Raw genomic sequence first — 72,089 nt, 5'->3', positions numbered from 1 at the left:
TGGCTGATGGACGATAACTATGGAACACCGTTACCTAAAGACAAGTATCTTAGTTGAACTATGGAACAGCGTTAACTCCTGAACAAGACCCGTAAGAGATTAGCATGAATATACAGTGAAATGTGATAATTTATTTTCCATGCTTAGATGAATAACAAAGCCATAAATGTTGCACACAAGTAAGATGAGGGTACAACCAATCTAGCTGCCATCCATAGGAGTGAGCATCATGTGCTGACTTGTCGATGGTCCTGCAGTTGTTGTGGCTGTCCATGTCGGGCACGCGCATTCGATGCAGGGAACTGTTGAGTGGGGACTATAGCTCCCTTCTGGTGTATGCTTCCCTTGTTGGAGCACTTGTGGTGAGTCGGAAGACGGTGTGGCTAAAGATGCAGATAACGCAAAACGTTAAGAACGACACATCTCTTTGATCTGAAGAAATACACTAAGAGATCAACAGTAAGGTACGAGAGTGGTCGCACGTCTGTTGACTGAGACTAAATTGGGGTTACATGATTTTATTTTATTTTGGTACTATCCGATCTACGCCGGATGGCTTGATGGCCATCTTGTGCCACCCTGCAGACACTGTTAGGAATCTTCCCCGAAGAGCCAGCGACCAACGGCAGAGCAGCTTGCCTTCGCCGTCCGTTGCCCCGGCCAAAACCCCGCTCCCCGGCCCACCGCACTGCCGTGGTTGCGCCGCCCTCGGGCCAACCGACAAAGACTCCCTGTCATCCAGATCCGGCGGCGGCAGTACCTTAAACACACGCAACTCTAAGATAGCCATCTAAGCGCTGCTACCGCGAAGAACTTGCGGCCCCTCACCCTTACGTTAGACACCAGACAACCGACAGCCTAGGAGCTCCGCCGCCTCGAGGGGTGCTGCTTCCCATTGGGAATCGATTGGCCCAGAATAAAAATTCAGACAACTGACGCCCAAATAAAGTGATTTGAGATGAGGGTGCGACCTATCTGGCGGCATGGTGAAGTAGGCAGGTCCAGTTGCCGACTCGGTGAGGCCCGCACGATTGCGGTGGCCACCGGCAGCAGGGAAACAGTGTGTCGCGACATGCACAGAAGGACGCACTCGCGCACACGCAGCACACAACACACACCAGCACACGTGTACACCGGCGTCACCGCCGGTTGAGATGGACGGCGATGCAGCCAACAAGCGGAGGCGGCTCGAGCCAAAACCGCATCCGGCGAGCCTGGACTTCATCAGCAGCCTCCCTGATGACATGCTTCTCGTCATCATCGGCCTCCTCCCCACCAAATCTATCATGCGGACCGCCCTGCTCTCCCGGCGGCGGCACCCCCTCTAGCGCCGCGTCCCCCTCAACCTCACCATCGACAGCTGCCTCTGCGACGGGGATTGCAAATGCATGGCCGCAGTCTCCAACATCCTTTCATCGCACCCTGGGCCAGCCAGACGCCTTGACATTCGCATGTTCAGTACCAACTTCAAGGTCCAACCCAAGTTTGACGAGTGGTCCTTATCCCCCGCCCTAGATCAGCTCACGGGTTCATTAGCCTCCGCATCGCCTCGACGAATCTCCGATGGACTTATGTGTCTTGCTGGCCCCGCAACAAGACATCAATTGGGAAGAGATCACTCCAGCTGTTCCACGTTATGGTCGTTGAGAATGCGCCTTTCCTTGAGAGATTGCTTGTAACGGATCTAGAAGGTCCAACAAAAATCAGGGTCATTGACTTGTCGAAATTGACAGCGTTGGTGCACTCGTCTGCCAAATTCTCCGAACTCTTTATTGGATCCGTAATCATTCAGGTACATCACTCATCTTGTTCTCTGTCTTCTTGAAATTCACATTTTTAAATTTCTTCTTGATGTATTTAGGACCGTCTTCCAGAAAATGATTCCCACAAGCTTGACCCAGTCTATGCGCACAGTGAAGATCTTGGCAATAAAATCTATTGGCCCCAATATGGATCAACTTGTTGGATTCCTTACATGCTTTCCGTGCACGGAGAAGCTACTCGTCGAGGTGAAACTTCTTTCCTATTAGTAAATAGTAATCACAACGTAGCTCAAATTTTTCATAATTTTCCCAAATTACGATGACAAGTGTAGTGTTCAAAACTGCATCTACACACTGCATCGAAAGAAATGTTTTTAGTATTTTTTCTCACGTGATCACCTGCATAATTTTTTTGTTGTACTACTATAGTAGCCTAGGATAGTCATAGTGGAAAGTAACTTAGGCTACTCCAGTAACTCAATGGTTACCCTAAGAGCAAGTAGTATCAAAACTTGACCATAGATTTAACTGACAAAATGTTAATGCATGTTACTAAGAACTATATCGTTGGATTTGTATTTGAACATACTTTCAAATGGTGTAATTTTTAGTGACATGAATTGGCATTTTCTTACATAAATATATGGTCAAAATTTTATACTAAATAAGAGGTAGGACAAAAGTGGGCTATAAAGGCCCTCCACTATGTAGGCCAAAATACGTGCCCAATTCACTTGTTATGCATTTGGCATCGATGCCCCTCCATTGCTCACTTGGTGCCCCAATCTAGATCACCTACTTTGCTCCGGTGCCAAATTAACTCACTCAATGAAAAAACACATGTGTTGGAGAGAGAGAGGACTGAGGCAATAAAAAAAACTTGTTTGGGAGAGTGAGAGGCTGGTGTAGTTGGGTTGATTGATTTGTTTATACATGTGGGTCTGTGTGCATAGCGGTGCCAACTCTCTCACATCGCGAGAGCGGTGCCAAAATCTTTTGATTTGACATCGATGCGTATTATGGCATCGGCCACATAGTGGAAGGCAACAAATGCCCAAGCTCTTCACGTACTCCTAGGTAAATGAGAGGAAAGAGAAAGAGGGGGAGAGAGAGAGTGAAAAAATATCACTAGCCAGCCACATCGTATGAGCGAATGATATTGGTACCTATTGATGACACGACAATCTTATACAGCCAGCTGCTCTAATATGTTCTCTTCTTTTGCAGATAAAAAAGACCCGAAAGTGAAAAATGTGCTGCACAATAACAATCTCATCGAATGCCTTGATCTCCATCTTACAAAAGATTTGATCGACTACCGAGGCAGCACATCTGAGATTAAATTGGCCAGGTTCTTTGTTCTGGAGGCAAGTGTGCTCAAGGTAATGAGGTTCGGTGTTCTCTGGCGCAACAATGCATGGCATGCTGATCACCACCAGTGTCTAAGCCTAAATGACAAAGTCTCTGCAGAAGCTGAATTTTTTTTGAAACATCAAGTGAACAGAGACTCAAAAACTTATTTGCCCATTAGTGACTTGTCAGGGCGGTGGATTTTAGTTTGTAAGATAATGTTGCATCCACCTAAAGTAACGAAAGTTCTTTCGTAAACTTCCTAGTAATTCCGTCTTCATAGGTGCAACATTACTCCTAAAATTTGTAGTATCTGTTTGAAACTTGTAATATTGCCATGTCCTATTCATGCGTTTTCAAAATCCTGCAAATCAAACAGGTCCTGAGTTGGTGAAGCTGTTGCACCTGCTATCTTTCACCAATAGCCGTCGGATCTATATCTGATGCATACAAACCAAACTTCTCTAGTTTTGCAAAAAGATGCCCACACTTGTTCCCTATTTACAAACAACTCCTTGTCTCTCACAATCAACATTATCTCCTCCCCACCACATCTACAACGCCATGGAAAAATTTGGCGCGATGGCCACTGCCGGCGCCGTCCACCCCCCAATCTTGGTGTTCCATGCAATGCACGGGCATCTACGCACGGGAAATTATGTTGAACACGGCTAGTTGTAAGCAGGCTAGGTCTACAGCCATGATGACAGTGAGTGCAGATGGTGAGGCCGACTATGGTATGCCGAACACGGCGCCTATACTCAGGTGTCATCTCCGGCGTAGGGTGTTGTCACTTCACTATGAGGAGCAGCACGTAATAATTTGACCAACGGGTAGTACGGTGCTACTACATTGGTACTACTACTACTACTAGTACTAGTACTAGCACCATCGTCTGGATTTAGCAGTACTACCACGTCCATCTGGATTTAGTATTTGACTAGCAATATCTAGTAACGCATGTCACAAAAAATGTACTACTCCCTCTGTAAATAAATACATGGTGTATTGTTTTATTCCTATCGGCGAGGTAACTTAATGTCTTTTTGCTACTTAATAGGATTACATGCAATGAACTAACCACTTCATGTGATGTTTGGTAGTCTCAAGTCACTGAAAGTATGCACGGGCACGGAGGGGGACGCAGCTTCATTGACGTACTGCACCTGCCTTTGGGTGTATGACACGTGGGCCCAACGGGTGGCTGGCCAACCTGTCATACAGCCAAAGGCAGGTGCAGTAGAGGGGCGAGGAGTAGATGGCCAACACGCACGTGAATTCAATGCAGTATGCACTTCTCATATAATGGCTCCCTCCAGTCCTATCTACGAAATCCTACGCACCTACGCACCCAAGGGCAAGAGTGATCAGTCCAATCGCAAGATCAGTTGACTAGAAGCTAGACCCATGGAGGCAATGAGCGCGAGCATCAGCCGGCTATGCCAGATGGTCCACGACGCCCGCCCGCGACCCGGCACCAAGGAACGTCTCCAGGTAGTGCTTGGGGCCGCCAGGGCGAGGGGCCGCTTGGACGATAACTTCATCTCCTTGTTCGACGAGGTCCTCGTCGGGTTCCTCGACAAGTTCAATGTCATCAAGAAGCTTGCGGACGACCTTGACGTACGCCTCTAGCCCACGCGGCCAGGCTCTACGATGCATGCCACCCTCAACGGCCTCTATGGTGACAACCTCTTCGATGCAATGGTGGCCCTGCGACTGCCCGCCGTCGCGCTGGAGAATGTCCACCTCGAGGTCGCGCTCACCGCGCAGCGCCTGGCATAGCAAGACATGATCGACATAATCACCCACGTCTACGCGCAAATCGTCTACAAGGACTACTACATGAAAGAGGAGGAAGATAGGACACTGGCGTTTCTTGGACCGCAGGGCAACCTTGGACGGCATTGTTTAGAAGTACGTTTAGCTTGCCGCCAACGCCGCTGCTCCTCACACGTCGGTTGGTGACCCGGTGCACAAGGGCATGAGGATGTCGTTGATGGATCCGTATGTATCTTTATCTTTCCGTCAAATCCATGTAGTAGTACATGGTACTACTAGTAATTATCTTACCTTTTGCATCAACTTCATAATTTTCCTACGTACTCCATGCATGAACCACGCCAGAACCAAACTTCTCATTACTCTAGGGAAAATCGTTATTTTTGTATCTATCGGTCGCCCCATGGAGCAGAACCAAATTTTACAAGTTACAAGTTCAAAAGGAAAAGCCTGCCGTGTTCATGTCGCACCCCCACACGGTTTGTCTGGCACGCCACTCAAGGGGGAACGCGTGTTGTGTTACATTTTCACTTACAAGTGGGACCATAGTTGAGCAAACCGACTATCGGCAAACCCCCACGCCGCCCACCGCGCGATGGCTGCGAAAACGGGAGGGAGAAGAGATGGCTGTAGCTAGCACGGACTCCAAGAAAATTGGTGTCGGATGGGACTCGTGTGGGTGGCATGTGCCGTACTGCTAGACATGAATGCTAGTTATGGCCCATGCCACCCCACTATATCGAGGTGCTGGTTACGTAGACCAAATTTCCTGGAGTCCGTGCTCAGCCCTCCTCTATCTCTCTTCTCAGCCAGCCAGCAGACGCGCGGAGCCCATCGTTTGTTTGCTCATATGCGGTCCCACATGTCAGTGAAAACGCAAGAGGACCCACTAAACCTGCACATCTTTCACCTCGACGTGCTGGTGATGAAAAACAAATAAAATAAATATCTTCGGTGGCCACTTTTGGAGTTACTCAAGAGTAGTAAGATTTTGTTTACAGTTTAACCCAAGATGCGCATCACGTGGCTTCACCTACCACTCTATTTTCTTGCATGACACGACCTGGGTGCTGGATGTCCCACGTGTCGGCAAAAGGAGGAAGAACTCGACCAAATCTTCAGTTGTGCTCTTAGATTAGAATAGTTGTGCTAACTTAAAATTTTATTGTGTAGAATGGATGCAAGTTTTGGTATTGGGAAGAAGAGTACAACGATATATTGACAGAGCACAATTTAGTAGATGTTCTAGCACTTTTAGCTAGCATAGAGGCTTAGAGATGGGACTAGTGCACTTGTTGATAGAATAGAGGCTAGACACGTCCACTTCTTTACACTCAAAGAAGAAATAAGCACGCAGGTTAATTAGTAGAGAAGGGAATGTCCACATCTCCCCCTTGGTTATAAAAATTTTCAAGTATAGGCGGTGGAATATCCACGGGACCTTGGAAGCACAAGAAGAAGGTTAATTAGTAGAGAAGGGAAACTTGCTAACTCGCATGCATGTGGATGAAACCATTATAATTACGGTGGAAGACAAATGTACCGAAACTACGAGGATCCCATGCAAAAACAGTGCCACGAGTGGTGGCAGCAAACACAAGACCCTCATATTCAATTGCATCACAGTACATATCCATGTATAGAAACTGATTTTTGAGCAATATCCATCCAGTCAAACCACGACGGACGGCAACAAACTTGTCAAAGATAGCAACAACTTGATAGTTCTTGTAATTCCAAGAGCGGTTGGGAACTCAAGAAATTGCTATCTTCCGTAGACGACAGTCACCATGATCATATTTGAACGTACGTAGATCATCTGTGTGCTCAACCTCAGGGCACTCGGAGATTTTTGGAAGTGGAATCCACTAACGAGTGTACACATTCACAAGTTCCCACTGGCAATTGTACCCAATATAAACAACCCAATCTCCAATTGGCCTCAAGCGATGGCATCTTAACATCATACGTATCATTGTCAAGCGGCATCAACTTGCACAAGGCGAGGCTTCCCTCGTCCCTGCGCCAGTCAGCAGGGTCACGGCGAAGAAGATAGGGGAGATCAAACCGGTCCTGGACCCTTGGGTTCCTTGTAATGATGTTATCCGTTGAGTCGAGAATGGGCTTGAATGAACCTGCCATGCTAGCAGAGGTGATGACGTCGCACCGATCAATGAGTTCCCCCACCACGTCATCTTTTAGATCGGGGCAAGTATAACGGGGTCGTTTCCGGCTTGTTCCCTGCATGGAGAAGATGATTGAACAATGGAAGAAGGAAGGGTGAAGGCAAATGGAGAAGTCAGGAAGAGCGTGCGACAGCAGTTCCAAATCAAGAGGGAAAGGCGAAGAGTTGGAGGACGGTTGCCAGTTTGCCACGGTATATGAAGAGGCGCCCTGGCTTACATGTCCTTTCGAAAATTGTACAAAAGGAATCACCGTCGTCTCTTTGATATGTTGGAACGGGACAACATGTCAACGAAACATGGTGTGTCATTTCTCGTGCAAAATGCGATCTGGCCGCGTTGGGCCGAGGTGCCGCATTAGTTATTGACCTTTATTTTTTTAACATACAATCCGAGTGGATAGCTCCTGTGGTCATCACACGTGAGCGGATATATAGGTGGGCTAGGTGGGCAGGCGGCAATAATCTAAGTGCTAAAAGAGTTGATCTTGAAAAAAGAGTTGATCCAATGCTTGGTTTTGTTTCGATTTTCCAACTATGACCATTGGGTAGAGTGAGTCAATGGCTTACGTTCAAAGTTATTCTCATAGTACTATAGAATGGTATAGGAACATGGAGAGATTTGGTTGATTTTATATCGCTGAATAATATAAAATATTATGAGTGTAGACGCTCCACCCGAGGTTTGTAGCTCCTTCTCGGTCGTCAGGAATCTATGTTCTTCCACTCTTTCGTTTAAGACATGAGCTTTGTTCATCCTGTTGCTGGCATGCGGGACATCTATATGCCTCCATTTTACAAAATCATACTATATGCCTCCATGACACGCGGGACATCGAGCATCAAGGTGGCGTGTCATGCAAGAAAATGGAGATATGCAGTGCGTAAGTGAGTCGTGCACTTCGATGGCACCTAGTACTACGCAATATTTTTTCTCCTCGATGGCGCGTGACAGAGCACGGGATGGTAGCCATGGACATGGTCGGCCCTTTTGCAGAGTGTACTAATAAAGAACTTTGATGTGTCCCGTCAACTCACAGAATGACGAGAAGCTTTCTTACTACGCCTTGTCCCTCGCCAATGCGTGCGTGGTGGCTCGCGGCACGAGGAGAAACTTTTGCTTACAAGCGGTGGATGTGCAACAGATCATTTGTCGTCAGATTGCCAGAAGTACTACTGTAGTACCATCATTATTGTTTGACTTCCGGAAGAGGAGAAGAGCCAAGCGCAAGGTCACCTACTAACCTAGTACAGTACTACTATAGCCAATGCTGGTCCACCTTTTTAGAGCATGGTTAATTAATATAGGAGGCTCTTGCAGCGGCACATCATTTAGAGCAAGTACTCTCTTTGTAGGAACAAAGGAAGTGACACAAAAGTTGGAGTGGATGCTAGATTGCCAATTAAAACATGATTACATAGGAAAAAATCCTATAGAATTCTATCTATCAATCAAACGACCAATGTAGGAAAATTATGAGGGGGGTCTCTCCAACAGTGTTCCTTGGCTCGCACCTAGCATCACGGTGGTCGAACATGGAGTCATTCATCTAGTACACGTGGTATCTCAGATCTGGACACAAGGTGACGCGACCTCTCACTTCCTCCGCCATTTGAAGCGGCGCGCCGGTGGACTGCTAGCATACTCCAATATTAGCTAGGCTCTATGTGATGTGGCAACTTCATATACTAGCCGGATGCTGGCTATACTACTACGGTACTCACACTCCAAGAAGTGACTCGAAAACCATTCATAAATTGAGTCTATGACATGCATTTGCAACTAAAATGTACCATTCATTAAATACAACAAGTCATCAACACACAACGACAACGAGCATACATGTTGGATTATAGATTATTTGCAAGAAAACATTCTAGCAAATACTAAAGTTTTCATCACACAACAAATAACAAGCAATGAAATGAACTTCAACTCAACCAATCCTCAGCGTTGGAAACGCTTACTTTGAACCATAGGTGCTCTGGGAAGGGTCAGCTATTTTCAATATCGAGAGCAACGCAGGACTGATCATCCAGGCTGAAGCGGCATATATCAGGACCAGGGTAGGGAACCACCGAAAAGGTCCGAGGTATAGATATAGTTGCTTCTCATAAATGGTAGTAACATTGTGTCAACAACAGCTGGATCGCCTTTCACCATCATTGGATTGTTTGGTCCAAGGAAGAGCGAGTTGGCTCCAAGACTATGAATACTGAACCAGGGAGAAGGTTTGGCGCTAGCACACTAGTATCTATCCTGAATATCATGCAACGGGTGTTGGAATAGGTCAGGAGAGGGCGACCATGGGAGACAACACCTGCTTCCTCAGTAGTAACAATCTAAGTGCACTGTATACAGACAAGAAGAGGTGATCCATCGGAATTAGTTGCCAGGCGCCACTTAGTATATAAGTTCTGCTCCTCCTCATGCTCGTGATCATCACCATCGTCATCTCCCCCTTGCTTATAAATTTTTTCAAGTATAGGTGGTGGAATGTTCACAGGACCTTGGAAACACAAGAAGAAGGTTAATTAGTAAAGGGAAACTTGCTAACCCTCATGCATGTGGATGAAACAATTATAATTATGGTGGAAGACAAACGTACCGAAACTACGAGGATCCCATGCAAAAACAGTGCCACGAGTGGTGGCAGCAAACAAAAGATCCTTGTATTCAATTGCATCACAGTACACATCTGTGTATAGAAACTGATTTTTGAGAAATATTCATCCAGTCGAACCACGAAGGACGACAACAAGCTTGTCCAATATAGCAACAACTTGATAGTTCTTGTAATTCCAAGAGCGGTTGGGAACTCGACAAATTGCTATCTTCAGTAGACGACAGTCACCATGATCGTATTTGAACGTATGTAGATCATCAGTGTGCTCAACCTCAGGACACTCTGAGATTTTTGGAAGTGGAATCCGCTGATGAGTGTACACATTCACAAGTTCCCACTCGCAATTGTACCCAATATAAACAAACCAATCTCCATTTGCGCTAGCCCAGGACATACCCTTAAGCGATGGCATCTTGACATCACACGTATCATTATAAAGCGGCATCAACTTGCACAAGGCGAGGCCTCCGTCGTCCGCGCCCATGCGAACTGGCTTATAACGAAGAAGATAAGGGAGATCAAACCGCTCCTGGACCCTTGGGTTCCTTGTAATGATGTTATTAGTTGAGTCGAGAATGGGCTTGAATGAACCTGCCATGCTAACTGAGGTGATGATGTCGCACCAATCAATGAGTTCCCCCACCACGTCATCTTTCAGATTGGGTCAAGAATAACGGAGTCGTTTTCGGCTTGTTCCCTCCATGGAGAAGACGATCGAACAATGGCAGAAGGAAGGGTGAAGGCAAATGGAGGACGGTCGAAGAGCATGCGACAATAGTTCTAAATTAAATCGAGAGGGAAAGGCGAAGAGTCGGTGGACGGTTGCTAGTTTTCCACGGTACACGAAGAGGCGCCACGGCCTACACGTCCTTTCGGAAATTGTACAAAAGGACTCACCGTCGTCTCACTAACATGTTGGAATGGGACCACATGTCAATGAAACATCGTGTGTAATTTCTCGTGCAAAATGCGATCTGGCCGCGTTGGCCCAAGGTGCCGCATTATTTCTCGACTTTATTTTTTTAATGGCGTGCCGTTTAGTTTTGAAGCATGACTAACTGGTACTGTTTGCAGAGAAAATATAAACTACTCTACCACTACTCCACCTGTAGTACTAGTAGTATAAAAAATATATATGGGCTGGAGCTTCAGAGCTTTCTTGCTAAGGGCTGCCCACTTGCTTCTCACATTATCACCCTCTCTCCAGATCTTAAAAAGACGGCCTCTCTCTCCCTCCTCACGGTGGTCACAAATCCGCCGGGGAAGAAAAGGACGTGCAGCATTGACGCACTCGTCGTCGGCGAGCGAGGGTCACGCACTGACGACAAGTCCATCCTCTCAGACCTAGTGCCCGCGCGGGATGGCCTCCGTCCCCAAGCTCACTTTCATAGTGCATGCGGAGGACGACGACCACGCGCGAAGCCACTTCCCGCTGACCCTCAGGTATGCTACCTCTTTTCGAACCATACCCTTGTTCTATTGCCTCATCTGCCATGTGGCCGCATGTGGATCTTTTTCCACTCCACCATCTTCCCAATTTGCTATCCTCTGCTCTACTGGTCACGCAGACGAAAACCTTAATTTGCACTATTAAAGTAAACCCTACTTCATGCAGACTAATCCATGTCTGGGTTGAATAAGGAAAGGAAGGTGGACTGTACTGTCCAAGAGAGTAGGCATCGAACCAGCATCTAGGTTGAAAAGGGGAAAATCAGTAGCTAAGGAACGAGTCTTGTGTCTCTTGGTTGAAGAAGGGTAGAAAGGCATGACAACGCAATAGAGAATGACCAAGTCAATCGGTTTATTGTCCTCACATAGTAAAAATGTGGCTAAACATAACAAAAATGGGACGCAATCCACATATGCTGCGTGGATATTTGTTGCTCTCGGCAACCATACCTCCCTCAACAATCTATGCATCCGTCGAGGTACATCGTACTGGTCCGCCCACTGTCCGAATGGGCCTCCCATGCTCTTAGTGTCACTTTTTTGCTGCTAGTATAACGCCAGCAGTCAAGTCAAGCAATGCTACTACTAAAGTGATGCCACATTTAACTAATGCCGCACTCAGTCTAATGCTACCGAGAAATTTAAGAAATGCCATTTAATGTCACTGGATTATTTCAGGGTTAGTTGTTGATTTTGGATGTATTAAAGATTTTTCAGCTAAGGCATTCTAATGCTGTTGCACAGCCAGTATACCAACGATGAAACTTGTTACTACCTTCAGATTTTTGCACTGTTAATGCTTATAGATTACATACCTCACTTTCATGAGATAAGTTAATTTTTTTGTACAGTGTCACGAAAATGCCAAGGCGCTAATGTCATTTTATTTTGGTTAAACTGCACAAAAAATTATGAAGACAAGAGGAAAGGTCAAGAGTGGGCACCTCCTCCTCCGGCTGTTCTCTTGATTCGTTCGATCAAGTTTTTATGTTTGATCGATTATCAAGATTGGGATAGCAATTTTTATGGTCCCCCCCCAGTTCGAAATGATATTTACCTTGGAGGTACATGGTTTGCAATTTTTTTATACTGTCATTATTTAATAATCCTAGTTACCTTCAGACTTTTGTATTTGGTTTAATGCTCATGCACAGCTAGTATACCAATGCTGAAACGTGTTACCTTTACATTTTGTATTGTTAATTCTTATAGAAATCTTCCAGTGCCAGAGTTTATTGAAATCTGTTTAGTAAAACCATTGCACTGTACCCTATACTAAAATAACTACTCTACTATTGCACTAGCCACTGGATTAATGTATATTTGTAGTATTTGAAATTTCGAATGGTGTTGCATTAATGTGTGGACATACATAAAGTGTGGCAAGCTTTCCCAGATATGTGCTCAAGAAAACTACTACCTGTTTTTCTAAATACTAGTAGACGTTTTGGTACTTTAAACTGAACTACGAAAACTTCTTATATTAAGGAACAGAGGGTGTAGAATTCACTCAAATTATCCCGGTAAAGTTAGTAAAACCTTTGTTAAAATTAATGTTCATTATGTTCTCGGAGGAGGTTTGTAGGTTTGTCTCTAGTGCCTGTCGACTACATACCTGACATCATGATGTAATGTTAAGTCATTTCCTTCTGTACAGTGGCACTGAATTGTCAAGGCGGTGATGGCATTTTTTTTAGTTGAACTGCACAAAATATGCTTAAAAGAAGAGGAAAGTTCAGGAATCGATCATTCTTTCAGAAAAAACTATATATGCCTTTCTGACATCAGCCTCTATTGCCTTATTTATTCCTTCAAACGGGTGGTTAGAAACAGTCTTGCCACCTTTTACCATTAAGAAATTGGAATGCTTAAATTTGTGCGTCTATGCTTCAACTAGTGCCACTTTTATAGTAATCACACTTTCAATATCTATGCAAATAGGGATGCTCGATTTTAGTGGAACTGCACAAAAAGTCCAACTGGTTCAACATTAGGAGCATGTTTTCTTCCAAACCTTTATATCCAATTGGTGGCACTATGAGCTATTCATTAAGAAGGTATATGGTTTGCTACTCTCTTTCTACTCTTTTTGTACTATCATTAGATAGTAGTACTAGTGGTTTGCATGTGAATTTATTGGCAGGGTTGACCTACATTGGAGGTGCAGTACAGGATTCAATGATTGGATGCTCAATTTTAGTTGTATCAATTTCACCTGTTCCATCACTGCGAACATGGATATCCTTGGTCTGATGAAGAATAGGCACTATATTTTTGCTCTGAACAAGCAAATCAATTAAGTATGAAATTGTCCAGGGCAAAACATGACTGTATCAAATTGTCCAGTGCAAAACATGACAGATACTAAGCGGAAGAGACATGTTTAAACCGAAAATACAAGGTGGGGCATATGTTTACTAGCTGCTTGATATTTGTGCAGACAGAGATGTTTGCCCATTGCTATCTGGCAAACACACAAAGTGACCGCAATTTTGGTCGAACTGCACAAGAGAATAGTATAGTCACTGCATGCAATGCCATTTGAATATAGACACAGAACGATTGGATAGTCACTTCATGGACTGCATAAAAGTAGTTCTGTACTATTTATTGGCCAACACTAGGTGCTTCATTGCTTTGGTCCGATTATACTATGGGCATCATTTTGCCTAAGTTAAAGTTTGTATTCCGAAAATAGTCTCGCCATGTGATCAAGAGAAGACCAAATCATATTGCGTTTATTTCTCATCATGTGTGGTTCATTCTCATGGTTCCAGCTGTTGGTGAAACTACTTACGTTTGCAAGAGGAATTGTAGACTTCACAAAAAAAATTGTCTTTCAGTCTGTACTGAACGTTGTCCAAGAGAAGCATCCATGTTAGTAGGAAGAACATATGGTGGCCATCATTGAGATGCATTAACAGTTCCTTATATCTGTTCACTTAGTGTTTACAAGTTACTGACCGATCACTAGCTAGCCTACTAATGCGCTCCTGGCTGTTTTAGTTGCGATGCAAGATCCGAAGTGGCAGGTTTTTGAATAAAAATGCCTACCTCTGAAGAAACTGACAAGCTGCTCTGAAGAAAATGCCATGCGAATCTGAAGAAACTGCCAGCGAAAACGTTCGCAAATGCCTTATCTCCCAGCTAAAGTTCATCAACTAATGCCCTCGGCTGTGACTCGTTGCATACTGCTCCACGTACTGGTTGCGAGTGATTTTGAGTGCCTGCATGCAGCTGGCCGTAATTAAGGCAGCTAACTGATGTGAAAAAAGATACGCTTTAATTGTTGCAGGCCTTTTAAATCAGTGGAATCATTATTGACAAGGAGGGAGATGATTCGAGTGCACTTGTTTGACCGTCATGGCGGCATGCAACCGAGCATGGACGAGGCGGGATGACACAGTCAGAATTTCAGTTTCTCTACTTTTCCATGGCAAGTTGGCGCGCTAAGCCATGCCTGCTTAATTATGCATTGAATTCCGATGACCGTTGTGCTACCTTCCGCCTATAAGTACTATTTCCCCGCCTTCTATGGTGGCACCGTGACCCAACTCGCCCTATCCTCATAAGCCCCCACCGGCCCGATGTTGCTCGCCACTTATCCTCGCTCTCGCCACGTCCTCCATGCCCCCGCCCGTCCGCGATAGGCGAGGCTGGAGGCGGTCACCGCCAGAACTAGTGTTCGGTTTTTCACTGGAAGGCAGACTGACGGAGCAGCCATTCTTTCGGTCTTTAGATGGCAATGCGGAGATCGAGGACTTGTTGGAGCACGACCGCCTGGCGGAGGAGCAGGAGTGGTTGGAGCGTGACCGCTTGGCGGAGGAGCAGCAGCGCACCGACGCTCTGAGTCACGAGCAGAGCGTCCGCACCTGGGCCGACTATGTGGAGGCCGGCGCCCGGCAAATAACCCTGGAGGCTGTTGGGCACGCACGCGTTCGCGACGCCGATTTTTACTACCAGCTCGTCAAGTGGGTTTCCCGCTTAGAAGCCGAAGCTTCCGTGGACCACGCCGGCATGGAAAGGGCCAACGCGCGCGAGCAACGCGCCCTATCGCACCTCTGGCAAGTCCGAGGCGAGGCGGAGGACGCCGGTGCCGGCGTTTAGGGTGTACCGTAGATGGCGGTCAACATCGTCTAGTTAGCTAAGAGTAAGTTGGTACTTGTACGCTACTAGAGTATTAGTGGGAGTAGATAGTTAACTTGGCTATGATGGTTGTCAACATGGAAGTTCAGTACTCGATATGTGGATCAGACCTGTTACTTTGCTCTAAATGTTGAACTTTTTGTTTGAACGTATGGAATGGGCTGTTATTTTTTTAAATGGGTTGTATTTGTCCTCCACAGGTTTAGAGGCTGACTTGTGGGCCTACCAAGTTGATGCGTATACAATCAGGAGATGACTATTCGTGGAGAGGATGACAGCAGGGACCCGCAAAGGTGATGGCAGTATGCAAGCAAGTGCCTCCTTATTGCAATCCAATAAAATATGGCTCCCCCTAATGGATTGATGACATCTGGGTCCCATGCCATTGTCAATGTAGTCAATAAACGAGAGAGTTGCACAACGAGCGGCTGACACCAGGGACCCAGCAGCTCGCCGAGTTATGTTTGTTTTGGGTTAATTCGATAAATGCCACTCCAAATCTGGTGTTTCTGAGAAATGCCACTGTAATTTCAAAACTTTGAAAATGCCATTTCATGCCATTTCCAGAGGCATTTTTCGAAGTCTAGAGTGGAATTTTTCAAAGTTTGCAAATTGCAGTGGCGTTTTCCAAAGTTTGAAAAAATTGAAGTGGCATTTTTCAAAGTTTGGAAATTGCAGTGGGATTTTTATGAATAGCCATATTTGTTGTGGAATTTATCTAATTTGTTTTTGAGACGGAAGCAGGGTGTCAACTGAGCTGTGCGGGGCACTCTGGCCTGTGTAGACAGCCTTCACTTTTATGTTTACCGCAGACCAGCCCATTATTTTTTTTGTTTCTGAAAATGGCTAGCCCAGTTTTTTTGTGATTTGCCAAGTAAGTCGCTTTGTCAGGCCTATTGGGCTGCAAATCTTTCAAGACGAGGAGAGCTTCATTCGGCTTGATGAGAAAATGGCCTATCAGTAATGAGAAATGGGTTGTACATTTTTAAAACACATCAAACTGGCAATTACTTTCAAATTACTTTTTTTCATTTCAAGATTTTAAATTGCATTAATTTTTATGCGTGGAAAGTTTGTTGGATTTTATAACGATACACATTTATTTTTAAAATCAGTTTGAATGTGACTCGAAATTTCGGGATTAAAAACAGTTTGGACCGCACCAAAATATGCAACAGTTCGTATAATTTTTTAACGTGGCCACAATATGGGCTGTAATGCTAACAAAAAGAATATGGGCTCCAAAAAAAGCCTTAAGTATTAGCAAATGGGCTGTAAATTATTAGAAATAATGGCAAATGGGTTGTATGCTGTTTTCCACAGATTTGAGGCCTTCCTAAATAGAAGGTTGACGCACAAGCAGTGACTGTTGGATGTCCATCCAACGGCCGTCGTGCCAGCCGCTCAAACAAGCGCCGGCGGGACTGCCTGTTCCCTCCTCCACGCGGCCTGATGTGCTTCCGCGCAGGCCTCACCGCCCCACCATACTCCCATCGCTGGCCTAGCCCTCCCTCTACTCACCCACACCTGCTGTTATTCTCCGGTGACGGCAGACGAACCAGTAAACCCTCGTACAGTCATACTCCCCTCTATGTGGGAAACAAGTGCCGAGTCTTCCCTACCTACGTGTCATTCCCTTCCTAGGCCTCGCCGTCGTCCACCGTCCTGGATCTCTCGGCGCGGCCTGGTCAACGTGGTCAAAGACCGACATGCATCTGAAGTGGACTGTATGTGGAGAGGCTGACAGCTGGGTCCATAGCGGCACGCAAGGAAATGCCTCCTTATTATACGCAAAATAATGATTCCTCCACCTGACATCTGGGACCCACCGAAAGGGCCTCTGTATTTCGCGAAAAAAATGTTACTGCCGCTGACAGCTCGGACCCACCAGCTATATCTTCGCACGCAAGGAAGTGTGTCCTTATTACGCACAAAAAAATGAATACTCCCCCTGCTAGCAGAGAACCAGTATAGTGGAAGGCTAACTGGTGGGCCTACTAAGTTGACGGGGACGGAGGGCTTTGTCAAGTTAGTCAATATGCACGACTCTAGCTCCAGTGACCGTACGATGTCGATCCAACGGCTGTAGTGCTTCTTCAACCTCTGGTCTTCCTGCTCCAGCCGCCCAACCAGCGCCGGTCGTGCCTTGTGCTCCTGCCTCTCGTGGCCGGCTGCGATGCGGCGGAGGCCTCACCGCCCCCTACTACTCCCACCACAGGCCAGGCCATCCCTGTACTCACCCACACCCCCAGTTATTCTGCGGCGACGTCAGCCTCACACCGCAGCGAACCAGTGAACCCTCATACTCCTCTACGCGTGGGCATCCACTGCCACATCTTCCCTGGCTCCGCGTCATCCCCTTCCTAGGCCTCGCCGTCGTCCACCGCCCTGGTACTCTCGGCGCGGCGTGGTCAACATGGTCAAGGAACGACTTCCATCAGAAGAGTACAGTATGTGAAGAGGCAGATAGCTGGGTCCATGGCAGCCGCAAGGAAGTGCCTCCTCATTACATGGAAAATAATTATTCCTCCACCGGACAGCAGGGACCCATCAGACGGACCACCGTATTTGGTGAAAAAAACGTTTCCCCCCTGACTGCTGGGACCCATCGGACGGGCCACCATATTTTGCGAAAAAAATGTTCCCCCCGCTGTCAGCTCGGACCAACTGGAAGTGTCGCCTTATTACGCACAAAAAAATGAATCCTCCCCCTGCTAGTTGGGACCCACCTTGGTGGGTCGCTGACTTGTGGGCCTACTAAGTTGATGGGGAGTAGTGCATTGTCAACCTAGTCAATATGAACGATTCTAACCCCAGTGACCGTACAATGTCCATCCAACGGCCGTAGTGCTTTTTCAACCTCTGGTCTTCTTGCTCCAGCCGGCTGTGCTGCCGCGGAGGCCTCACCACGCCCTTCTATTCCGACCACTGGCCAGGCCCTGCGGCGACGCCAGCCTCACATCGCAGCCGAACCAGTGAACCGTCGTACTCCACTCCGTGCGGGCTTCCACTGTCGCGTCTTCCCCGGCTCCGTGGTGTCCCCTTCCTAGGCCTCGCCGTCGTCTACCGCTCTGGTGCTCTTTGCGCGGCATGGTCAACGTGGTCAAGGAACGGCTTCCATCAAACATGGGTTGTACGTGGAGAGGCTGACAGATGGGTCCACAGCCACAGCAAGGAAGTGCCTCCTTATTACGAGCAAAATAATTATTCCTCCACCTGACAGCGGGGACCCACTAGACGGGCCACCGTATTTCACGAGAAAACGTTTTCCCCTGACTGCTGGGACCCACCAGCTACATCTTTGCACGCAAGGAATTGCGTCCGGGCAAAAAAAATGATTCGCCCCCCTGACTGCTAGGACCCACCAGCTATATCTTTGCACGCAAGGAAGTGCCTAACAGTCAGGACCCATCTGGTCAAAGCATATGTAGCGTTGTCATTCTGGTCGCGAACGTGTACATACATACTGGTCGATGTAGAGGAGTAGAGGCACGCACGTAGCATGTACATGTACGTATAGCGGCCAGTGTGCAAGAAAGAAAATACGGCCACGCACGTACATACGGGCAGGGTCTCGAACGCCTACTCGCGCATATGTATGGCCAGGCATCGTGTACATAGCTGGGTCGGAACGGAGAAACAGCATCGTCGTCATGTTCATGGGGAGCCAACCGTCTGGGTCAAAACGGAATGCATCGTCGTGTTCATCGGGAGGGCCTGGACGGAACAGCCGATGGAAACGAGGCCTGGCGTACCGCAGAACCGAGGAAACGGCCTTGCACACTACATGAATCAGGTAATTTGCCGTCTATGGATTACAAACGGCAAAGGCCTAAAAACAGACGGCAAAGATTTTGCCATCAGTCAACAGACGGCAAAGTCAGACGGCAAAGATTAGCCGGCAAAGAATTCTTTACGGCAAAATCTTTGCCGTCAGCAAAACTTCATCTTTGCCGTCAACCAAATAATAGCATACGGCAAAGAAATGCAGCTTTGCCGTCAACCAGACTCTGTCTTTGCCGTCTGCCTCATACACCCCAGACGGCAAATAAAATTATTTAATTTAAAACATATGAACCACCAGTCGAGGTGCAGAGGTCGCAGTTGCTCGATGGAGTAGACAAAAAAATCACAGCGATTTCACCATCTATGGTTCAAGAATGTATGACAATAGAACAGACTTTACAAGACATGAATACTCTATTTGCACAATATATCCATCATCAGAATATTTACACAGAAATACACTATTTACAATATGAAGCTCCCCATTTACATGACGAAAAAATGAACGAATAAGCAGACGTAAAAACAGCAATATTTCACAAAAAAGGACGCACTGGCCCTTGCCAGCGGCTAGATCCGAGCGTGAGCGTCGAGCTTAAGGCGGCGGACGGTGGTCTTGGGCGAATTTTACCGTGGCAGAGGGCAGATGGATGGCGAGGGAGACGGAAGGAGAAAGGGGTGCTGCAGGGTAGCTCCGGCGACCTCTTGACGAAGCTGCTGCACGGCCAGGTTAAACACGGCGATGATTGATGGGCAGGGGAGCTCGAGATCGGGAGGAAGCACAGGGTCGCGGTCAGGGAGGATCCCGTGGTGGGGAGAAGAAGGAGGATCCAGCGACGGCCTCCTGCTCGCGTGGCGGCGAGCTCTTGCAGCGCAGCCAGATCGAAGGGCAGCGGCGGTTGACGAACAGAAGAGCTCGGGGGGAGGTGTGGGGTCGCGGCAGGGAGGAAGTGGAGGACTCCGCGGCAAGGAGGAGGGAGAGGATGCCGTGGTGGCCCTTTGCTCCAGCGGCGTCGAGATCTTGTGGTGCGGCTGGATCGAAGGACGATGGCAGTTGACGAGCTGGGGAGCTCGGGATAGGGAGGAGGCGCGAGGTTGCGGGCACGGAGGAGGTGGAAGATCACGCGGTGGCCTCCATCTCAGGCGGCGGCGAGGTGGGGTCGACCAGTGTGGCAGCGAGGTAGATCGAGAGAAGGGAGGGGGAGGCAGAGGAGGAAGGTACCGAGGGAGAGATGGGGTCGGGTTGGGATAGAGAGATCGTGAGAGAGAGTGGTGCGGTCGGCGCGGGTTGGGAAAGAGAGTGGTGCGGTCAGCGTGGGACAGAGAGGGATCGGGGTGTGTGTGGAGCAGATGATGCCATGTCATCGATCCGTGGGTTTGATCCGCGTGATGTGTTTTCTTCTTTGCCGTCTGTAAATAAAACACTGACGGTAAAGACATACTTTGTCGTCTTCAATTTTTTTACAGACGGCAAAGACATAATTTGCCGTCTGCTTTTTTCTCACAGCCGGCAAAGACATTCTTTGCCGTCTGTAAAAAAAGCAGACGGCAAATTATGTCTTCGCCATGTGTAAAAAAAGCAGACGAAAAATTATGTCTTCGCCGTCTATAAAAAAAAGCAGATGGCAAAATATGTCTTTGCCGCCAGTCATTCTTTGCTGTCAGCAGCTAGCGGCAAAAGTGGTATTTGCCGTCTGCCCCGACGAAATGCTGACGGCAAAGAGCAGTACTGACGACAATTGTGTTCGACCGGCCATGTTCGAAACAGGATCCTGTTCATCGGGAGGGGTTTGGCGTACCGCAAAATGGAGGAAACGGACCTCCTACGGTCAAAACGGGCGTCCTTTTGATCGGGAGGGGTGTGGCATACCGCAAAACGGAGGAAACGGACTTGTGTTTGAGCGCAACGGTCGAAACAGGGGTCCTGTTCATCGGGAGGTGTGTGGCGTACCACAAAACGGGACTCCATGAGATATTGTTCATCTCGACCGTCAACCCCCTCCAGCCTCCACAAGCTATTGTTCATCCACCATCGAGCTCCTCCAGCCTCCACCTGCGACTGTTCATCCACGAGCTCTTGTTCATCCAGACTCCACCATGCGCTACTCCACCGGCTACTGTTCAACCAGCCCTCTCCATGGGATCTTGTTCAACAACCCCTCCACGGGCTACTGTTCATCCAGCCCTCCACCATCTACTGTTCATCCTGCCCTCCATGGGATGGTCCTGTTCATCCTGCCCAACATGGGGTCCTGTTCATCCAGCCCCAACCGGCTCGATCGATCGGGGTCCTGTTCATCCACCCCCACCGGGAACTGTTCTTCCAACCCCCCCCCCCCCCCCCCCCCCCCCCCGCCCCCGCAACGCTCATTGTTCATCCAGAGGCAGCATCGATCGTCTTCAGTTAGCAGCAGTAGCGAAGGAATCGCCCGATCGGGTTCAATTAACAGCCATCGATCGATCGCTCGGGTTCAGTAACGCATAGCCTGTAGTGCAATCACTCGTGTTCAGTTAGAGCCCAATGCCTCGCTCCGGTTCAGGTAGAGCCCAACACCTCGCACCCACGCGCATCGCTCGGCCCTGACCACCCACCGTAACCGGGAACACCCCGATATTTTTCCTCGCCCTCGCTTATACCACGGTTTTTTTCGTCATGGACGTCCCAAGGAATGTCAAGCAGCTGCGTCTCCAGCCCGCCCAGGACGAAACACCCATTTTCTGTCATGATTTTTTGTCATAGAAGTAGAACCCCACCACATCTATGATGATACCGGGTTTTTTCACAGTTATCGTCATAGAAGTGTCATAAGTATGACAGAAAAGATTTTCGTTCGGCCCTAAATGTCACGGATGTGTCTTTTTCTGTAGTGGTTGTTGTGCACCTGGTTATCATGCCCTACTAGTTGCTGGTATTCCTTCCCTATGCTTATGCTTGCTAGTAGTACATGATGTTGGTAATGGTCTTCGGTGCATGACTGCTGTCTGTCCCGAGTACCGTTGTTTTGCATGTTCCATTGCATCCAGTTGGTTAAATGCGTGCATGATAGCATCGTTGATGCTAGTGGTCATGCTATGTTTTTGAGAAGTATGTACTTGTGATGTTCATGCTAGTTAGTATGCCATTCTTAGTTGGATATGATTCATTGTTGATATTGTTAATAATTATGTTGCACCTCCATGTTTATGTTGATATCATGTTCATGCATTGTAATTGGCATCATGTTATTTTATCATGGCTCAGCATATTGAATTCAAGTTTAACCGGATTAAATTGAACATGAACAAATGTTGGCTGAGTCATGGTGCCACCCTATCGAGCTGACCAGCGCAACCATGCTTGCCTTTATGGGAAGGTCCTATGTGGGTCTATTGTCGTGCCTCTCGCCGGTGCCTCCAACGAGGGAAGGTTATGGGCATGCGGTACCCTGGCCCGGTAAGCAGACATAACCTTGTGTGCCCGTTGTTGTTATATCTGGATTGTCCCCGTTTGGGACCGTTTTGCCACGACGGTGGCCGTTTTTCCACAACGGTGGTCGTTGGTGCCTTTGGTAGGCACGGGGCCACCCATGACCTGTCCCAGAGGGGAGTTGGTCTGACTGGTCGGGAGAGTGTCATGGCAGTAGATCGGTTTTGTCGGAATGCCGTTGGTTGACCCGAATGGGAGCGAGAGGCCATGGGTTCCGTGGTGTGGGTACAATCTGCTAACCTCTACAGAGTGTATATTAAATCTATCGATAGTCGTGCCCATGGATAAGGGCCCAGTTTGTGTCGGTCACACTATGGGTCAACAGTAATAATAATAACTTTCTTAATAACAACCCCGGTTCGATGATGAGAAAGATATTGGTGGTGATCATGAATGATCACCGTTTTGTTACGAGGTAACCCGTTGAGCCAGAGCAGTTCCGTTTGTGATCCGGGAATGATCACCGTGGTATTGAGGATACTAGGTTGATAAGTATTCGTGATGTTGTGCGAGAATCGTGGGTAAAGATCAGGCTCCTTGAAAGTGCGTTATATCGACTAGAGGGGGGTGAATAGGCGATTTTTATGTAAGTCTTCAAAACGTGGGAGTTTCGAAGACAAACGATAGAAATAAACCTATTACCATGCAGCGGAAGGTAGACTACACTAGGAAAACCATAGTCAAGTATTCAATGGAGTGAGAGCACAATGACTAATAGCAGCAATGTAATAAGGATCAGGTAGGAAGATATTATGAAGCCAAATAGAACATGCAGTCACACAGTGAAGACAAAAGATAGTGCTAACATACAATGACTTCACAAAGAGTAACAGTAAGTAAAGGGAAGGATGAAACCAGTGACTCGTTGAAGACAATGATTTGTTGGACCAGTTCCAGTTGTTGTGACAACTGTACGTCTGGTTAGGGCGGCTAGGTATTTAAACCTGAGGACACACAGTCCCGGACACCCAGTCCTGAACACGCAGCTCAGGACACCCAGTCCTCACCGTATTCCCCTTGAGCTAAGGTTACACAGACCTCGCCCAATCACTCTGGTAAGTCTTCAAGGTAGACTCCCAAACCTTCACAGACTTCGTTCACCGGCAATCCACAATGTCTCTTGGATGCTCAGAACGCGACGCCTAACCGGCTGGAGGATTCACAGTCCCCAAGTGTAATAAGTGTTCAGATCACACAGACAAGAAGACTTAAGTGATGCCTAATTCTCTTTGGCTCTGGGTGGTTAGGGCTTTATCCTCGCAAGGAATTCTCTCTCAAAAGCTTCGAGGTGGGTTGCTCTCAAACGACAAAAGCCGTATACTAACTCTGAGCAGCCAACCATTTTTGGTTGTAGGGGGTGGGCTATTTATAGCCACTAGGCAATTCGACCTGATTTGTCTGAAATGACCCTGGGTCACTAAGGAACTGAAACGTGTTCCAATGGTCAGATTTCAAACTCACACAGCAAATTTACTTGGGCTACAAGCAAAGCTGACTTGTCCGACTCTGGACAAGATTCGCTCTCATAGTCTTCACTCGAAGACATAGGTTTTGGTTAAGCATCACTTCAGTCATTCTGAATGGTTCTCTTGGACCCCACTTAATAGTACGGTGGTTCCTATGACTCAACAAAGAAGAAGAAAAAGAACTACGAAAGATCTAAGTCTTCGAGCTCCATAGGCTTCATGCGATGTCTTCTCTTATCATAGTCTTCAATGTGAATATCTTCATATACCACCTTTGACATCAATGTCTTCATACATTTTTATGGGTCATCTCTGGTAGGAAAACCGAATCAATTAGGGACTTCTACCTGTGTTATCCTACAATTCTCACAAACACATTAGTCCCTCAACTAGGTTTGTCGTCAATACTCCAAAACCAACTAGAGGTGGCACTAGATGCACTTACAATCTCCCCCTTTTTGGTGATTGATGACAAACTAGTTGAAATTTTCAACAGGGAGTATAATATGTGAAATTGTAAAGGATAAGGAATTGTCTTCATAAGTTGCAAGGGCTCCCCCTGAACATGTGCATATAAGTAGTTTGCTTTTGGAATGCAAATGCACATGGCAGGTTGTGCTTGTGGAGATCCTCTTCAACTTATGATGACAATCCACTATGCATGTGAAGGTATGTGAAGATAATGACATGCATAATGGAAAATGGACGTCTGCAAAATGATCTAAGTGCGGAATTTATCGTCGCACATGCGGAATTTATCATCGCATCACAAAATGGCAAATAGGTAGCAGACGACCATCGAGTTTAAGTGTTACAACTCAAAAAACCAAATGTATCAAAACGAGAGTTGTAAACACAAAGCAAAATATGAAGCACCCGCCCATATGGACCCGCTTGAAGACTATTAAACTCATATGCTTCTCCCCCTTTTATCAGTAAGGACCAAAAAGGTTTGAAGACATAGAGCCCCTACTCGTTCCCATGAAGAGTAGGTGAAGCAGCAGGGTCATTGGTGGTGTTTGGCGGTGCAGAAGAGCTTGGAGCAGTGTCGAAGCGTGCTGAAGGAGGCGGCGGTGAAGTAGCATCGTCGTCATCCTCGATCACTCTGGCATTTACAGTTGCAGCAGAGGAAGAGAACTCAGAGTCTTCAAGAGATGGAGTTCGTCGCAGCACTGCCCTTCGAGGAGGTGTGGAGTGAAACTTGAAGCGCTCAGAGAAGCCATCCTCTTGAAGATCATCTTCAGAACACATCAGCGTCAGCCCTTTCCATGTGCGTCGAGAGGTTTCATGGGCAACAAAGGCATTCTTGGTGGCAAGATTGCGAATGCGATTAACATCCACCAAGAGGCTTTGCATTTGACGCTTCAGCCAGTCATGATGCCTATCCTGTTTCTGATGAAGAGCCACAAGAAGCTCTCGGTCATTGAGAACATGAGTGCGCTTCTTGGGTCATGGGGCAGTGGTGCTATCAGTGGCTTCAGTGAGAGCAGGATGCGGTGCACGTATAGTGCCAGCCAAAGGATACACACAAGTGACGGCTTCAACTCCTTCAATGTTCTGAGAAAAACTTTGATGCTCTGCATTCTAAGACTTAGAGGTTCCTTGGCAGGCTCAGGATAGATGGCTTCAATAGACATATCCACATCAGGCAGAAAAGATCCGATGATTGCGAGTAGATGGCTGATATGAGATAGCGGAGTGAAGTTTGATCAGCCGCATTACCCATGGGGCGTAGAACTTCAAGCCAAAGAGATCAGAGCCTGAGGCAGCAAGTTGGCGAATGAAAAAGTCCTGTGCATTGAAGCATTTTCCATGAAGAATATAGAAGACCAAAGTCTTCATTGCACCTTCCAGCTTGGCATGTGGAGAGTGCCCTTTGATGGGCCAGAGAGTTCGCCTTATGATGTGATAAATAGTCCTTGGCAGATACTCTAGGTCTTCAACAAGGAACTCTTTGGGATATGCAGCATCTTGGGGTAATGGCTTCATCATACTGAGCATCTGACTCATGTTAGGTTCAGGCTTCTGAAAGATGCTCTCCACAGCTTCACTGTGATGTTGATAGCCAGATTCGTAGAGATCGCCAGGAGTGGGTAGACCAGTGAGCTCAATGATGTCAAAGGCTTTGGCTTCATGATGAACGTTTCCTGTCATCCACTCCAGGACCCAAGTCTTCGGATCTCTGTTATACCCGCAGATGTGAAGTGTGGCATAGAATTGGAGCAGCAACTCTTCATTCCAATGCTCTTGGTCAGTGACGAACGGCAGCAATCCAACCTCTTTGAAGCAATCCAGAGCTTCTTCCAGACAGGGCAGACCAGCTATTGCTTCAATGTCAATACACTTGTGTGGGAAGATGCGACCTTGATTGTATAGAATGCAGGAGTAATAGCTTCGCTGCGGATAGCTCCAGAACCGATCAGATGATATTCTTTCCCGTGAGTAGGGGTTCCTGGAGCTATTGAAGAATGTGTTGTCTGCTCTGAAGCCATTGATATTGAAGGATCTAGGTGCTGATGCATGACCTGGGAACCTGGGCAATCTTGGGATTGGCTTCTGTACCTGAGGCCTGTGCTCAACATGATAGTCAAACTGAGGACCGGCAGCAGGCGCAGGAACAGAAGCAGTGGGATCAGTGGCTTCGCTGACTTCTGGTGCTTTTGTTGGTGAGGGCTCCACATTAGCTTCAGCCATGACAACGTCAGTGGCTTCATTAGTGTTGGTGGTGGCAGCCTCAAGATTTTCAACCTCCACTTGACGAGCTGGAGGGTCGGTCACAACCATGTTCTCCTCGAGAACCGCTTCTTGGTGGGACAGGGGAGTAGCAGCTTGTGGGTCTTCTTCTTCATCGGCTGATGCAGCCGGAATGTCTTCAGCAGTTTTAGCTTCAGATGGAGATACTGGAGGCCTTGGACCTTTGCAAAGCCTGCGCAACCCGGGCGACGCCTGTGTAGTTGGAGTTGGCTGGGCCTCAAAGTCTTCTTCCCCTTGTGGGCGATCAGCCCATGAAGCATCCTGAGCAATTGGCGTCAGAGGACGACCAATGGTGATGAGTTCATTGTGCGTTAGCACAGGCGATGATACCTGTTGGTGCTTGAGCTGAGGAAGGATTGCATCATCTTCAACATGGTCGTGGTGACCAATGTCTTCAGCAGCGATGGGATCAGCTGCTAGAAAGTCTTCAGCTTCATGAGCCTCTGTGAAAGCAGGCTCATGGACAGTCAGTTGACGTTCTTGTGGTTCAGCGTCAGGGTGAACCAAGGAAATGGGTTTAACAATCAAAGGCTCTATGGGAGCAGCCCGTTCTTTCTTGGTCTTCCTCTTCTTCTTGGAGGGGGCAGTAGGAGAGGCTTCAGGATGTTTCCTCTTCCTAGCTTCAGCCTTAGCAGTCCTCGTCTTCTTCAGCTCTGTAGCGGTTGACCGGGCTTTTGGCTTCAAGCCAGTCATGCTGGTTGGGAAGACAATGGGATCTGCTTCCTGCCTTGGTGCGAGGGGTTCAGCCGGAGCGGGCTTCTTCTTCTTCTTTGCAGCCATCCTGGGGTCGATGCCCGGACGCCCAAGGGCCTTGCGCTTCTCAGCCTCATTGTAGGCTTGCACACACCTGTCAACCAGAACCTTCATGCGCTCACGAGAACCCTAAGCTTCTGCACGTTTCGTGAGAAAGGCTTCCTTGAGCTCGTGCAGCATAATCTTGAAGTTCTTCACCTCTTGCATGTTGAGCTTGTCCATATGCTTCTTGAACTGAGATTTCTCAAAGTCAATCTTCTGCTTCAGTTCAACAATGTGCTGGGCGATAGCTAACTCTGAAGCAATGGCACCATGGAAGGTGACACTGAGGCCAATGGGAAGTTGCAGATCATCGAAGCTGATGTTGGGCGTGTCAAACCATTCATCAATGAAGTTATGGATGATTGCAACGTCAAAGAGAGGAAAATTATTGAAGATTTCTGCTTCTTCTTTGCTCTTGATAAGTTGCTCAAGAGCGTCATCTGCATGATCTTCATCGCTGGACAGATCAATGGCATCATTACGCAGAACAGCAGCAGCTATCAGTTCTTGGCCGGTGTCTGGCAGAGGCATCTTGACCTTCTGTGGCTTGGAGATGCGTGACAAATCTTCAGACTGCACACTGTCTTTAGGAGGTGCAGTTACCAGTGGCTTTGCCCGTGAGATTTTTGGTGCAGAGGCCGGCTTTGAAGCTTTTGGCTGCTTCAGCTTCTTTGGCTTCGGCGCTGCAGGTGCTTCATCTGATTCAGCGTCATCTGCAAGCTCATTCACGGCTGTCCCTTGAACCACGATGTGAGTGATGAGGCCTTCAAGATTGTAGAAGGGCCGAAGAAGATTGCGTTCAGCTTCGCGAGTTCCATCGGCACGGGGAGCAGAGGGACCAGGGTTGAAATCTAAACCCAAAGTCTTCTTGTTCTGCTTCGCTGAGTTCTGGGCAAACTGGAAGTTGCACTTAAATAGATTGTCGTCACGACACCATGGCAGGGACGATGGGTCAGCATCCGCAGGCTGTGGTCCACGAACCATGCAGGGATAGAAGCCTTGTTCAATGGCTTCATCTCTGGTCCTGGGTTGACGATTTTTGTAGAGGATATCTCCCCATGGTCGCTTGATGGCATTCTTTTCAGCATATTCCTTGGTCACAAATCTGTACTTGAACCACTGTTCTGCCCAATAGCATCAAATCCATTGGATTCGCGTCTTGCGCTGATTGTAATCCTCTCAGGATCTGTCTTGTATAGCTCTGACAGGTCATCGGACAGATCTCTTGATGTTTCTCCTCGACGCTTTCTGCCACCCTTCCTTGCTGATTTTTCTGAAGCCATGAACCTTAATCTGAAAGGCTTCAATACGTTCAGAGGCTTCAAAGGTTTTCGCTTGCTGGACAAACAGGAACTGGCTTCGGGAGAATTTATGTGATGCTGTAAGAATTCTGCAAATGAATACAGACTATGAGAACCAAGGGATTCTCCCACGGACATGTACCTGTGACAGCATTAAGGTGCGAGGGAAGGGGAAGAGGTCATATGCATTCTCAGAAGATTTTGAAGATAAATCAGTTTAGAAGACATTGACCTCATCGTGCGAAGATATTCACTCATAGATAAGGAGTTGGTTCCAGATTTGTACGAATCCATGGATCAGTACAAGTGAGGAATCTAACTACTTTGTGAAGCATAAGTGAATATACTAGGCATGTTATGAGATGCAGTATGAAAGAGATCCAACTTGTGTGAATAGAAACTGCTTGTGGTAGAAAGTGATAAAGCTATAGGATCAAAGAGGCCGTAAAAAGGAGGTTTTATTGTTTTATTTACCACACGAAGAACTGCTAGACGGAGTGGAAGAGGAGGCCGAGCAGTTCGATCGTCCGTGCCCTAACTTGGTGACGGAGGACACCTACGGCGACAGCGGAGAAGATGATGTCCGCGGTCAGCGTGAAGACAGCGTCAGAGAGCTTGCGGCAGCGAAGCGCTTCATCGCCCGCATCGTCGAGGGCTAGCGGTGGCGCTAGGGTTCGTGCGAGAGTGGAAGAAGAGATAATGACTGCTATGAGGTGTGTATTTATAGGTACAGGGGCGGCACTGCATTATTACACAGGTGCCCCTGGCGATTCGCATCTGAGGAACACGTGGCCATCATGCAGCATATTGGGGTTTGTTCCACGTCCCACGCATGCCTGGATTGTCGAGTGGTCGTTCCCACTTCTCCGGGTTTCAGGTGGAGGAATGAGCATTGAAAACAGACTTAATGGTTGTCTCTGTATCTTCTGCTGACAAGGACGCAGAGAAGACATTCGACAGTTTCAATAGAATGCATATGATTTGGAGAGATAGAGTTTGAGATAGAAAGCATAGAGAGGTTAGGGTCCGATCACATTCACTTAGTTCAAAAGATTCAACAAGAAGACATAGCTATAAGTGAATGCTGTAGAGGACAGAACACTAGTATATATATATCTATATAATCAACATAGTGAAGATAATCATGAAGATATGTTGAGATTGAAGCCAATACCAAATGTGAAGACATAGCAAATGTAACGCCATGAGTGAAACACTTCAAACAGAACATTTGGTGGTGGCGTTACCCACCGTATAGGTAGTATTAGACCCAGACACGGCACACAATTATCGTGGCGCTCCGAAGTCAAATTCCACATTAATGTATTCACACTTAGAATGTATGTCTTCATTGATTGAAGATATACTTTACTTCGTGTGTTGCACATCTAAGTCATCAATATGCATAAGTGTTAGGATGTGTGCCTGATCACAGGACATTTGAGGATTCCAGGATATTTAGCTCACACCATAACTTGCAAAATCTCTTCTCATCCAAGGGCTTGGTGAAGATATCTTCCAATTGCTCTTCAGTGTTGACGTGTATGATATCAATATCTTCCTTCACAACATGATCTCTGAGAAAGTGATGACGAATTTCAATGTGCTTTGTCTTCGAGTGCTGAACTGGGTTGTTGGCAATCTTGATGGCGCTTTCGTTGTCGCAGTAGAGTGGCACTTGCTTCAGATGAATGCCATAGTCCTTGAGTGTTTGCTTCATCCACAGAAGCTAAGTGCAGCAAGATCCAGCAGCAATGTATTCAGATTCAGCAATGGAGAGAGATACACAGTTCTGCTTCTTTGAAGACCAACATACAAGTGATCGTCCCAGAAAGTGACATGTGCCTGATGTAGACATGCGATCCACTTTGTCACTAGCATAATCAGCATCCGAGAATCCAACCAGATCAAACTCTGAGCCCTTTGGATACCATAATCCTAGAGTTGGGGTGTGAGCCAAATATTGAAGAATTCGCTTCACAGCTAAGTGATGCGACTCCTTTGGTGTCGCTTGGAATCGAGCACACATGCAAACACTAAGCATAATATCTGGCCTAGATGCACATAGATAAAGCAAAGAACCAATCATGGAGCGGTATACCTTTTGATCGAACTCTTTACCATTGTCGTCGGGACCCAGATGATGCTTGGCTGGCATTGGCGTCGTGAAGCCTTTGCAGTCTTGCATACCGAACTTCTTCAAACAATCTTTGAGATACTTCTCTTGAGATATGAAGATGCCGTTGCGTTGCTGTCGTATTTGGAGATCGAGGAAGAACTTCATCTCTCCCATCATGGACATCTGATATTGCTCTTGCATCATATATCCAAACTCTTCACTATACTTCTGATTGGTGCAGCCGAAGATAATGTCATCCACATATATTTGGCACACAAACAGTTCACCATCATATGTCTTCGTGAAGAGAGTGGGGTCTAGGGAACTAGGTATGAAGCCTTTGCTCTTCAGGAAGTATTTGAGTGTGTCATACCAGGCCCGAGGGGCTTGTTTGAGGCCAACAGTGCCTTGTTGAGCTTGTATACCATGTCAGGATGTTTTGGATCTTCAAAGCGAGGCGGTTGTGCAACATACACTTCTTCTTCAATCTTGCCATTGAGAAAGGCGCTCTTCACATCCATTTGATATAGAAGTATGTTGTGATGATTGGCATAGGCCAGCAGTATGCGTATGGCCTCAAGTCTAGCAACATGACCAAATGTTTCATCGAAGTCAATGCCTTCCACTTGAGTATATCCTTGAGCAACGAGACGAGCTTTGTCTCTGACAACTTGACCATGCTCATCTTGCTTGTTGCGGTATATCCATTTGGTGCCTATTATGTTGTGCTTCCGAGGATTAGGACGCTTAACCAGTTCCCATACATTATTCAGCTCAAACTGTTGAAGCTCTTCTTGCATAGTTTGAATCCATTCAGGTTCCATGAAGGCTTCTTCAACTTTCTTGGGTTCTGTTATTGAGACGAATGCGAAGTGCCCACAGAAATTTGCCAGTTGAGTTGCCCTTGATCGAGTGAGCGGACCGGGTGCATTGATGCTGTCAATTATTCTCTCAATCTGCACTTCATTGGCAACATGAGGATGTACAGGGCGAAGGTTTTGCTCTTGCTGATCATTGTCATTGTTAGTGGGATTGTCTTCAGGCTGAGCATTGTCTTCAGGTTGATCAGGTGCGGAGATGATAAGTTCCTCTTCAGGTTGAGCTTCATAGGGTATGATTTCTCCGGTTCCCATAAGCTTGACTGATTCGCTGGATGGAACTTCATCTAGCATATTTGGAAGGTGCTCTCTTTGTGAACCGTTAGTCTCATCAAACCGCACATCCACTGTTTCAACCACTTTATAATAAAGAGATTGAGGACTCTGTAGGAGTGCGAATCCTTTCCATATCCAAGCATAAAACCCTCATGTGCTTTTGGTGCAAATTTTGAAGTGTGATGTGGATCCTTGATCCAGCACCTGGCACCAAATAATCTGAAGTAACTGACATTTGGCTTCTTGCCAGTAAGGAGCTCATAAGATGTCTTGTTCAGAAGCTTGTGAAGATAAACACGATTGATTGTATGTCATGCAGTATCAATGGCTTCAGGCCAGAATTTTCTTGGAGTCCTGTATTCATCAAGCATCGTTCGGGCCATCTCAATGAGTGTTTTGTTCTTGCGTTCGATGACACCATTCTGCTGTTGGGGTGTATGGGGCTGAGAATTCATGTGTGATGCCCAAGGTATCAAGATATGTATCAAGGCCAGTGTTCTTGAATTCAGTGCCATTGTCACTTCTGATGTGCTTTATCTTGGCGCCATAATTGTTCATTGCTCGATTGGCGAAGCGTCTGAAGACATCCTGCACTTCAGTCTTGTAGAGGATTATGTGCGCCCAAGTATATCTAGAATAATCATCAACAATAACAAAGCCATAGAGGCAAGCAGTAGTAGTAAGAGTTGAGTAATGAGTGGGACCGAAAAGATCCATGTGGAGCAGTTCGAAGGGTCGAGTGGTTGTCATGATTGTCTTCGAGGGATGTTTGGCCCTCGTCATCTTCCCTGCTTCACAGGCACCGCATAAGTGATCTTTCTTGAACTTGACGCCCTCGATGCCTATGACATGCTTCTTCTTTGCAAGGGTGTGTAGGTTCCTCATGCCAGCATGCCCAAGCCTCCCATGCCAGAGCCAGCATTCTGAAGCCTTTGCTAGAAGACATACAGCAAGCTGTGGTCCTGCCAAAAAATCTACCATGTACAAATCATCTTTCCGATACCCTTCAAACACTAGAGACTTGTCAGATTCCATTAGTACAATGCTGCGATATTTTCCAAATATTACGATCATGTTCAAATCGCAAAGCATTGAGACAGACATTAAGTTGAAGCCAAGGGATTCAACAAGCATGACTTTATCCATGTGTTGATCCTTTGAGATTGCAACTCTACCTAGACCCAATACCTTACTTTTACCAATGTCAGCAAATGTGATGTGACTCTTGTCGGATGGACGTAAGGTTGAGTCCATAAGAAGGCTTCGTTTGCCAGTCATGTGGTTGGTACACCCACTATCAATAATCCATTCTGAAGACGCTGGTGTCGTACCCTATAGTGCAGTTAGGGGGATAGGCTTCACGAAGAGAATTTTGAAGCAAAAACATTTGACAAACCAGTGGGTTATGAAAGCTTAGATCCAGATTAGGACTGATAGGGAGAGTAGCAAGCGATTCAGGAACGAAGTACATAGTAAGACCATTCGGGCATTTGATCTTGCGCCCTACAAGATGTTTAAGGTCCCCAGCAATAGCGTCCGACGATTTTGGTTTTCTGCTGGAGACCTTTCCCTGCAAAAGAGAGTTAAGCTTTCTTAGCCACCCACATCTTCAAGGGTAGCTTAGAAGCAATAAGTCTAAGTGCAGCGTCTGAGAACTTTGGCTTTGGAGCCCTAGCAAAAAGTCTTGCAGGCGGACAATAGTACTCATAAGAATAAGAACAATAGTTCTTGGTCTTATGAACATGGTGGTTCGATGAACCGCGCTCATATTCATAGGCCTGAGTATGGTTTCCCTGCAAAACATTTGCGTTAGTGCGACTCAGGTGAGTCCTCTGTCTGTATGAAGCCTTTGGGCTGTATGAAGCCTGTGGTCCAGGGTTAGTCTTCTTCATCTATGGTGTCATGACGACATTCACAGGAAGATTTTCCAAACACCTTTTGGGCACCCAGATCTTCTTCATAGGCGGTCCATTCCTGCAGTTAGTACCAATGTACCTGGCAAACACTTCACCATTATGATTCTTAAACAGTTTATAGTTTGCATCAAAGGATTCATCAATGACAATGGGGTTAGCACAGGTGAAGCCAGATAGATTGGATGGATCTGCTGAAGATTACTTTGCAGCAACCCATGTGGTTTTGGGGTACTGCTCAGGTTTCCAGTAAGAGCCATCAGCATTCATTTTCCTTACGAACCCAACAACCTCTTTCCTCAGGTTTCGGTTCAGAATCTACCTTTTGAGGACATCACATAGTGTCTGATGCCCTTTAAGGCTTTTGTACATCCCTGTTTCAAGCAATGTCTTCAACCTAGCATTCTCATCAGCAATAGCAGCGGTATCCTCAGCAGAGGGGTTAGTTATCACATCAACAGTTAAAGATATTGCAACAGTAGCAGCAGTAGAACATTCAGCAATAGAAGTAGCATTATCACGCTTAATGCATTTAAGACATGGTGGTTCAAATCCTTCCTGAGCGGAACTGATCTGTTCGGCGCGAAGTGACTCGTTTTCTTTTTGAAGATCTTCATGATCCGCTCTCAATTTCTCAAGATCTTGCTTCCTTTGAAGATAATCATAGGAAAGCTTTTCATGAGTTGTTGAGAGCGTTTCATGACGACTTTCAAGTTCCTCATACTTAACGTGAAGATTTTTTATGTCTTCAATTAAGGACTCAGATCGAGTCATTTCAGCGCCCAATAGATCATTGCTTTTGTCTAACTGTTTTTGAATATGTTCCATGGCTTTCTGTTGTTCAGTTGCAATTTTAGCAAGTGTTTTGTAGCTGGGTCTTGAACCACAATCAGAGTCATCGTCACTAGATGTTTGATAGTGAGTAGTGCGTGTGTTTACCTTGGCACCGCGTGCCATGAAGCAGTAGGTAGGAGCAGAGTAGTCCTTGTCATTTGCATCGGTGTCGGTGGTGAAGTCATTGTCTTCAGTGTTGAAGATGGACTTGGCAACGTATGCTGTAGCCAGACTTGCAACGCCAGAATCAGACTCCTCCTCAGACTCCACCTCCGCCTCCTCAGAAGCGGACTCCTCCTCTGAATCCATTTCCTTGCCAACAAACGCACGTGCCTTGCCAGATGAGCTCTTCTTGTGTGATGAAGACTTTGAGGAAGACTTGGAAGAAGACTTTGAGTATTTCTTCTTCTTCTTGTCGTCAGAGTCATATTCCTTGCTCTTCTTCTTCTTTCTGTTCTCATTGTCCCACTGCGGACACTCAGAGATGAAGTGGCCAGTTTTCTTGCACTTGTGGCATGTTTTCTTCTTGTAGTCATGAGCAGAGGCTTCATCATTCTTTGAGCTTGATCGTGAAGACTTTCTGAAGCCTTTCTTCTTGGTGAATTTTTGGAACTTCTTCAAAAGCATAGCAAGTTCCTTTCCAATGTCTTCAGGATCATCAGAACTGCTGTCAGATTCTTCTTCAGATGAGGAGACAGCTTTTGCCTTCAAGGCACGAGTTCGCCCATAGTTTGGACCGTAGATATCTCTTTTCTCAGAAAGCTGAAACTCATGTGTGTTGAGCCTCTCAAGTATGTCGGACGGATCGAGTGTCTTGAAATCAGGTCATTCTTGAATCATCAGGGCTAGGGTGTCAAACGAATTGTCAAGTGATCTCAGTAGTGTCTTGACGACTTCATGCTTGATGATCTCAGTAGCGCCGGCTTGAAGCTCATTTGTGATGTCAGTGAGTCGATCAAACGTGAGCTGGACATTCTCATTGTCATTTCGCTTGAAGCGGTTGAAGAGGTTGCAAAGGACACTGATTCTCTGATCTCTCTGGGTTGAGACGCCTTCGTTGACCTTGGAGAGCCAGTCCTAGACCAGCTTAGATGTTTCCAAAGCACTCACACGGCCATACTGTCCTTTGGTCAGATGACCATAGATGATATTCTTGGCAGTAGAGTCCGGTTGAACGAACTTCTTGACATCAGCAGCAGTGACACCTTCTCCAGCCTTGGGAACGCCGTTCTTGACGACATACCATAGGTCGACATTAATGGCTTCAAGATGCATGCGCATCTTATTCTTCCAGTAGGGATATTCAGTTCCATCGAAGACGAGACACGCAATGGAGACTTTAATTATCCCTGCAGTCGACATAGCTAAAACTCCAGGTGGTTAAACCGAATCACACAGAACAAGGGAGCACCTTGCTCTGATACTAATTGAAAGTGCGTTATATCGACTAGAGGGGGGTGAATAGGCGATTTTTATGAAAGTCTTCAAAACATGGGAGTTTCGAAGACAAACGATAGAAATAAACCTATTACCATGTAGCGGAAGGTAGACTACACTAGGCAAACCATAGTCAAGTATTCAATGGAGTGAGAGCACAATGACTAATAGCAGGAATGTAGTAAGGATCAGGTAGGAAGATATTATAAAGCCAAACAGAACATGCAGTCACTCAGTGAAGACAAAAGATAGTGCTAACATACAATGACTTCACAAAGAGTAACAGTAAGTAAAGGGAAGGGAAGGGAAGGATGAAACCAGTGACTCGTTGAAGACAATGATTTGTTGGACCAGTTCCAGTTGCTGTGACAACTGTACGTCTGGTTAGGGCGGCTAGGTATTTAAACCTGAGGACACACAGTCCCGGACACCCAGTCCTGAACATGCAGCTCAGGACACCCAGTCCTCACCGTATTCCCCTTGGGCTAAGGTCACACAGACCTCGCCCAATCACTCTGGTAAGTCTTCAAGGTAGACTCCCAAACCATCACAGACTTCGTTCACCGGCAATCCACAATGTCTCTTGGATGCTCAGAACGCGACGCCTAACCGGCTAGAGGATTCACAGTCCTCAAGTGTAATAAGTCATCAGATCACACAGACAAGAAGACTTAAGTGATGCCTAATTCTCTTTGGCTCTGGGTGGTTAGGGCTTTATCCTCGCAAGGAATTCTCTCTCAAAAGCTTCGAGGTGGGTTGCTCTCAAACGAAAAAAGCCGTATACTAATTCTGAGCAGCCAACCATTTTTGGTTGTAGGGGGTGGGCTATTTATAGCCACTAGGCAACCCGGCCTGATTTGTCCGAAATGACCCTGGGTCACTAAGGAACTGACACGTGTTCCAACGGTCAGATTTCAAACTCACACGGCAACTTTACTTGGGCTACAAGCAAAGCTGACTTGTCCGACTCTGGACAAGATTCGCTCTCATAGTCTTCACTCAAAGACATAGGTTTTGGTTAAGCATCACTTCAGTCATTCTGAATGGTTCTCTTGGACCCCACTTAACAGTACGGTGGTTCCTATGACTCAACAAACAAGAAGAAAAAGAACTATGAAAGATCTAAGTCTTCGAGCTCCATAGGCTTCATGTGATGTCTTCTCTTGTCATAGTCTTCAATGTGAATATCTTCATATACCACCTTTGACATCAATGTCTTCATACATTTTTAGGGGTCATCTCTGGTAGGAAAACCGAATCAATGAGGGACTTCTACCTGTGTTATCCTGAAATTCTCACAAACACATTAGTCCCTCAACTAGGTTTGTCGTCAATACTCCAAAACCAACTAGGGGTGGCACTAGATGCACTTACACTACTTGTGGTCATTTAATGATTACTACGATATTGTTTATACCAATCTTGATTTGACCCTGAGATGATCGTGTAATGTCCAAGGTTGGTAAGTGATGCATGTGATGGTTACGAGGTAACACGAGCAGAATAAATGGTGCATATAGTGTCATCATGTTGCACGCTAGTGTCATCAGATTTATATGTTCATGCCATGATCATATTGTCCTAGCGATATTATGTTAATGTTGTTCATGCCATGTTATCCTGATGATCTCTTGATAATTCCTGCTTAACCTGTAATTGCCATGCTATTGTTTGTCTTGAATGCTTCTGGTTATTGTGAGCTTGCAAGTACATTCAATGTACTGACCTGGCGTGTCATTGCGAGTTTGCAGGTCGTGCCTGGATTGCTTGCTTGTTTGGTGTGGTTCCCGTGTGCACGAGCTAGGATAAACGTTCCAGCCAGAGTCCCTGCGGATTGGAGTGCATCATCGCCGTCCGTTGTTCCGCTGCCAGTAGTTGTTCCGCTGCCTTGAGTTGTTATGCTGCTTGTATAGAGCAAGCGTAGTTGGCGTGGTGTCGCCGTGCCGATGTTATTCATTGTAATATCGGAGACCCTATATTCCTATTTATGTTGTAATAGAGAGATGGTTTGTTCTATACTAAGCAGTGTCGTATTCCAGAAGACTTCACCTCGATCTCTGGGTTGGAATACGGGGCGTTCCGGTTTTCTCTGAGCCAGGGTGCCACACTACGGGTATCAACGACGCAACCGAGCTGGTGAAGTCCTACGAGGCCTGGCAATTCCACGCCAAGCAGATCCATCAGCCAGCTCAGGGCCTCCAGACCATCCCGCTCTCGTGGCCATCGGTAGTCTAGGGGCTGGATATCTTAGGCCCATTCCGTCGAGCGCCTGGGGGCGACCGCTACCTCTACGTCGCCATCGACAAGTTCACCAATTGGGCGGAGGTAGAAGCCGTCTGCACCATCCCAGCCGGATCTGCAGTCAAGTTCATCAAGGGTGTCGTAATCCGGTTTGGGGTCCCTAATCGCATCATTACCGACAATGGCTCACAGTTCACTAGCAATCTTTTCAAGGCATACTATGCTAACCTTGGAATGCAGATCGGCTACGCTTCAGTGGCACACCCTAGGAGCAATTGTCAAGCCGAACACGCCAAGGGACTGTATCACTGTCGCAGAGCTGGCACGACGAACTCCAGTCTGTGTTGTGGTCCATCCGCACCACCACCACCAAGCCAACAGGCGAGATCCCGTTCTTCCTCGTCTACGGAGCAGAAGCGGTTCTCCCTCACAAGGTCAAGCATCGCTACGCGTGGGTCCTGGCCTTTGACGAGACATAGCAGGACGTCATGCGGGGGATGGACCTTGTGTTGGGTGAGGAACGCCACCATGAAGCCTCGCACCGAGCAGCAATGTACCAGCAGGCGTTGTGATGGTTTCACTGTCGCAGCATCCGCTCCAGGACGCTCGAGGTGGGAGATCTCGTCCTGAGGCAGGTGCTCTCCGGGGAAGGGCTGCACAAGATCTCGCCCATGTAGGAGGGCCCATTTAGGATCGCCAGTGTCTAAAGGTCTAGCGTCGCGCCCCTGGAGACACAGGACGGGATCCCCATCTAGAACGCCTGGAACATCCAGCACCTCCGGAGGTTCTACCCATGAAGCAAGGCCCAACGACTGTGAAGCAAGGCCCCGTGCTTGTGAAGATCTCTTCTCGTGACACTCTCACGTAATAATGAGTGGGGCTGTACACACCCCAGAGTCTCAGGAGTGCCGCCCTTGGTCCTCGGGGGCTCCCTCCTAGGTCTTAGTGGCAGCACTTAGCCCCGCGCTGGTGAGAAGACAAAAAGTCTAGACTAGGTGCCGGACGCGGCTTTTCATTTGCTTTCTGTAGTTGGCTTGCCCCTTTTTCTTAATGGAAGTTTGCATTCTGGCCTTTCTTGTCCTCTTTGTTCGATCGCCTTCCCCTCTGTTCTTCCTTGGATTTTTGTTTTTGTCTGTGCTCACCCTCGCATGCCTCGCGAGGGGCTGGACAGGTGCCCTCGTGGAGGTGCTCTCCTAAGCATTTTTCCTGTTCTTCGCGAGGCACCCTCGCCCGAGCCCGCAAGCTGGAACACCTCTGTCAATATGTGCCCCTCGGGTACCGCGATGCGTAGCGTTGGGTCATAGCCGGCGGCGCCTGCGGCCAGGATTTGAAAGAATAAGAGTTTCCTAACAAATTTTTGCGGTTTCCAGATGCCTTCTAAGCAAAGGAGGCCTCACCAGGCACTGCGGAATGCGCGCCTCGCGAGGCAGAAACTACTTCAGGCACATCAAGCTAAGTTATCTCTACACGCCCACATAAAACGTTGGTACCACAACACGATGCAGGGATGATGCACATAACATAGCAACTCGGAAATTATGGTTCATTACATGCCCCCGCAGGGCCCATACTTGTTTCTTCTTAAACGCATGAAGGAAAGAGCAAAACAAATGTGGCGTGTGCCCCCATAGCAGTAGTCGATGGCGGACCCATGGCGCTTCCCCGAGTTCAGCCAGACCCCTCCTCGCGCATCACTGGAGCGAAGTGACGAGATGACCCACTACCTCCCTTGAAATGGGCGCGACGGCGTGTCATAGCCGCAGATGCTGGAGCTGTCGCTGGAGGAGGAGCCGCCATAGCTGGACGAGCCGCGGCCAGTGCCAAGAATGAAGCCACCTTCCTCCTCATCATGACCATCACCAAGGTCGAGCACCTCGTCGCCGTCGTTTTCCTCGGGCCAGCACCCGACGCGGTGGCCATCTTCCCCAAATACCCTCACGAAGAGGGTCAAGTCGGTCAGTTGCCGAGGCAGCATGGGGAAGCGGAGACGCCCACGTCCAATCAACCGCCACGCATCAACCGAGGCTGTAGGTTGGTAGGGCCCGCAGCGCCCCGCACTTGCCCCTTGGCTCCGCCTCAAAGCCAAGTCCGAGTGCACCTTGGGCCTGGGGACTACTATCGGTGTTCTGAGAACGGGACTCCCCAGACTTCCCTGCCTGTGCCCCATGGCATGGCTCCACCAGCGGCCCTGTGTGGCCCATCTTCACCAGCAAGCACTCCAGACCCTCGTGAGGGGCCAAGCCTCATGAGGCGGATGATGTAAGACCTCCTTGGGGTAGCCTCACCAGGATGGCTCGCGAGGGGTAGAGAGATCAAGGCAATGGAGACCTCGCGAGGTCCCCGTGACATAAGCCACGACGACCAAGGCCAGGCGAGCACCAGGTGGGCGCCAGCACGCAGTGTCCTCATTTCCTCTTTGGTGCTAAAGAGGCAAGCTCAGGCACGGAGTCCCGAGGCATCAAGCAAAGGTTTCCATATTGGTGCAACAAGACCAAGACCAGCAGGATGGCAGGACGGAGGTCACCGTGGAGCTCAAGACGGCGTCACCACCAGAGCCTTTGGCAGGCGAAGACTAATTTTGTCAGGATAACTTGTACTAGCTGTCCCCCTTCAAACTTGGCCATTGTGAGATCCCTTCCTGCTCAATATTTGGGAAGAGGACCAGGGCCTCTATAAATAGGACTAGCCACCACCTTAGCCAGGGGAGAGGATCATTCAGACCATGAGACACCACACAAGGTCGCCAAGCACAAGAACACCTCTGCTCAGGAGGCTGTTCTTCCTCTTGTAACTGTTCATCCTCAGCCCACAAGGCAATCCACCACACCATGCTGGAGTAGGGTATTACACCGCAACGGTGGCCCGAACTAGTATAAATCTTGCGTCCCTATGTTCTGCGAGTTCGACGCGCTAAGACTTGAGATTGCGGTGAGGGTGCGAGCTAGAGGGGGAGAGATCTTTGCGCGCACCCCAGTGTTCGAACGTCAAGGGTTTTGCCAGAACCAGAAATCCGACAGTTATGAACTTAGCGCCCATTTAAAATTTGGACGTCTTGTCAGTTGGGGATGGGACGGTAATCTCGCATCTCGCAAATATTTGCCTAGAGCGATTTCGGGCGAGGAGAGGGTGTTTTGGCGCCCATGGTTGGCACCCGCGGTGTATGGACGAGGCTGACAGGTAGGGCGGTTTGTGTCACATTTGATTGAAGTTACAAACCTGCCCATATTGAAAATATTTTCCTACATCGATTTTGGCCGAGTCGAGTTTGTTTTGCCACATACCGTGTATGAATGGGGAAATGGAGGGAGAAACAGAGGTCTTTCGAACGAGCTTGAATCAAATGTGTTTTGCTGCCCATGTTTGGTGCCCACCGTGTCGGAATGGGCTCAGAGGTGGTCGTGTCACGTCTAATTGAAGTTACTAACCTACCCCTATTGAGAGCAGTGGAAATTAGGCCAATGGATTGTCCGTGTAAGGGGTAGACAGTAATTTCCATCTCCCAAACACTTGGCGTCGGGCAGCCGACGTGGGAGTGAACATTTTGCCGCTTCTTTCGAATTTTGGGATAATAAGCATCCATGTTTACCCTGGCAACTAAATTCGAATCCATTATGTATTCCTATACAAATCTTATAAATCATTATATGTGTTTTTATATACCTTCAAGAGCACAACAAAGATGTATTCAACTGTCATATATGAATATGATTTATAAATGTCGATACTCGAATTCAGAAGCTAGAATCCAGTTTAAGGTGAATTCGAATATTTGGAACACTTTATGTCCAACTCAAATGTCACACGCAGCACAATGTGTACTCCCATTTAGATATGTACACAAGGGATGTATTAAGATTCAAATACCGAGTCAATCAACTAATAATGTACAAAACAAACAGACATATAAACACTTATAGATTACTAGGACAAATGCCCGTGCATTGCACCGGGCAGAAAAATGGGCATAACCTGCTTCATGGCCCATTGTGCATCATTTTTATATTTATTTTTAATAAACGTTGATAATATGGTTAAATGTAGGAATTTCCTTATTTTTAATAAAAGTTAACTTTTAGCAAAAAAACCCGTGCGTTGCAATGGGTATGAAATAATTCTCAGGGTTTGTGTGATATTCGAGAGTTTATCTATCGTGGTGAAACACTGAGCTCTATCTCTCAATATCTTAGAATCTTTCTCGTCTTATTATAAATTCATATGTATAAGACGACCCATTAGATAGTAAAGAGTTTACAATGTTTGGTGCTCTTTTGTTGATACACTATCGCCAGCAGTAGGAGCACATCGACTGCCCAACACAGCTACTTCCCTTACAGCACCACCCGGGCTCGAACAAGATCAGGATTAGGAAATGCAGAGTTGTGGGTGAGATGATATGGTGGAGGGGGTAGGCACATGCATGGAGGTGGTGCACGAAAGGACTCCGGACATGGTCGGCATAGCCATGGCCACATGCTTCTCTCTCTCCCTAGCCGACATGCGGGGCGAAATAGGACGCATCCTCTCCTCCGGACCCAATTCGAATTTCTCCCTCCTCTTAATCTCATCAATGTCATTAGAGCCACTCCAATGGGGCGACCCATTTCGTCCGCCCGCGTCCGTTTGGGTCGGCGCGGACAAAAGTGCCGGCCCAACGCGCCGACCCAAACGGACCCGCGTCCGTTTTTCGTCCGCGGGCGATCCATTCCAGGCCCATTTTTGAGCCGGATTTGCGTCGGCGCGGACACGAGACGGACGCGCGCGCTCGCCCTCTTTCCTCACCGGGCCCGCTGGTCGGTGGCACATTCGATTCCAGTCCCAACCTGCTATTTCTCGTAGCTTCAATTTCAATTGAGCTGCCTACTTCCGCGAACGCTTGTCCTCCCGATAGGCGGCTCGCTCCCTCCTCCTCGCGTCCCTCTCCGATCTCAATTGCTTGTAGAACTGGCGCTTGTCGACGATGTCCTGCGGGTAGCCTCCACGCCACAGCACCAAGGCTTCCACGTCCTTCTCTGCGATGGCGAGGCGACGCTGCCGCCTCCGGTGGACACGACGATCCTCGTCAGTGAAAAGCCGCGGGAGAGGCGCCAGATCCTGCGCCCGCTGGCTCGACGCGTTGGGAAAATTCATATCCTGACGAGGCCTCAGGAGGCGCCACGCCGCCGCGTCGTGCGCGCGGGCCGCCTCCTCTGCGGTGTCGAAGCTGCCGAGGGCGAGACGTTTCTCGCGAAACCAGATCTAGGCGGAGAAGGCGCTAGAGCGGCGCTCGTGGACTCCGCGAAAATCCGAAGCGCGTAGGCGGCGGATCGACATGGTGGCGCAGAGGCGGCGAGAGTGGGCGGCCGACAGAGTGTGGAGAGAGCGCCTTCTTTTATAACCAGCGCCGGCAGCGGCGCGCGCGAACCTTTCCCGCGCGCTGGACCACCAAAACCACCGCGCGCGAACCTTTCCCGCGTGCTGGAGCGTCAAAATCAGGGCGACGGTAAAATGTTAAACGCGCGCTGTCATGAAAATGGATCAGCCTGTTGGGCGCACTGTCGACCCAAAACTAAAAGAGGGCGGACGGCGGGCGGGCGGCCGACCCAAACGGACAAAAAACGGACAAAAATGCCGTCCGTTTGGGTCGGCCCGTTGGACTTGCTCTTAGGAGCATCCGGACTCAAGGAATATATAGATGATTAGGTAGTCCATAGGTGAGCCCCAAATATATTTTCCCTTAAGAAATACTATTTCTTTTCAATATTTTTTAACAAATCTTTCCAATATTTCAGTTACACATCTTTGAAGTACTGTAACTACTAATGTATTCATAATTAAGATTAAGAAATGGTTGGCTTAAACAGCGGCCAAGTAAATGGAGTAGCAGAGATCGAGACCTAGCTAGCCTAGCTCTACGCAAAAAAATAAAGATCAACATCTAGCAGCAGCGACATGGCCTTGTTTAAAAAAAACAGTAGCAGCAGGCACTCAATCCCATCGAGAATTCCTTTCTCACCACTCAGTTCTTATCTTCCCCACACATCCAACCAGCTAGTCTCTGCCTCCATCTTCCTTTTCCTGCGACATTTGCCCACCACCCAGCGCCACATCTCCACCGGCAGCCGACGCGCACCACCAGGCTTCCTCCCACGACTCCGCCACAGGCCCAGCCAGGCCTCACGTGTGCAGGCCGGACGCCAGCCAGGAGCCCATACACAGTCAGCCGCGCTGCAACAACACCGCCGCCCGTACGCCGCCTACCGCACCAACCACGCCCGAGCAAGCAACTCCCCTCGACCCCGGCTCCCCGTCCGGCAACCGACGCCGTCACGGGCTACCCCCTGCAACTCGAGTCACTGCTCCACTGACCTTCTCCCTCTTCATTCCCTTTCCTAACTCCCTCCGGATCTCTCCCTCACCTCTCACTTCCCAGTATATTTTCTGTACAGGGAGCATCACACCCGTGCCATGAATCTCCGACCCTGATGCCCAAGCTCCCACCGCTGTTCGGTGCCAGATCCGCGCCGCGCCACCTTCTTCGACCGTGTCGGGAGCCGCCGTCGATGCCCATGGCTCTGCTCCGCTTCCCCTCTTCCTTGAGGGTGGCACACGTCGGCGTGGTGGTGGGCACGCAACGGCATGGGGGTTGCCCGGTGGCACATGGCGGCGTTGGGTGGGCCGGTGGCGCATGGTGAGGCGGGGCGTGGTGTGGCATGACAGGAGGTGGAGATGGGATAGGGATTTGTTTGGAGGGGAGTGGGTGGGTTATTTCTTTTTTTCTCTCGTTAGCACCAGTTCGGGTTGACTTATAATAGTAGCGCGGGTTGTATATCCGAAACCACAAGGACCTTTGTGTAAAAAGGACACGACGGTGAATCCGGAGACTAAATCCATGCTTTATTATTAGGGAGAGATATGGATCAATAATATCAACTAATATACATAAGCCAGGCCGTTGTACTTTTTTTTGCTAGAAGAGCATCCTTTTTTTAGCGAAGCTAGTACAACATCTTGGCCCTTTCTGATGCATGCCACTTATGGTCCATCTATACTACTATTATTGTTGAATGCACATTCAGCTCGGTTGGCATATTTGTAGGTCTGGCACAGCAAACAAAATGATATGTCTACGAGTCTTATCAATTAATATAGACTTGTGCTCAAATAAAATTACAAACCAAAAACAAAAAACAATTATTACATGATCTCTAAAACAAATGGTTTGATCTATTACATGAAAAAAACAACACAAAGGTTATTGAACGATGGAAAAAACATTTCACCTATGATTTACCAAGTGGGAATTTAATTCCCTTTTTCCTTCAGGACCTTAACAATGCGGTCCGTCTCAACTTGCTTCGTTTTGAAATCCACCAAATATTTAATGGTTGTCTAGAGTACTGCTTGTGATTGTGTTGTTTGCTTCCTCAACATGTCAACTTCATCTCTAACTGCAGACGTAGAATCTCTTTCTACCACTAGTTTAGCCTATAGAGCATCAGTAGTTGGCAATTTATGATGCACGATTGGACTGGTGCCACTACTGTGGGATGATACAACGTCCATGGGGACCTCGCTCTTTGATCTAGGGCTAACCTATTTTGCCATTAAAGTTCCAATTTTATTCTGAAAAGTTGAAGTTAGAAAACATCTCAACTTGGAGTTATAATAGCAAACCAGTTAAACAAACAAGGAAATAAAGAGTTTCAATTGGATACTGAAAAGTAGTTATTAACATCATTGTAACCGGTTGTTGCAGCAGCAAAGCAGTTAAACAAACAAGTTTTGCAAAAAAGGTACGTGTTGTGGCATTGGAGTTTCTCTTGGATCCTGAAAAGTTGAGTAGCCAGTAATGTGGTTAGAGCAACCGGTTGCAGCATCAAAGCAGTTAAACAAAGAAGTTTTGCAAAAGGAACCTGATGTGGCATTGGAGTTTCTCTTGGATCCTGAAAAGTTGAGTAGTCAGTAACTTGATTAGAGCAACAAGGTATAGCAGCAAACCTGTCACACAAATATATTTTTGAAAATGTACCTGGTGTGCAATTGGACTTCCAATTGGATCCTAAAAACTTGAAGTTGGTAAGATGATTACAACAACAAGTTACAACAGCAAACTAGGTAAACAAGGAAGTTTCTGAAAACATACCTGTTGTGCCAACGTAGTTTCAATTGGATCCTGCAAACTTGAATGTTAGCAATCAATAAATAAAGTTTTGCAAGAGCCATAAGAAAATAACATCACACTAGTAAAACTAGCCAGTGTTGGCAATGTATTTAATTACGCATGAACTAATAAAACTAACAAGTTCTAGGCAACGTATTACATTAACAAGTCAGTACCGTTTACAAGCAACACAGACATATGTAAATTTCTTTGATGTAAACAAAATGATTCCAACACATATATATAAGTTAAAAAAGACGGTGTCCCTCATATAAACAAGACAGTTGTCTATCTATGATCATGCAAACATTACTAGTGCTACAAGTGATAATAGCAAACCATTTAAACAAATAGGTTATTAGAACGTAAATTACACGTGAATTTTGCTGCACCCTAGAAATACATATGACCAGCTATCTACGTGCTTAAGTAGCTATCACTAGTAGAAAAGGGGGCAAAGGTCCAGGCCGGGTCAGCCCATTAGTCCCGGTTCAGTCACGAACCGGAACTAATGTGAGCATTGGTCCCGGTTCGTGCGGTTAAGGCATTAGTCCCGGTTCACCTGAGCCCTTTAGTCCCGGTTTGAGGCACGAACCGACACTAAAGGGTGCGATGCCCTTTAGTCCCGGTTTGTGTCTCAAACCGGGACTAAATATTAGACCTTTAGTCCCGGTTTGAGACACAAACCGGGACTAAAGGTCCCATTTTCAAATTCTACCCCCCCCCCCCCCCCCCCCGTGGATCACCTTCTTTGTTTCGAAAAAATCAAAAGAAAATGATAAAAACTTCAAAAAATAAAATCCTTCGAGAGGTAGTTATATTACTACATCTACTAGTTAGGAAAATTTAAAAACTTAAATTTGGACATGTTTTGCAAAAAATGTAGGGAAAATGTAAAACGACTATAACTTTTGCATACGATGTTGGAAAAAAACGTATAATATATCAAAATGTTCAGAACGAAAATCTGGTTCCGATTTTGATGGCCTATGACCTGTTTGCAAATTGTTAGAATCCTCATATTCTAAAAGGAAAAAAAGTTATCTCAAATTTTAGTTTTTTCAATTTTTGTTAAATTTGGTCAAACTATGGTCAAACTACTTATTCAAGAAGTATTAGTGTTACTAAATAATTATTCAAGAATATTAGTGTTACTAAATAATTATTTCAGTTTTTTGAATTTTAGTCAAATATGGTCAAACTGTGGTCAAACAATGGCCAAACTACTTATTCAAGAAATATTAGTGTTACTAAATAATTATTTCATTTTTTTTGAATTTTGGTCAAATCTGGTCAAACTATGGTCAAACTGTGGTCAAACTATGGTCAAACTAGGGTCAAACTGTGGTCAAACTACTTATTCAAGAAATATTAGTGTTACTAAATAATTATTGTTTTTTAGAACAATAGTTTCAAACTCAGATAGTGAAATGTGTGACTTCATGCTCAAGCTAAATTCCTGAGGGTTAATAGGATTGACATCTTACTATTGTCAGGAAAACAACAAGTGCAGACTTGGAAACGAGGGAGAGTAGAACCCGAAAGTTAAGTGTGCTCAGGCTGGAGTAGTGAGAGGATGGGTGACCGTTTGGGAAGTTAGATGATTTGGAATGATGAGGGGTGATTAGAGATTAAAGGTTAAATTGAGCAGTGATGAGGGGTGATTAGATATTAGAGGTTAAAATAATTCAGAAATTTGAAAAAAAAAATTCAAAAAAAATAAAAAAAATCATAAAATTTCCTTTAGTACCGGTTTGTGTTACCAACCGGGACTAAAGGTGGACCTCCAGGCAGCGGCCACGTGGAGGGCCTTTAGTCCCGGTTCGTATAAGAACCGGGACTAAAGGGGGAGGCATTAGTACCGACCCTTTAGTCCCGGTTCAGGAACCGGGACAAAAGGCCCTTACGAACCGGGACAATAGGCCCGTTTTCTACTAGTGTATTTAAGTTCAGGCAAACAGGTAATTCTTAACAGTAATTATCAAACACATAGATAGGCGCAGTCTATAATAGGATTAACAGGCTATGGCATTATGTAATCAGTAGCAAACTAAATTAAGCCAAGCAACATAATTGAACAATTTTGCAATACGTGGCTAACTGAACTTACGCTAGCTCTTTGTACAGGCACATTGCAACGTCTTTTTCGCTTACAAGGTTCTACGAAGGAGTCCATGACATCAATTGCTTGGATACGCAGTCCCAATACTTCTTTCTTTCCACACTGCATTGGTAAGTTGTATGGTTAATCTGGTAAGATGTTGCATCCTTGATATGTTATATGAGGATGTGTAGTCAGACTAGTTGTAGCCACACACATCACACTGGCTTTTACTGTATATTTCATGCGATTACATTTGGCATATCAAGATCTAAGCAATCTACAATAGGATGAAAAGATTGGCATCCTTCACATTATTGGCGAATAGTTCATAGAAACAAGCAATTCAACCATTCTGTGGGTAAATCAAAAGCGCCAATGGAATATTTTTCACTACCCCAATCATACACGCAAAAAGGGGCGATGCCACCGTTAGGGGCTGGTATGGATGGCCGCCTCGGGTCGCTGGAAAGTGTGCACCTAGTTTGAGTCGTCTAGGTTGGCCTAGGCTAGTTATGTTCGTCCCAATGCACGAGCAGGAAATGTAAAAAATGAAGAAAAATGTTTCAATTTGGATGGGCCAATAACATAAGTGCAAGGCAAGCCCTATAGAAGGCTCGCGGCCCAAACGAGCGCCTCCCATATCGATCGACAGCAGGAAAAATCCCAATTCGTTCCCTCCAGCCTCCACTCTGGTTTTCTCCTAACCTAGCCGCCGCTGGATAGACCAACACAGCACTTCCACGCACCCTTGTTGGAGGGCGGTCGTCGGGCTTCAAGCGAATATAAGGACAAGAAGATGAAGATCCAGCCCTGGGTGTAGCCTGCGTAGGAGGCAGCATGGGCATGGCATCGAGCTTGCGCAAACGGACAGTCGCAGCTTGCAAAAGCAGCATGCGCAATGAGCAGGTACATCACATCCCTGATTATATCTAATTCAACTATTCAGTTTCTGGCCAATAGTTAAACCTGACGGTGTTGTGAAACTGCTTGTATGTAGGGAATCAATGAGAAAATGAAAGCAATTTCTGCTTATTTTATAACTCGCCCAATGAATACTGAACCAACTGAATCTGATGTATATAATCAAGTTTCCGGTGCAAACATAAAAGCTCATGTTGTTCTTGAGCCTGAAGTGTCTGATGTATCTAATCAAGTTTCACTAGTAGAAAAAGGGCCTTTAGTCCCGGTTCATAAGGGCCTTTAGTCCCGGTTTTGGAACCGGGACTAAAGGGTCGGTACTAAAGCCTCCCCCTTTAGTCCCGATTCTTACTGGAACCGGGACTAAAGGCCCTCCACATGGCCGCTGCCTGGAGGTCCACCTTTAGTCCCGGTTGGTAACACCAACCGGTACTAAAGGAAATTTTATGATTTTTTTTGAAAAAATTAGATTTTTTTTAATTTCAAATTTCTGAATTATTTTAACCTCTAATCTCTAATCACCCCTCATTACTACTCAATTAAACCTTTAATCTCTAATCACCCCTCATCATTCCAAATCATCTAACTTCTCGAACGGTCACCCATCCTCTCACTACTCCAGCGTGAGCACGCTTAACTTCCGTGTTCTATTCTCCCTCGTTTCCAAGTCTGCAGTTGTTGTTTTCCTGACAATAGTAAGATGTCAGTCCTATTAACCCTCAGGAATTTAGCTTGAGCATGAAGTCACACATTTCACTTTTTGAGTTTGAAACTATTGTTCTAAAAAACAATAATTATTTAGTAACACTAATATTTCTTGAATAAGTAGTTTGACCACAGTTTGACCCTAGTTTGACCATAGTTTGACCACAGTTTGACCATAGTTTGACCAGATTTGACCAAAATTCAAAAAAAATGAAATAATTATTTAGTAACACTAATATTTCTTGAATAAGTAGTTTGGCCATTGTTTGACCACAGTTTGACCATATTTGACTAAAATTCAAAAAACTGAAATAATTATTTAGTAACACTAATATTCTTGAATAATTATTTAGTAACACTAATACTTCTTGAATAAGTAGTTTGACCAGATTTAACAAAAATTCAAAAAAATTGAAATTTGAGCATAACTTTTTTCCTTTTAGAATTTGAGGATTCTAAAAATTTGCAAACAGGCCATAGGCGGTCAAAATCGGAAGCGGATTTTCGTTCTGAACATTTGGATATATTATACGTTTTTTCCGACATCATATGCAAAAGTTATAGCTGTTTTACATTTTCCCTACATTTTTTGCAAAACATGTCCAAATTTAAGTTTTTAAATTTTCCTAACTAGTAGATGAAGTAATATAACTACCTCTCGAAGGATTTTGTTTTTTGAAGTTTTTATCATTTTCTTTTTATTTTTTCGAAACAAAAAAGGCGATCCACCAGGGGGGTAGAGTTTGAAAATGGGACCTTTAGTCCCGGTTTAAGACACAAACCGGGACTAAAGGGCATTGCACCCTTTAGACCCGGTTTGTGTCTAAAACAGGGACTAAAGGACTAAAGGTCTAATCTTTAGTCCCGGTTTGAGACACCAACCGGGACTAAAGGGCATCGCACCCTTTAGTCCTGGTTCGTGCCACAAACCGGGACTAAAGGGCTCAGGTGAACTGGGACTAATGCCTTAGCCGCACGAACCGGGACCAATGCTCACATTAGTCCCGGTTCGTGACTGAACGTGGACTAATGGGTTGACCTGGCCTAGACCTTTGCCCCCTTTTCTACTAGTGTTTCCTAATGAATAGACTGCTGATGAAGGATTTGATGCAAACATTTTACATGCTCCAGGTGATGAACATATAGTGTCTAATGAGGGATCTAATGCAAGCATTTTGCAAGCTCCCATTGAAGGATTTAGTGTCTAATGATGATCTGCTATGTTGAGAGAGACATAGAGATTTGCAGGCATTGATGACAAGCAAATTATAGTACATTATCATGGCTTCAGGAAACGTCGAGGCCATCTACCAAAATGTCCCCGTATCATGAAAACATAGCCTAATTACTTTTCTAATCTATTGTTTGAAACTATTGGCATGCTTATGCAGGATAGATATATTGATATGCAGTTTGCGCACTGGTTATAGCTAGGTGCAATTACACTTCGATATTTTCAGGCAGAGAACAAATAATTCAAGCAGGTACAGACCATGTTAGTACTCCTTGTACACCATGTTGCATTTTGTGTTTTTTGGTGCTTGCATCATTTAGTGTTTTATAATCTGAAATACTTTGGATCATTAGGTGGTTTTCAAAGTGCATGTAGCTTCACATTTCTCAAGTTATGTTGATTTCTGGAGTGCAAGTGCCTTCGTATTTTTTAAGTTAAATGTTCGCCCCTCGTAACTTGAATTTGTGGATCCGCCAATTCACACAAATCATACACGTCGCAGGCCAGTACAAATTAAATGAAATGCAGGGACTTATGCTAGCTCATTGTACAGGCTCACTTCAGCTCTCCTTGCACTTGGGATGTTCCATGTACAAGTCCATGTTACCACTTGCTTGGATGTGCATGCCTTGTGCTCCTTGCATCCCCCTATCCATTTTTGACACGACGCATGGTTGATATAATAAGAGGAATCGACCTTGTTGTTGTACCGGAGGACATATACTTACAAGGTTATATGGGTGTGCAGGATGTGTACCAGATCCCGTAGAGCCATCATGCTTTGCTAAAAAATGGTTTTGCTTGTTCGAGATGATATCTCCAGAAGAAACAAGAGTTAAAGTCAGAGTTGCATAGGCGTCTAAGCTAAGAGAGCACTTAAAGGATAGCCAAACATCGTCGGAATGGTGCACAAAGGAGTGATGTGTGGATACCTAGTTCGGGCTGGCGTTTGGGCATGCTCGCCTAGCTAGACTGCGGGTCACTTCAGAGCCATTGAGGGTGATGCGCTGGCGTTGGCTGGCCACGCACGGATGCTGAACTTGAGTGGCAGTGGAGCGCTATGATGCAGTGAACGAGACCGCTGGTGAAGCCCCAACGACCTCGAGGGTGGAGGTGTGACGATGTGCTCGGTGATGTAGTCCCGGTGAGGTGGGAGACGGCGTCGGTGAAGCGCACCTGATGCGGTGGAAGTCGATGCCTGTGAGGCACGTCGGTTGCAGCGGCCGACATTGTCGGTGGACCACCCGGTGCGGCGGACGAGGGCGTAGATGAGGTATCTCCGGTGCGTTGGTGAAGCGCGACCGTCGTCTTCATCATTGTCGTCTGGTACAGAGGTGGGGAAAGAGACGAGACGAGGGGCAATTCGAACTTTGCTTGGGTTGGCGGTGAATTAGGGATTGAGCAATCTAGGAGCGGAAGGGGACGGTGGAGATGGGAGATTTTGCTGGGCTAGAATTGGGGCGGCCAAATATTTCAATCTGAAACGTGGAAGCGCGAACTTATTTTTTTGTCGTTCTTTTTTCCAGTGGGAGGGGGGTGGGTGGCTGGGTCCTAAGCATCCATACGACACACGCGACCACCAGGACACGACGGCGGTCTGCCTGGTGCGCCTACATTTGAGAGTGCAAATGAATCTTCTTTCATTTGCAAACGAATTCGTATGTATTACCATGCCTGTGTTTCCGTTGCAAATAATTAGTCATTTGAAATGAGATACTATACATTAATTAATGAGGAGTTATTTGAAAAAAATATCGAAGCGTTAACCACGCTAACATGGATTAGAGTGTGTGTCACATAATTAGTTATTTGAATTAGAGTGTGTGTCACATAGCAATCTCCAATTCTAACGTGGATTTCACATTTCACGGTATCCATGTTGTTTTTAATACAAATTCATAAGTATATGATGAACACCATGGTAGTGAGAAATCTTTGGATGGATTCAAATATATGACCAACAAAATAGCACAACAATCGAGTCCATGTCAACTTTTCCAAACCTAATTTGGCACGAATTCAAAATAATTACCCATATGGATGGTCCTCAGTTCAAATCTTACAATGTACACTGAATTGAAACATCGATATTAAGTCACATACTATCTACATTCAAATGTTGTTTTTAGCCCCCCCCTCCTCTGCACACACGCTACATACTTCCTGTATCGGTCAATCTTCCTCTCCAAACCACCTTAGGAAGCTATCAATTTCCGACACATGTTCATTCTTTCTCTCCATGTTTCGATCTCTAACTCTCTCAACTACACAACCCCTGTCGGTGTCAAAACCGGCGGATCTCGGGTAGGGGGTCCCAAACTGTGCGTCTAGGCCGGATGGTAACAGGAGGCAGGGAACACTTTGTTTTACCCAGGTTCGGGCCCTCTCGATGGAGGTAATACCCTACTCCTGCTTGATTAATATTGATGATATGGGTAGTACAAGAGTAGATCTACCACGAGATCAAGGAGGCTAAACCCTAGAAGCTAGCCTATGGTATGATTGTTGTGTATGGATTTGATTGCCTACGGACTACAACCCTTTGATTTATATAGACACCGGATAGGGTTAGGGTTACATGGAGTCGGTTACAATGGTAGGAGATCTTGAATATCCGCATCGCCAAGCTTGCCTTCCACGCCAAGGAAAGTCCCATCCGGACACAGGACGAAGTCTTCAATCTTGTATCTTCATAGTCCAGGAGTCCGGCCGAAGGTATAGTCCGGCTACACGAACACCCCCTAATCCAGGACTCCCTCAGTAGCCCCTGAACCAGGCTTCAATGACGACGAGTCTGGCACGCAAATTGTCTTCGGCATTGCAAGGCGGGTTCCTCCTCCAAGTCCTTCATAGAAGATTGTAAAGACCAAGTGTAGTGTCCGGTTCTGCAAAATAAGTTTCCACATATTGCCATAGAGAGAATAATATTAGCACAAATCAAATCTGCCGACGTATTCTGCAGTGCGCCATCACACTACAGCCAAGTCCTTTACTCGAATCGTTTTTACTTTTCCACCTCAGCATGTTCTGCGAGGCGGCTTCCTTGGCACGTCTTGTCAAAGCAGAGATCGTGTGCCCTTTTTACGGGATTCTCATCAATACGGACATGGATAACCCAACCGCGCCATTGATTACGGCGCTTGGAGATAAGCGAGTTTTACCAGGCTGGTGGGGACACGTAGTTGCGTCCTCCCATATAAGGGGATAAGAATCCACCCTTTCACCAACGCCTTCTTCCTCCTTTGCCTATCCATTTTCCGCGCACTCGAGCTCCAGCGCCCAAGTCCGCACTTCCCAGCTCTAACGCCGGAATGTATCCGAGCTCCAATGCCGGACTATGTATCCCAGCTCCAACGCCGGACTATGTATCCGAGCTCCAACGCCGGACTGTATCCGAAGTTTTGAAGGAGTTTAGCCGAGCTTAATGCCGGAAATGCCCTCTATGGAGCCAGCCACTAGGGCCCGAGCTTTATGCCGGGCTGCTTCCGAGGTGGTGCACCACCCCGAATGTGGGCCAATTTTTGTGAATATTTTTTATTGATGCAATTTATTCTCTGCCGAGATATATAGCCAGTAGCCCTCACGGTGTGCATCGGTCTAAAACCCGAGATGCACCCGAAGGATGACGTAAGACCGCTGAATCCAGTAGCCCCTGAGACTCAGGTTGATTTGCAAAATCAGCCTGAGGATCAAGTCCAAGCTCGGCAGAATACTTCGGGACACTAAAAGCGACATGCTCAGTCCTCGAGACTCAGGTTGGGTGCGGCCGACCAACCTGAGGATCAAAATCTCCTCGGAAACTATATTGCACATAAAATTTTCTGCATTGGACAAGCAATGCAGTAGCCCCCGAGACACTGGTCCGGTGGCAACACCAGCTCAGGGGATCGATGTGCCCCTTTAATATTTGTAAATAATAAGCCCGAAGCCCAGTAGCCCCCGAGCCTTAATGCGGGCACGGGTGGCCGAATTAAGGATCAATATCCATAGTAAAATCACAAATTATGTGTAATGACTCTATGTATCCAAGTACTTTACGTCATTAATGCTCAGATCCGCATTGTACAAAACTTTGTTGACCGACCATCGACTTCCACCTCCTCGGCCAGTAGCCGAGGAGTGTTTGTCCTACTTTATAAATCCTTTATGAGGGCAAAGATTTACAACAAATAAGGCAATCTGGCCATACGGTTTTATAAACAAAGGTACGCAGAGAGATATGTTATATTACTATTTAATAGTAGAAATGTCTTCCAAAGAAAATAGTCCCGCTATCGGTTCCTTTCTTTGGGTTGTCGTGCTAAGCATGATCATTAAACCTCAGCTCTAATGTAAGAGCAAAATATCGAGGATTTAGTTTGGGACGCCAGTTAATAGCCCCCGGTAGTGTTCGGCGACAGTCGGGGTCAAGTCGTAAACACTTCGGCCAATGTTATGAACGGCCTGTTATTTAACATAGTCATCAGATCGCTGACCAGTTTACGCTTATTGTGACAGTCAGTTTTCGGCTTTCTCCACTGAGGTGCTTAACCATGTGAGCTGGAAGCACAATCGCAGTGGTTCTCCCTTTGCACGCCTAGCCGAACAAAACGGAACGTAGGAAGCAAGTGCAGGAGCCGGGCAACCCAACTATTGACCGAAGACACAATTCGAAACCGATGCATATATAGCAATATCTGAGAATGTTCTTGCCGAATCCCTAAAAGGTGTCCGGCGTTGCACTGCGAGACTAATGCTGGAAAAGCACAAAGAGTTTAAAAGTGCCAAAAAGCTTGGAAAACCAAGAAACGTCAGTAAAAACATGATGTCCGAACAATATCAAGTGTTCGGTGCCAATCCAAAAATTGGTCTTAGAAAAAGGAAGTGCTTCTGTCGTGCTTTAACATGATACATCCTATCTCAAGACTTCGAGCGGGTCAGCCTACGGATTCAACCTCCTATCCCGAGGGCAGAGGACTTCTCATCAGGCCAGTTTAGCAAACTAAACTCTAGCGGCTTTGAGAGAGAAATTAGGCTCTCCGGCTAGTGACCTCACACTCGTGTCGGAAAAAGGAGTGATAAATAATAATAATAATAATAATAATAATAAAACTTTGCAACGACTAAGAAGAAGAACACTTATTAGAAAGCGGCTCAAATAAACTTAAGAGCCCCCAAGTGACTTGGGTAGAAGAATGATTGCATGTACCGAAGTACTTATATCATATCTATGTTCAACCAAACTTTAAACGCGTCTTAGCCGACCGTCAGCTTCTCCCTCTTCGGTCAAGGACCAAAAAGTGTTATTTACTCCATCGGTCGAGAATATCGACGGTGTTTCCAATAACCAGGCAATCAGGCCATAAGGTTGTAACAGACAAAGCGTGCTCAGGGAACTTATGCTATATTACCGTGAAGTGTAAGAAGCATCTTCGAAGAAATAGTACCCCCACCGATACCTTTCTTCGGTGCTCATTGTTATTATGAGACTTGTGCAATAGATTTTTTATACTCATGAGTTCCGTTGTGTGCTGACCATCATTGAATAACTATATGAGCGCTAGCTTTCGGCTTCACCCAGTCTGAGGTCCGGCTCGGGAGACCTGATCGTGACAATCGCAGAGGTGCTCCCTTTACTCCCTAGCCGAACAATCGGGAACGTAGGGGTAAACACAGGAGCGAGGCAACCCAGCTTGCAAATCGCTTAAGTCAATATGGTGCATATTGTGGCGTAATACACGAGCAAGGAACGAAGCCGTACAAGTATAATCATATGCAACAGGAAAAGCTTCATAAAGGAAGCCCCCAAATAAACGGGGTATTTGAATTTATGCGTCACAAACAAAGTTTGGACAAGAAAATTTTTTAGAAGCAACTTTTTTCCAAAGAAGTATAATGCTTGGTCGAACCGAACGCAAGTTAGAAATTAAAGCTTTGAGCATGAAAGCGACTTAGCTGGTTAATGTGTTCGGTATCGATGACGCGGTCCGAGCTTGATGCGGGGCAAGGTTCCATCCCCCAAGCCGGTCCCGAGGTGGCGGCGCGGAGAGCTCGACACGCCGAAGTGGTGACATAGCACGGTCAATGCAGACCGGCAGAGTGACGCCGAAGTCCCCGGATCATTTTCCTGTGCACAAAAAGTAGTGCAAACCGGAGATAGTAGTAATAATGATAATTTAAAAAAAAATTGTTGCATAATAAATAATTTATGCAAAGTGAGTAATAAAAGAAATATGGCCTGGCGCCGAAGTCAATGTCGATGCAGGGCGTCGGCGTGATGCGGTAAAGGCATGGCAAAGCCTGAATTCGCAGGTCGGTCCGAGCTCCGGATGCGGCGTTCGCCGGACTATGTATGGAAATTGACCGAACCACCATGCGACTGTCGTTAATACGGCCACCATTTGATGGACCTGTGTACATATGATGGACAAACCAGAGTAATAATTCCTTGGGAAAAATGAACCCAAACAAGCAAAAAATACTAGGATTGATAGCACTTGGTTTATTCGTCGTAGCCATCCGAAGGAAGGTGATTCCCAAAATTGGGACTCGATCTGCACACCCATTGTCCGATCAGCGCTAAAACGACAGCATGGCAATGCTGGTAAAGGTTGGCTCGCCGAGGCAAAGCCCTCGGCCCAGCTAACGTGACGGAGCTGGTCGGCTAGTGACGCCGAAGTGTCCGGAGTAGGTTGATGAAGAGATGGCGAAGCCCCCGGTCCAGCCGAGATGTCGAAGCCTCGATGTCAGCCGATGAGTCGAAGTAGGTCGGCGTGATGGACACCAGCTTGAAGAAGCAATAGTGCGGCCCTGTCGATGCAGGTCGTGACGTGGTCGATGCCGGCTTGATGAAGCGACCGTGCGGCGATGCCGGTATGCCCGCTCCGTGTAATCCGTGGGGCGGCGATGTTGGTGATGATTTATCCTTCGCGGTGCCGGGCTCTTGTTCGGCTTGCCGAGATGATGATCCAAAGAAGTTGAGCTCGGCTCAACAAAGTGACGCCGTGTCTAGCGTAGGTCGGCAGCCGTGGAGTAATATTGCCGGACTGGTTTGACACCAGCATGATATTGAAGATCATGTTCAAAAGATCTTACAGTTAGTGGGATGTGTTCGGGAACAAAACACAATACCCCATACAAAACTTCCTTCAAAAGGGATGTCCGAAATCCTGTTCATAAAAAAAATGAACTCGGGTCGGATTCGTTTTCGCGCAGAAAACAGATCCGAAAAGTGATGCACTAATCGGAAGGTTCCCGGAGTTTGGACGGTCGGATCGAGCCGAAATTTTGAGAGGTGGTAGATATGGGAATTCCACAGACGATCAACAGTTGGATCTTCCAAAGGACATCCAAGCTAGAAGCTGGACACCACGCCCTAAACTCATCCAAATTCCCGTCCAGATTTGATAGGGCTCCGGTAAATCGTAGATTGCCAGAGATTCCTCCATCGGAACTCAACGAAATTTTCCAGGGTTGTTGTAGACTCAATTCCGCACAATTCCACCAAAGCGATCGTCAAAGCGATACTCGAGGAGGTGGTGGTGGCAGATACGGGTTCGCTGTCCAGAAAAATAGCACGGTCGCTTGAGGGCAATGTTGACGTTGAGCCCCCGAGCTCCATAGATGATTCCTCCGTGATCTTAATAGAGATCGGAGTTGATGTTTGATGAAGGCCCTCGTCCGGACAAGGTGATCGGAACATAGGGTGCAATTCTTGGTCGAACCAAGGTGACCAGTAGAGCTGGTGACGAAGATGCCGAAGTCGCAGTTGATCTGCAGGCGTGCCATCGATCCTTTTGTCGATCACACAGCGGAACCCTCAATGAAAGCATCAATGTCGGTGTCAAAACTGGCGGATCTCGGGTAGGGGGTCCCGAACTGTGTGTCTAGGCCGGATGGTAACAGGAGGCAGGGAACACTTTGTTTTATCCAGGTTCGGGCCCTCTCGATGGAGGTAATACCCTACTCCTGCTTGATTAATATTGATGATATGGGTAGTACAAGAGTAGATCTACCATGAGATCAAGGAGGCTAAACCCTAGAAGCTAGCCTATGGTATGATTGTTGTGTATGGAGTTGACTGCCTACGGACTACAACCCTCCGGTTTATATAGACACCGGATAGGGTTAGGGTTACATGGAGTCGGTTACAATGGTAGGAGATCTTGAATATCCGCATCGCCAAGCTTGCCTTCCACGTCAAGGAAAGTCCCATCCGGACACGGGACAAAGTCTTCAATCTTGTATCTTCATAGTCCAGGAGTCTGGCCAAAGGTATAGTCCGGCTACCCGAACACCCCCTAATCCAGGACTCCCTCAATCCCCCTTTTTCCAATTTGTTACCAAATGTATTTACCTCACACACTAGCCATTGCACCTCATGCCGAGCTCTCCCTCTCTCTCGCTCCCTCCCACCCTCTCTCGCTAGATACATGCATTGCCTATCTAGCCCCCCAACCTCTCGTGCGCACGCATGCACGTTGTCTCTCTAGGTCACTACCTCGAGACTGTCTCACTCTTTCTTCCGCAGGGTGGGCCACACTCGCTCAATCTCTCTCTCTTTGTCTGAGTCTCGATTAAACTCGTTTTCTTTCACACACAAATGATATATCTCCCTATTTGGGCCTCGATCGACACACTCTATACTCTCTCACGTAGATTGTCTATCTAGGTTAGTCCATCCATGCCGCCACCACTCTTTCGACCTCCTGGCGGGCCATGCTCGCTCAATCTCTCTCTCTCTCGCTCCCTCCCTCCCTCTCTCTCTCTCTCTGTATGTCTCGATTGACCTCGCTCTTTCTCGGACACAAACGATATATCTTCATGTTTGAGCCCAAATCGAGATATTCATATTGTATACTCTCTCATGCACATTGTCTATCTAGGTCACTCTCTCCAACCCATGTCACTCTTTCAATCGCACGACGACCCACACACTCAATCTCTCTCCCTTTATATATGTAATCGATTGGCCATGCTTCCTCCAATGCACAAAATATATCTACATGTCTATGGCTGGATCATCTCTCAAGCTCTATCATACAGCCCTCACCCTTCCCAAAAGCTCAATCCGACAATATCTCTCCAGAGCATTTATATCTTTTCAATGAATGCTGGACCACACTCACTTTGTCTCTCTATCTATATGTCTCTCGATTAACCTCGCTTTCTCACGGCGTATCTTCCACACATTGAAGCTACCTCTCCATCCCTCGCAAAGTCGGAGCTATTGACATTGCGAGGGGGACTCCAACCTTGGATTAATTTGTGTAGGCTTTTATTCCGGTGGGTTTAGATTATACTTTTGTAGCATTCAGCCCACAACTACTCTGAATACCGTTGCAACCCCCTCACCTCCCCCAATTGATTTCCATCTCGATCGGTCATCGCTCTCTCACACGTACTTTCTCGCCTTCAACGTCACACCATGGTATTATTGCAAAATACTCTGTTGTTCTCTTTAGTTATTACAAATAATCTACAAAACTACACACCAGTAGTCTACCTGGAATGAAACAAATTTGGACCCATATACAAATTAAAAAATAAAGGATGCAGACCGAACATGTGACCAGGGCCTTCAAGCCGCACATCAATAGGCAACATACATAGAACATCAATGTTTGTTGTACCCCCTTTGTTCATATAATGTTTTTATATTACCACAACCTATTTAATGGATAACATGTAATATTATTTTTAGTACATTAGTGGGACCGGATCGTTAGCACGTAGTACTATTCGCCTTCACTTATTGGTGGGTTCCATGTGTGCTCTCTCTCTCTCCTCCCCTTCTGCGTGTAGATGCACGGGCAAACACAAAGAAATCACGGGCGATGTTGCCGTTGACCATATCTGGACGCGTTCACAAGTTACGGCACCAGTTTCACATACTAGCAGTACTATTCAATATGTACGTGCAATGCACGTTAATTTGGAAGTATATTAAGTGCATGTGGTTATTAAGTAGGATATTATTTGCATGTTATTATCTGATTAGCTCTATTTATGGCATGAAATTAACTGCATGCTAAACATGTTGAGCACTCGACATTGAAGCAGTCTAGTTCGTTGGATGAGAAGGAATACATGTGGCTTGATGGCGTTTTATATTTAATTTGATACGGCTCTAGAAGAACATTCAATCGATCAAACCATAGATTTCATTCAGTCTGACTCTAGCTTTACATTCATAAAATAAACAGAAATGATAAATGTTCGGATTTTAAGCATGGCAATCCGAACGTTTTTCATGGCAAATTTAGATTACGCGGAGGCAGTGGGGGCGTCTTGCGGTGGGAAGTGGCTCCTCTGCCATGCTCTGTGTGTCATCGGGCCACTGACCAATGGCGACAACGGTGTCTTGCACCGTTGTTAGCGTACTCCTAGACGTTGGCCCTAGCATCAAGGAAGGCCACAATGTTTTGGACTTCGGTCTCCAGAAGTAGGTCAACTGGCAGGAGGAGGCGACTAGCGTTGGTGCAAGGAAACGGTCGACGGCTGCCATCCATGCCACTAAGGGGGGCACTGGCACCCGCGCGGGGAAAAGCGTTGGCAGTGGCGCTGTTGGTGTCAAAACCGGCAGATCTCGGGTAGGGGGTCCTGAAATGTGCGTCTAAGGCGGATGGTAACAGGAGGTAGGGAACACGATGTTTTATCCAGGTTCGGGCCCTCTTGATGGAGGTAAACCCTACGTCCTGCTTGATTTATTTTTGATGATATGATTATTACAAGAGTTGATCTACCACGAGATCGGAGAGGCTAAACCCTAGAAGCTAGCCTATGGTATGATTGTATGTTGTCCTACGGACTAAAACCCTCCGGTTTATATAGGCACCAGAGGGGGCTAGGGTTACACAAGGTCGGTTACAAAGGAGGAGATATACATATCCGTATTGCCTAGCTTGCCTTCCACGCCAAGTAGAGTCCCATCCGGACACGAGACGAAGTCTTCAATCTTGTATCTTCATAGTCCAACAGTCCGGCCAAAGGATATAGCCCGGCTGTCCGGAAACCCCCTAATTCGGGACTCCCTCAGTAGCCCCTGAAACAGGCTTCAATGACAATGTGTCCGGCGCGCAGTGTTGTCTTCGGCATTGCAAGGCGGGTTCCTCCTCCGAATACACCATAGAAGAATTTGAATACAAGGATAGTGTCCGACCCTGCAAAATAAGTTCCACATACCACCGTAGAGAGAATAATATTTCCACAGATCTAATCTGCTGACATGTTTTGGCAACATGACATTATGCCACGGCCCGGTGATTACTCGAACCGTTTCCTTTAACTAGCCCCGCACATAACACGAGGCAGTTTCTTGACACATCTTGTCAAAGCAGAGATCGTGTTCCCCTTATTAAGGGATTCTCATCAATACGGACATGGGTAACCCAACCGCGCCATCGATTATGGCACTTGGGGGATAAGCCAGTTTTACCAGGCTAGTGGGGATGCATAGTTTCGTCCGCCCATATAAACGGATAAGGATTCACCTTTTAATCCACGCCTTCTTCCTCCTTTGCTCATCCATTTTCGCACACTCGAGCTCCAGCGCCCAAGTCCGCACTTCCCACCTCAACCCTGTCCGACCATGTCCGGAGCGGGAGGTAGGTGGATGGTCTCCTCCGTCATGGAGGGACACATCAAGAAGTTGAGGAGAGCCGGATACCTTCCCGACAACATCGCGCACCAACTCCCAGATGAGGGGCAGCTCATCCCCACCCCCAGGCCCCATGAGAGGGTAGTGTTCCTTACCCATTTCCTCCGCAGACTGGGATTCCCTCTCCACCCATTCGTCCGGGGGCTCATGTTCTACTACGGCCTGGATTTCCAAGATCTAGTCCCGAACTTCATCCTCAACATCTCGGCGTTTATCGTCGTGTGCGAGGCCTTCCTCCGCATCAAGCCCCACTTCGGCTTATGGCTGAAGACCATCAATGTCAAGCCGAAGGTAGTGAGCGGCCGCCAGGCGGAGTGCGGAGGCGCCATGGTGGGGAAGATGCCCAACGTCACATGGCTCGATGGTTCCTTCGTGGAGACCATAAAGGGTTGGCAATCGGGGTGGTTCTATATCACCGAGCCGCGTGACCCCGAATGGGTAGCGGCCCCGAGTTCTGATCTGGCATCCCCACGCGGCTCACCTCCTGGCAAGAGAAGGGCCTGTCCTGGGGTAGTTCGGGAGAGTTGACCGGACTCCAAACATGTATCCAAAACATGGTGAGCAAGAAGCTCAAACTCGTCAACGTAGTCCAGGTCATGCTAATCCGCCGGATCCTCCCGTGTCAACGACGGGCTTTCAAATTGTGGGAGTTCGACCCGGCCCAGCACCAAACTCTGAACAGGCTCTTCGACACAACACACGAGGATGCCTGGAAGGTGCTATTCAAGGGTGCCGAGGTTCCCCCTCCCACTACCGAGGATCGCGGATTCTGCGCGAAGCGCCAATCCAGTGTGGTAAGCTGTTTTTACCTCTTACAGGATACTCGTTTTTCATAGTTTGACTCTATGCGGGATCTAAGCTCCCGTACCTTTGACAGGACTGGGTGGAGACGTCGGGGCAAATTAACTGTCCGGACCCTTTGCCCGAAGACACTGCGGACGGTCTCCTGACGGAGATGCTGACTTCGGCTCCTTACAAGGTGCCGAAGAAGACCAAGAAGGCCAAGGGAACCCGAAAGAGTTCCCAATGCCAGGTGTTATCGGACTCATCGTCCGATAACTCCATGACGCACTCCTCCCCCGAAGACGAGGAGGAAGAAGAAGATGCTCCCCTCCAGTCAGGGGAGACAAGAAAAGGAAGGCCGCCCCAACCGGGGGGGGGGGGGCGAAGGGTCCAAGAAGGGAAGGACTCTCCTTCCGGACTACACCACCGCCGCCAAAGGCGAAGACGAGTGGCTGCTCAGGGCCAAGCCCCTGGCGAAGTCGTAAGTATTCGGATGCCGGAATAACTCATAGCATACTTTTGTCGCACTGCTTCTCCTAACGCCAAATTTTAATTATGCAGACCGCCACGAGGCCATATCGACGTATCTTCGGATGGCTCCCTGGGCTCGTCGGATATGGACAGTGATCCACTTCTGACCGCCACCTCCCCTTGCCCTACAGACAACGCCGAGGTATTGTCTCAAGAGGTGCCAGGTCGAGGGGAGACAGTCCTGGAGGCGCCTCAAGGCGACCTTCCAGATTCCGGGAGCAGAGGGAGCAAGGCTCCAGAGGGCTCCGAGTTCGTCCCTCAGCCGAACACCGCGCCGGAACCCCCAGTGGTTCCGGACTCGGGCAGGCGGCCTCCTTCCAAAAGGGGAAAATGCATGTTCCGGTGACCTCTGTCCATCCAGAGGCACCAGACAATCTGCTGGGAGCGCTTCACAGCGCTTCCATCGACGAAGAGCACCGCACTATTATGAGTGCGGTGGTCCAGAAGGTTCAGTCCGCCAAGAGCGGACTAACTGAAGCCTGTGCCAGCATTCTAATAGGCTTTGAGGTAAGTTTTTGAAATATAGGAAAAATATTACCGCATAGATAGTGGCCCCTGATGCTCTGTTTGGTGTTCACAAAGAAAAGCCGAACAGAGGATCAAACAATATCGCAGGAGTCTAATATAAGTATGTCTATATGCGTATGCAGGCTTCGCTGCTGGCCTCCGCCGCACTGACTGCGGAGGTGGCCACACTAAAGCAGGACCTTAAAGGGTCCAAGGACGAGCTCAGCCTTACCAAGAGGCAGCTCGAGGAGAACAAACGTAAGTAGTACCTAGTCTATGGATATGTATAAAAAGAATGCGATTGCAAAATGACAGGATCATCGTAAATTTGCCAGGGGCCATGACCGAGGTGGAAACCCTGAAGAAAGCGCTCTCCGAGGCCGAAAACAAAGCGGCCAAGGAGCGCACCGAGCGGGAAAGGCAGGAGGCTCGGGTGGGCGAGGTGCAGCAAGAGCTCCACGCTCTTGTGACAAAGCACGACGTGTTGGAGCTTGACTTGAAGATGCGAGAGTCCGAGCTTGCCGCGGCCCTCGAGAGCACAAGGAATGCCAAGGCCGAAGCCCCTAAGGCCCTCCGGGAGATTGATGCGATGAAGAATATAGCGGCAGGTAAGGCATTCTATATGCAAAGCAAGCACGTGAAAGTAAATTACTTGTTACTTACCCGAATCCGGAGCTCTCCAGGAGCATTCGCAGATTTGCCCCGCAGCGTGTCGGATGCCGCAATGTTTTACCAGGCCGAGGAGGGAAGCTCAACGGAGAAGTTGTTCTGGGCCCAATATATTGGGACCGAACACCTGATGCTTTTGAGCGACCAGCTAAAGCAGCTGGTCGAGCTACACAAGGCAGCCGAACAGGCCATGAAGGGCTTTATAGTCCGGCTATGGCCTGACGACGCCCTTTCGAACAGCTCCTTCGGTCTGGTGAGGCGGCTTGTGGATGCCTGCCCATGGCTGGAAGTCGTCAAGCGGTCCGTCTGCATCGAAGGTGTAGGCCGGGCTTTCGCCCGTGTGAAGGTGCAATGGGCCAAGCTAGATGCCGTGAAGCTGATCAAGGAAGGGCCACCGGAGGGCAAGGAGCATCGCCACCCCGAGATGTACTATGAGGGTGTCCTGAAGGGTGCTCGTCTCGTCGTGGACGAGTGTACGAAAGATATAATATTCGAGCAAACTCGCTCGTGCAATCGTGCATTTATGAAAACTTGTTCACATGCGCTATGCAATGCTTGTTTGAATTTAAAATATTACCTTCTGTTCTACTGTTTATCAAATCTGAGAGATGGCTAGTCGTCGGCTTCTGCCCCCATGCCACGAGTGCTGGGGTGTTCGGGATAAACCTGAGCACTCTTGTTCCCATTGTTGGGTCCTTCGAGGGAGGTGCTCAGCACAACGAACAAGGCAATTGGACTATAATGCGTTATCACTCTCACTTAGCCATAGAATTCTATAATTTTAAATTTTGGCGAAGCCCCTAGTATTCGGAAGGCTGAATTCAGGGCACGATACACGCCTTAAGCCGGACAGGGCCGACTCCTCGCTCTAAGTAGCATAAGTCTTTAGGGACTCGAAAACCTCTCGAACAGCGACCAGTCTCTCGCCTTATCATGACAGTCAGTTTTAGCTTTCTCTACTGAGGTGCTTAGCCCAGCTGAACCGGGGCACAATCGCAGTAGTTCTCCCAGTGCTACCTTAGCCGATATAGCAGAATGTAAGTTACCAAAACATGGGAGCCGGGAAAACCCAACTATTGACCAAAGACATGATTCGGAGCTGATGCATATAATGCTATAAGTTCGGGGTGCTGCACTTGTGAAAGTGTTCAGACTTCTCACACCATATTGGTCGTATTGGCCGTACCAAAGTGTACGGTTGCAAGGTGTCATTAATGAACATATATATATATATAAGGAGAATGCAATAATAGTCTTAATGCTATGCATTATTTATTCAAAAAGGTGCGTTAAAGCAGAATGATACAAGTAGTGCGATAAGAGAAAAGCAGGACTGTTTGACATGTCCCTTCCAAGGGCAAGCTGAGGAATAGTATTAAAGCAAATATTTCACTCGTTATCGTAATCCACCTAGGAGTTCCGTGGTGTGACGTAGCTTTCTGCCTCCTTGGTTGCTGCATCATGTGTTCGGCAATCTTGCTGCCGGACAAGGTTTCCAGAGATTAAAGTCCTGAAAGAGAAAAATAACAAAGCGGGAAGCCCCTAGTGCGGTTTAAGCCACGTATTGGGGCGTGTCGTAGTTGTGCCCCCCTCTCCGCCTGTGCCCATGGTATTTTTAATGAGTAATTATGTATGTGTAGCACGAATTTCGCCGTTTGGCTAGAACCTGGGTGGGGGACGCATTACTATGCAAGCTCGGAACGTGCCAGGCGGTCCAGTTGCCGATTACTCCGGGCGTGCTTGAAGTTGTCCGGGTCCTTAATCACCGAACTAGTGGATTGCCTTAAGAGGCTGCTTTGTGCTCCTGCTGCGAGGGCCGCAGTGTGCTCCTCCGTGCGGAGAGAGCGCTCTGTGTTTCCATTGACTGTGATGACCCCCCGAGGTCCTAGCATCTTGAGCTTGAGATATGCATAATGCGGTACCACATTGAATCTTGCAAATGCGGTTCGCCCAAGCAGTGCGTGGTAGCCACTGCGGAACGGGACTATGTCGAAGATTAACTCTTCGCTTCGGAAGTTATCCGGGGATCCGAAGACCACTTCCAGTGTGACTGAGCCTATGCAATGGGCCTCTACACCTGGTATGACGCCTTTGAAGGTCGTTTTAGTGGGTTTGATCCTTGAGGGGTCGATACCCATTTTGCGCACTGTGTCCTGATTAAGCAGGTTCAGGCTGCTGCCACCATCCATAAGGACTCGAGTGAGGTGAAATCCGTCAATGATTGGGTCTAGGACTAGTGCGGCGAATCCGCCATGAAGGATACTAGTGGGGTGGTCCCTGCGATCGAAGGTGATCGGACAGGAGGACCATGGGTTGAACTTTGGGGCGACTGGCTCCAACGCATATACGTCCCTGAGCGCATGCTTCTGCTCCCTCTTGGGCATGTGGGTTGCGTATATCATGTTCACCGTCCGCACTTGTGGGGGGAACCACTTCTGTCCTCCGGTATTCGGCTGCCGGGGCTCCTCCTCGTCATCGCTATGTGTCCCCTTATCTTTGTTTTCGGCAATTAACTTGCCGGCGTGCTTGAACACCCAACAATCCCTGTTGGTGTGGTTGGCTGGCTTGTCGAGGGTGTCGTGTATTTGACACGAGCGATCGAGTATACGGTCCAAAATGTATGGGCCCGGAGTGCTTCTTTTGAATGGCTTTTTCCACTGACCGGGTTTAGAGCCTTTGAATCCGGCATTGACTGCCATATTGTAACGCCCTCGATGCGGCTATATCTCCCACGTGTCGAAGCATGACTTAGAGGCATAACCGCATTGAAAGCAATGTCGCAAGTGAGGTAATCTTCACATAACCCATGTAATACATAAGGGAAAAAGATACATAGTTGGCTTACAATCGCCACTTCTTACATGAATAAAGCATTACAACATCCAAATACAAACAAGGTCCGACTATGGAACCAAAATAAAGAAGACTACCCCAAAAGCTACACAGATCCCCGATCGACCCCGACCGGGCTCCACTACTGATCATCTAGAACAAATCAACACAAAGGACAAGATCTTCGTCGAGCTCCTCCTTGAGCTTGGTTGCGTCATCTGCACCGTTCAATGGCACCTGCAAACTGGTTTTGGAAGTATCTGTGAGTCACGGGGACTCAGCAATCTCACACCCTCGCGATCAAGACTATTTAAGCTTATAGGAAGGGTAAAAGGTATGAGGTGGAGCTGCAGCAAGCGACTAGCATATATGGTGGCTAACTTATTCGCAAAAGAGAGCGAGAAGAGAAGGCAAAAGCACGGTCGAACAACTATGATCAAGAAGTGATCCTAGAACAACCTATGTCAAGCATAACTCCAACACCGTGTTCACTTCCCAGACTCCGCCGGAAAGAGACCATCATGGTTACACACGCGGTTGGTGCATTTTAATTAAGGTCAACTTCATGTTTTCTACAACCGGATATTAACAAATTCCCATCTGCCCATAACCGCGGGCACGGCTTTCGAAAGTTCATAACCCTGCAGGGGTGTCCCAACTTAGCCCATCACAAGCTCTCACGGTCAACGAAGGATATTCCTTCTAGCGGGAAGACCCGATCAGACTCGGAATCCCGGTTACAAGACATCCTCGACAATGGTAAAACAAGTCCAGCAAGACCGCCCGATGCGCTGAAATCCTGATGGGAGCTGCACATATCTCGTTCTCAGGGCAACACCGGATAAGCAATCCGTACAACTAAAACCAGCCCTCGAGTTTCCCCGAGGTGGCGCTGCAAGGGGCTCTAGTTTGGACCAACACTTAGACAAGCATTGGCCCGGGGGTTTAAAATAAAGATTACCCTTGGGCTAGCCTAACCCAAGGGAAAAAAGGCTAGGTGGCAAATGGTAAAACCAATGTTGGGCCTTGCTGGAGGAGTTTTATTCAAATCGAACTGCCAAGGGGTTCCCATTATAACCCAACCGCATAAGGAATGCAAAATCCGGGAACCTAACACCGATATGACAGAAACTAGGGCGGGAAGAGTGGAACAAAACACCAGGCATAAGGCCGAGCCTTCCAACCTTTACCAAGTATATAGATGCATTAATTAGATAAGAGGTATTGTGATATCCCAACAAAATATCCATGTTCCAACATGGAACAAACTCCAATCTTCACCTGCAACTAACAACGCTATAAGAGGGGCTGAGCAAAGCGGTAACATAGCCAAACAACGGTTTGCTTGGACAGGTGGTTAGAGGCTTGGTTTAACAACATGGGAGGCATGATAAGCAAGTGGTAGGTATCGCAACATAGGCATAGCAAAAGAGCGAGCAACTAGCAAGCAAAGATAGAAGTGATTTTGAGGGTATGGTCATCTTGCCTGAGATCCCACAAGGAAGAAGAACGAGTCCACAAAGAAGACAAACGGACGTAGCCGACGGATCCTCACAAACGCAACGTTACCAGAACCAACCCGAAGAAGCAACACCGGAAAAGAGAAAACAACATAGTAAACAACCATCACATAATCATGTCATGATGCACAATCAAGTATGATGCATGTCCGGTTTAAAGAAGCATGGCATGGCAAAGTGCACAAACAATCCTAAAAATTAAGTGGAGCTCATTATGCAACTCCATTGCATATTGACGAAACACCACATTCAAGTTATTTAGTTCGATCTCGTTTATGTACCCAATAATATTAAATGCTGTTAAACATGGCAAGAGGGGAAGCAAAGTAAAACTACCTATCTAGTCAAGTTTAAATGAGCCCGGAAGCAACGAACAACAATTCCGGTAAATCCCCATATGCATATATTAGGTTTGGTACTGTTCTGCCCTAAACCATATTTTATAGTTATTAAACATGCAAGATGATGCCACCATGTTAAACTAGGCAAAATTCTACCCCATTTTCTTATAAAGTTTATTAAATTCGGAGATACGGTTATTTAGTTATGAATTAAATCATATTAGCATGGCATAGGAGCAAATTTAATCAAACAACATTTTAAACATAGATGAAAGTTGGATATTATTACTCTGCACAAAATTCTAAGCAACTTTCATATTAAGTTCGTTTTAATCCGATGCACTGTTATTAAGTTATTATATGCATGAAGCCTAGGGACTAAACTGTAAATTGGCAGTTTCTGGATAATGTTAAAATCACCAGAACGGAAACAAAAGATGCAGGCTGAATCTGGTGGGCACTGGGGAGCTCACCATGGGCCTCGGCCCAGTCGCTGGAGCTGGCTGCAGGCTGCGAGAGCACTGGGTTGAAGGAGAGGAGTAGATGGGCCGGCTTGGTTCGGTGCCGCAGGCCGGCTTGGGTTGGCGGAGGTTGCAGCTGGGCCTAGGCGGCGCTGCGAAAGAGGCGAAGCTGGGGTGCGTTCAACGCGACTAGACGAAAACGGGCTCGTCCTCCTCCTCGGACGAAACAGGGGCGGGTCAAGGCAGAGGTCGCAGGCAAGGCAACGGCGACAGATGGGGCTTCTACTCCGGCGACGAGGCAGTGCAAGGAACGGATGGAGGCGCGGATCCAGGAGTTCTTGACGATGAGGAACCGGTTCATGGCAGTTGGAGCGCGGAACGACACGATGAACGGCAATGGGCGGCAGAGCTTGAACCTGTGCGGTCATGGCGACGAGCGGAAGGCCGACCAGAGGCGCGATGCAGAGGCAGGGGACCCGCGGGCGCGGCAGATCCGGCGCGAATGGGGCTCCTCTCGAGCTCGGTGCTGCTCCACGGCGGGAGGACGGAGAGGACGAAGCAAGGCAGCGGGACTTGCGGGGACGAACCCGGCGAGGCTGCAGGTGGTCGTCGAGGTCGGGTACGGGCGTGGCGATGGTGAGGATCTCTCCGACAAGGCAGGGCAGGTCCAGTGGTAGGGCTTCCATGGCTGCTCCAGGGTACCTGAGACAGAGAAGGAAGGATCGGGCATGAGAGAGAGGGAGGAGGAAGGAAGGAAGAGGAGAGGAGAAAGGCGCAATGGGGAATGGAGCTCATCTACTGGTGGTGCTCGTCGGCGGAGGGGGCTCCGGTAGCCGGGCAGCACGAGGGGGAACGAGGTGAGGAGGAGGCGCTCGGGACAGGAGCTGGCTGCAGGAGGAGCGGGAGAAGAGGAGCTCCTCCGATTGGTCGGGTGGATCGAGGGGAGGAGGCGCTGCGATTGGATCGATGGAGGTAGGTGGCGGCACTGGGTTGGCTCGGGAAGGAGTGAGGGGATCCCGAGGAAGAAAAATAGGTGCGTGGCGGCGGAAGGATTTGGAGGATGGGACAGCTCCCCTAGATTTTAGGGTTTTGTCTCAAATTAGACTAGAGGTTATATATATATATATATATATATATATATATA

General features: G+C 47.3%; 1 long non-coding RNA gene across 1 annotated transcript; it reads left to right on the top strand.

Annotated features, from left to right (window-relative positions):
- Positions 1-44,526: 44,526 nt before the first annotated feature.
- Positions 44,527-45,539, top strand: LOC125523642. Its single transcript, XR_007290332.1, has 2 exons — positions 44,527-44,890; positions 44,988-45,539. It is a non-coding gene; the product is annotated as an uncharacterized LOC125523642 (long non-coding RNA).
- The last annotated feature ends 26,550 nt before the right edge of the window (positions 45,540-72,089 follow it).

This window comes from Triticum urartu, chromosome 7 (assembly GCF_003073215.2).
Source record: "Triticum urartu cultivar G1812 chromosome 7, Tu2.1, whole genome shotgun sequence".
In the NCBI taxonomy this organism is placed as follows: domain Eukaryota; kingdom Viridiplantae; phylum Streptophyta; class Magnoliopsida; order Poales; family Poaceae; genus Triticum; species Triticum urartu.
This window is presented reverse-complemented; position numbering and strand designations above follow the sequence as displayed.